Genomic DNA, 72,089 nt, shown 5'->3' with positions numbered 1-72,089 from the left:
GGAGGGGCCGAAGCTGCTTGCTTCTGCCACCTGATTGGGTGGATCGCTCACGCTGATATAGCGTCAATTAAGAGAAATATAAGGGGAAGATGCACTTACGTGCAAGTGAGATATCATTTTCAAGACAGGACATATAACGATATACAGCGAAATTTCCATACAACGATTTCCGACACTACTATAATCCCCTCTGTAGCGATAAAATGTTCCGGCCCCAGCATTATTTCCACTAATTCAATGTGAAGTTCCTATCGATTTGACAGTGTTCAAATACATCATCTCCGGGCGAGTTGGCCGTGCGGTTAGGAGCCATCCATGAGATAGTGGGTTCGAACCCCACTATCGGCAGCCCTGAATATGGTTTTCCGTGGTTTCCCATTTTTTCACACCAGGCAAATGCTGGGGCTGTACCTTAATTAAGGCCACGACCACTTCCTTCCCATTCCTAGGCCTTTCCTGTCCCATCGTCGCCATAAGACCTATCTGTGTCGGTGCGACGTAAAATACCTAGCAAAAAAAAGAAATACATCATCCTCGTATCGGTATATTTGCTGAGACGTTAAAGAATTATTCATGTAGACAAAATTCCGATACCTCGGCGTCTCCAAAAACCATAAAAGTAGTTACTGGGTCATAAAACGAATAACATTACTGTCCTTATTGCTTGTTAACTATGTTTGATTATACTGAATATTCTGAAATCCTTATAGTCTCACAAACATTAGTTCTTCCCTATCTATAGCTGGATTTTGCTGAGCTCATTGGTAACAAACTTGACCCAAAGTTATCGATTTCGACTCACGTGTCTTGTCTTAGAAATATCACCATAATAATCGCATGTTTCACGTCTTTAAAGATTGTTATCTCTACGAACGCCTTTGATTCCGTGATGAAACTCACTCGGCAACCGCAGTGTAAGATCATAAAATGAATTGCTCTCTATATAGGGCAGGAATAAATTTCGATGTATGAGAGCTAGTGCAGAAAAGGGAAACATTTATTTTCCCCTGCTATGAATTATATTGAAACATCTAAGTATATTGTCCCACTTCATTTTTGTGATTCGTGTTAGCACCAAAGGGAATCACGATGTTATTTTTTACTTCAGATTCCAAATAACTATGCAATGCCTTGATTAAGCTGGGGTTTTGATGAAGAAAAGCCGAATATTTTCCTCCTTGCATCGTTCACTCAGTAATTATTGCGATATATTATTTTTAGGTATTTGTGAGAAATGAAAAACAGGTATTGTCTACGTCAAATATCACTGTAGAACGATCAATTTTATACATTTCAATTCTTCCAAAGACTGTATGTGTAATTAGTGACCAATTAGTGAATCACTAGTTTTGTTTTATATTCATTTTTTTTTCAAGTTGCTTTGCGCCACACCGACACAGATAGGTCTTAGGGCGACTATGGGATAGGAGTAAAGGGCTAGGAGTGGGAAGGAAGCAGCTGTGGCCTTAATCAAGGTACAGCTGCAAAATTTGCCTGGTGTGAAACCACGGAAAACCATCTTCAGGGCTACAGACAGTAGGATTCGAAGCGACTATCTCCCGAATGGTCTTCCTTTTGAACCAGCACATATATCCTATAATACCCAGAAAGAAATAAGCTCTCTAATGGTTAAAGTATTAATGAAATCGGTTGAGTGTTTCCCGAGATTACCCTTCATATATAGGAACAAGCTCAAATATGTTCCCTCTCGCCGGGCTGAGTAGCTCTGACAGTAGAGCCCAACTTAACAGGTTCGATCCTGGCTCAGACCGGAAGTACGTCAGCCTCGTGTCAGTACATTTACTGGAACGTTAAAGAACTTCAGTGGGAAAAGTTCTGGCACCTCAGCTTCTTGGAAAACCGTAAAAACGGTTAGTGAGACATAAACTCAATACCGTAACATTACTAATTATTAGGAGATGTGCTCTCATTTTAAAATATTAACATGCACACCGTAACATATAATGCAGTCGTATATGCATGCACCGGTGCATTGCGCGGCGCAAGATGTAGAAGAGGACATCGCTTGGTGGACCAGGGTGCAGATTCTCCATTCCTCGGTGTGTAAGAGTAGCTCTGTCTCTCTCTTTCCCTAAGCCTATTTGCCCCTTCCTCACTCGATCTGCAGTGTTCCACCATCCGAGCCGAGTTGAGCCGAGCTTAGCCGAGTCGTCCCGAGACAAAACGCTGGTCCGAACTAAGCCGAGTCGGACCCCGATGACCAAAGCTCTGTACGTGAAGCAACGCTAATATGGCATTTAGATTAATATTACAGAATTAACAATTTTGAAATACTCGATATAATTTTGATCTTATTTCTGTATTAGAGGTAGCGTAATGGCTATTGGATCAGGGGGCCCCGGGGTCGTTTCCGACCGATCCAAGAATTTTAACGGCGTACGGTTAATTGCTCTGGATCGGGGACTGTGTATTTTTGTTTATCTCCGTACTCATCTCTTCTACTACATACAACACACCACACTACCAAGCATCACAAAAACACGCAAAAGTGAATACATCCCTTCACATAGAGCTGGCGACAGGAAGGGCATCCGGACGTAAAATGGATCAAATCCACTTCAAGTGCAGACTCAAATAAACTGGGCAAGGCCAGTAAGAAATAGAAAAAAAGAAAAAGAAGTACAGCACCTTGATAGATTTCTAAGTACATTCTTCTATCCTATCGCTCAAAGGTTAAATTAAGGAGGAAATACCGGCGAAAGACCATATGAATGATTAAGTACCATTAGCACTCACATAATTTAAAATCAAAACACTGTCAAATGGCACTTATAAGGAATACTCAAATATATTTTGTGTTTTAATGCAAATAATTGCTGTCTGGGAGGCCGAATGGTGGTTCTTCTACGATAATCTGGTTAAAGAGGGCCAAGCAGCATTCATACTCGCACAGACAGTAGGGAAGTACCTTGTATTTAATTTCGGCAGCCTCCATCCAGTAAGGTGAAGTAACATGGTCTTGTCCTGCTTCATGATAGGCTGGTTTCTAGACTTGCAGTGCCAAGGCTAGAAAATTGAAATAGGGAAATGTCATGTTCTTGTGGTTTCCAGTCCACATGAAACGGGGAGGCCTCTGGCTGAACTTCACTTCCGAAGAAACTTAAATATTTCTTCACGTACGTTTTGAATTGTATCCTGGGTTTTATATCGGATAGGGAAAGTAATGACCAACGTTCGGTTCAGTTTACATTTTGTCCACTTGTCTGTTGCTGGAATAAGGATAACGGCTCAGTGGAATTCATGTCAAACATAAAGGAACTTAGATTCCTAATTACTCATTTTGCTATGGTATGTAAGGGGATGGAGGTGTGAGACCTGATCACAAAAATGAAAATAATAGTACACTATGCAACAAGCCTATAATGGCAATAATTAAGACAAGAGTGTGTTTATAAAACGAACGAAGTGAGTTTTATATTTTCCGTACGAGTGTCTTAATTACTATTACCCTTCTTCACTCGATCTGCAGCGTTCCACCACCCGAGCCGACTTGAGCCGAGCTTAGCCGAGTCGCCCCGAGACAAAACGCTGGTCCGAACAGAGCCGAGTCGGACCGATGCATGGTGCATGGAATCGACGACAATAATAACTCCATTTTTTTTAATTCATAAATTTCTGTCGAAATGTCGCTTGGCAGTTGAGTTTACTGAACAAAGTGCAGAGCGCACGCGCTGGGTTGTTATTTTTCCGTGAGTGAATCAGAGATCTTGTCAATACCATATATTTTCAAAGCTTTGATAGAAGGTTAACATAACCTAGCTTCATTTCAAACACACATTGTTTATTGTACAGTTGGTGATGCGAATTGGCGGGAATGTGCCGTGTGGTTGTGGAATATTGGAAGTAGAATGTGCATTGATGTTAATATATGAGTCCGACATGTTTGATTTTGGAAACATGCCCGAAACTACTGTAGTGCGTTGAGTGCAGATGCGATGCTATCCTTATCTAATTGGTCAAACAGTTATATCATAATTAAAATCTGAACTCTGATTGGTGGAGAACCTGCATTATAATGAAACTTGAATATAATGAGCTTCATTAACATTCAGTTTTCTAGCATATAATATTTATATTTCGGCTCCGTCAGGCATAAAAAATAAAACATTATTGACAACGTCTCCTTAATATTTTAGTAAACTAGGAATAATTGTGTTATTGAAACTAATGAAACAAGACAAGCATAATTTATATTACTACTCTGTTTAAAGTTTAGATATACACTGTACTCTCTTACTCTAAAAGTCAGGATGATAAAGATAAATTCTACAGTAAATATAGTTATATTAAATTCCATATACTTATAGAGAAATAAAAAAATGAGTTGCTATCAACTATGGATTTGGCGCAGTCTGAGTGTTAATCAAAGGGGAGTGGCACATAGAACCGAGTCTTGGCTGCTGTATGGAACCATTCATTCTTAATGACTACAGGAGCTATTTTCTATCCCTGATTAAGAGCGGCTGTCTGGGAAACAAATTAAAACTGATGGTTTCTTTTTCCTCTTTGGTAGCTCTTGTAATAACCTAAATTAAATGTTCGCAGTAGCAGTTCATATTACGATTGTTCTAGCAGACTGCAATTCCATCCCAATATAAGTATTCCTTACAAGCTGGGGATGGTCATGTTCAACTAGTCCGATGTCCGACTCGTTGGCTGAATGGTCAGCGTACTGGTCATCGGTTCAGAGGGTCCCGGGTTCGATTTCCGGCCGGGTCGGGGATTTTAACCTTCATTGGTTAATTCCAATGGCCCGGGGGCTGGGTGTTTATGCTGTCCCCAACATCCCTGCAACTCACACACCACACATAACACTATCCTCCACCACATTAACACGCAGTTACCTAAACATGGCAGATGCCGCCCACCCTCATCGGAGGGTCTGCCTTACAAGGACTGCACTCGGCTAGAAATAGCCACACGAAATAATTATACTTGTCCGATGCCAGCTTAAGAAATACTTTCTCGTTTTTTAACGACAAGGAACAAACTATTTGTCATACCATGTCATTATTGTACTTAGTTAAAGCCCATAAAATACCGTATTGATTCCAGATGTTTCCATTTCGGGTGAGCCAGAGCGTTTTCAGTACTCCGTCTCTTCTGGTGTGGGCTAGAGAAAATGTTATTTAACTCTTCTTCCAGGTTGAACCGCGTAGTTGTTTTCTTTATATTCCGTACAATTTACCGACGTTTCTGATACATTACAGTATTCTTTGTCATGGCGACTGAAATACCCTCAATTAATCCGAGGTAATCGGTCTCCCAGGCGCTAATCGACTACGAATAAGTCATTGTGCTGGTCTTTAAACAGCCTTCTATCTCTGGCTTGACGTAAGCCCCTCGCGACCTCTTAAGAATTCTGGAACGCCACGTTGCTGGAGATTGCCATTACGTACGTAACTTGAGGTTGGTCCTGTATGTTCATGTTGTGACCTGCATCTTTTAATCTTTTAATTTTAATCTATATACAATAGGCATCCAAGAATTGCTGATTTTGTATCCTCCCTCTAAATTCAGATCGGAATCTTTCATTGTAATGGTGCAGCAGAATATTTTTGGACATCATGTAGTAAGCAATGTCATGAGATGAAATTAAACCAGCAATACGTTTGGATTACTTAGATGAACATAATGGCAATGCACTCAACTGTAGAGAACGAACGGATGAACACAGCATGAATGGAGAGAAGAGTCAAATATGCCAGGTCTGGAATATACGGAAATACTGTTCACTTTCAATAGAGCGAGAGAATTTTGCGGCTGCTGTGTCGACATCCCAGTAATTGTGATCGCGGGCGGAGATACAGCACATCGTACTGTGAAGCTTGAAGCTCAGTTACCAGAACGGAACCATCTGGAAAGGACCTGTACGTTTAAAGATAGAACAGTTTTAAATAACCAAATTCTAACCAGGAGAGTTGACACTGATAATTGCGTGTGGTGTAGCCTCTTTAACTGTACCTTCTCCATAATGAATAATAGTACAGAGTAAGAAGAGATACGCGTATTGTATAATACTTCAAACATAAATTGATGTGCATTTTTAATGACGTTACTGATGAATCCAGTGGCTTCCAAAACACGCTCATTATTCTCATCAATTAAAACGTATGGGTGTTCTCTGGTAACATATCGTTACTGTAAGTGATGTTGGTAAAAATTTCTGCCTTCTTCGCGGTGCCTTCTGGTGTTTTCTAATCCCCAGTTATGTTCAGATTATTCGTCTTGCCGCAGGCGATCCGTAGTCATACACTTGCGTCTATATTGTTCATGTTGTCGAGTTCTTTCTTAGCACAGTATCTTAAGAACTGAGACATAATTATTCTCCATAATATAACATTTACACAACCATATTGATATACATTTTCTTTATACACCATTCAGTCCGCAAACCTCTGTGAATCCAATAAGAAGAGCAAACACAGATAATAATTATTGTTCCGAGGTATCTGTGGAACAGCAGAGGTGAAAGAAGGTGGGGGCTGGGATAGGTCTCAACTACCAAATTAAAATTAATTTAAAACTTTAACAAAGGTTATATTTTCTTTTCAAAATTAACAAATGACAACAAATAACAAAAGTGTAACAGGTACCAAGTAGCAAATCAACAAATTAAGAAATTATTGATTACAGTTTTTACAAGTTCTGGGGCTTCGGGCCCCGTTTTACATTCCTTGAGCCCTCAGCTCACAACCAAGGGGCAGAAAACCCCTTCATAACAAGGATCAATTGCCCCTAATTAGAATGTCAAGCCTCCTAGAGGCACGCAGAGATCAAATTTTGGAAAGAGCAGTCCCGCTCTCAAGTTTACAAGCCTATCAAAGGCCACAAAAAATTTCACTCCTAACTGCCCTCAAGGCACACATACAGTGAGACAGGGGTACCTTGTACCCAACCTACAGGACCTTCACATAAAGAAAACAAAATTTCGGGTTAATTAAATGGCCCAGAAAACCAAATTGACTGGAGGCGTAGCTTGCACTCCTACATGAAACTTCCTAAAACCTAGGTGGCACTCGGCCAGTTATACAGGGGCTAATCCCATACTAGGGAGGTGACTTGTAAAAGAATAATTTATTACATTAAGAAGAGAAGAAAATCGGTTATGAAAACGTAGTCACCTCAAAACAACATGAGTGGGAGCTCGAGAGGTTTAAGCACTCTCTATCCCAAATTGCGGTTAATTTACATGAATATAGTAAGGTTTACATTGAAAAGGATTCGAACCTTCCCCCGCGGGTTAAAACTGCTGAGCTAGCAAGAAATAAGGTTCTTAAACGGCCCTTACCTTGTTGATGAACTGCTGCCCGAAGAAAGAGGCGCTTCTCGCCCCCTGCTACATAATCACACACTAAGCAAGTTGTCGATGAAGTGGCCCCGAGACAATAAAATCAGCAGTTTATATACCCTCGTGGAACATCAGAGACCTTTCATGAATGATAACAACCCGCCCACAAACTTTTATTGGTCGGCTAAAGATTACAAGTCAAAACTGAAGAAGAAATCTAGGATTGGTGGAAAATTAATTTAGAAAATTTAGGATTGGCTGAATGTAAAACTGGCGGAAACCGAGATCAATATTGCCAACCCAAAAAATGAAATAAAGAAATTTAACAAAGAACAAACTTATAGATACAAAATTTCTTCAAAAACAGTTCGTTCACTTCGCACCAGGGTGCACAGTTATAGTTTTTAAGTAGTGACATCTAGAAGAGAATGTCCACACTTCTTGCTACAGAGCAAACAAACACAAATCGAAATAGACATAGTTCAGAACACTTCAAAATTTACAGTAGTGACATCTTCCAAGAAACCGTTGATTTAATACAGATTTTAAAGTTCAGAGTTTCTCCTGTAGGGGATACTTTTTAGGCGCACAATTTAAATTTGCGGGGGCGGGGTGTACCAACCGGTACAATTATCATTCTTTTTACGTCAAAAAAGGATGTGTTGTCACTATGATGAAAATGAAAATCATAAAACTGTCTCAGAATACACAACGTGAAGTTTGGGAGGACTGTACTTTCCTTGGAATATATGTATTCTCTGCTTGCAAAAGAGTGCCGTGATGAGTACTGAGACTATTTTTATACAGGACTATAATGTTTCCTTTCAATGACTAGTTTATATGGACGTTTCTGATGAAGTATCTGCAAAGTATAAAGCAGGCGGGAGAAATTCAGTTGGGTGGAAATGTAGTAACCCAAGCAGTTTGGCTTATACTGGCAACTGGGTCCCAAAGGCAATATGTGTTGAAGGCTTGCAATCGAATATAGGAAATACACCTATTGTGATACGAAAATTAGTATTTTCAAGATTTTTTGTTACAATAGGCTTTACGTCGCACCGACACAGATAGGTCTTATGGCGACGATGTGATAGGAAATTGCTAGGAGTTGGAAGGAAGCGTCCGTGGCCTTAAGTAAGGTACAGCCCAAGCATTTGCTTGGTGTGAGAATTAGAAACCAGAGGAAACCATCTTCAGGGCTGCCGACAGCGGAGTTCGAACCCACTATCTCCAAAATGCAAGCTCAAAGCTGCGCGCCCCTAACAACACGGCCACCTCACTCGGTATTTTCAAGAGTTAGGCCTAAGTGTTGTCAGTTGGTGTTGTCAGGCATAACCTGAGTGAAATGAATATAGTATAGGAAACAGGTAGATCAGTACAATACTTGGTATAAATATTCTTCCAGGATGATAGTAGACGAACTGACACAGAATCCACAGTTGCGAAAAACGGTGCTTTATAAGAAAGAAGTGGACTATCAAACGAAACATCAGACTCCGAAATCACATATTTAGAGGTAAGAGGGATGTAACTAAACGAGACCACAGATCTAGCTGGACACAGAAAATTATGAAGGCGGTTTGTTAATTCATAAAAGCTTTCAGATAGAACTCTGAAAAACATACGAGTCTTAAATGAAGATTATGTATTTCCTTTCATAGAATAATTAATTTTTTGGCTATTTATAGCCGAGTGCAGCCCTTGTCAGGCAGACCTTCTGGTGATGGTGGGTGGCATCTGCCATGTGTAGGTAACTGCATGTTATTGTGGTAGAAGTTAGTATTATGTATGGTGTGTGAGTTGCAAGGATGTTGGGGACAGCACAAACACCCAGTCCCCAAACCAAGGGAATTAAACATTTAAGGTTAAAATATCCGATCTGGCCGGAAATCGAACCCGGGACCCGTGTGACCAAAGGCAAGCACGCTAACCATTTAGCCATGGAGCCGGACAAAACTCGTGTCCTAATACCGAGGTGGTGCAGCCCACTTCAGGCACACCCGCAATTTAGTTGAGAATTTAGTTGAGCTGCATGTAGGCCTACCATTTCAACCACATGCCAGCCCTCCTGCCATTCCCAGATTTATAGAAGTACCGGGAATAGAACCCGGGCTCCGGAGGACAGCAGCTAATAACACTAACCGTTAATTTACGGAGGCGAAATTCTTAGAATAATGTAGCAAAATTCGTTGCAGCGATGTTGAGAAAATGCAACACTGCGGGATATTTTTCGTAACCTGGTAATGCTATAGCGCAAACCTTGTCTTAGTACCATTATGACATACATTGAAACTCCGGACATATTTTTAAATTATGATAAGTTTTTGTTATGAACTCTCTTCCCGTTTGTCACAGACCATTGTGTACGTCGTTCTAGATGTGCTGTTGACCACTATTGTCATTATTAAAAATTAAAGTGCACAGTGGAATTATGGTCTAATTTGTCATAAGATTTGAAACAATCTGATATGAATGGTGGATGTTAAATGTTGGTTTGAGTTTCAAAATAGCAAGTGTTCTCGTCCTGAGAACACAGTGCAGATTAAAGAACTGCGTAATTCTTATGAGATAGTAGTGAAGTCGGTTAAATTCGGTAAAACATTAATCATCACTAGGTAATGAGCTTCAAAACTGAAGAAATTATTATTTACTTATGTATTTATTATTTTATTTTTGACTCCATGTTTGGATGGTTAGAGTTCTGTTCTTCAGATTCCGGGTTTACAGGTTTGATTCCGGATTTTAAACTGCGTAGGTTAGTTCTCTTGACTCGAGAACCAAGTGTTTGTTTTGCCCCTAACATTTCTGCAAAACAACTCAACTATTGTTTTCTCTACTCGTCTCACTTTTTTCCGTCATATTAAAAAGTACGATAATCTCTGATTTAATTGGAATTCAGTAATATTCGTATCATAAAGAGTACAATTTTTCTAAACGTGTACGATTGCTCTGAAAATGAAATAACTTATATGAACATTGGCACCTGTTATGTGAGGGCCTTTTTTCCACAGAAAACGCATGTATGAATATTATTATTATTTTTTCTCAATCCTGACATTTTCCCAATAATTTTGGACCGTTGGTAGACGTCGGTTGAGCCCAGTTTTATTGTTATCTTCCTTGACACCAAAGCTACGTAGGCGGATGTACTCACTGTTGCGTGCGTTGTATGTAAGTGAATATGTGTGTTTTAAGATGAACACAAACACCCAGCCTCCCAGACATAGGAATTAACTCCAAGCGGCTTAAATGCCCGAACCGTCCAGAAATCGAACGCTGCACCCTCTGAACCTAGGACGCTGAACAATCTGCCAAGAAGCCAGCCTCCTAGATATTCTTAATTAGGCATGAAAATTGATATCGATATTATGGTAGCGATTTACTGAAAGTAACAATGTGCAGTACGGAGATTCTTACGATCTCACATAAATTGAAAATGTCGTTCTCCATTAGCTTAAGTGCTATTAGAAAGGCCGTGTTGAGTTTCCTCTTTAACAAGTACAGGTGAAGAGAGACAGTGTAAGTGGAAATTGGCGCTTTAATGGGGAACACATTCAAGGGACCTCTTCCGCTCTGGGTAATGGTGCTTTACATTCCTCCACTGTGTTTGAGAGAAGGTCATAAGCTCATTGCTCTCCACGTAATATGGACCAAGTAAACAAGAGAGCAGGGTTGTAGTTTTACCCACAGGACCTCCAGTTTTACGTGGAATACGAACATGGAGACGTGATTTTTAATTTGAAACATCCCACGAGCATTATCTGGGATATGAACCACAGTCAACTTGCTCAGACACCGACCATCACGCTCCACTCAGTAAATACAGAATACCTAAGTGAACTCTTGATTACTGTGCTACGATAAAACTTAGATATTGCATTCTCAACCGTGTTTCAAACTATTGCGAAATGTTCAGAAAATAAATCACTCACTTTCCTGCTCTAATTTCCTGCCTTCATGCACTACTCTTCTACCACTGGAATTATTTTCAACAACATATATACTGAACCCTTTGGTCAACCAAACCTCGGTCATCTGCCACAGCTGCTCCGGAAATAATATTCAACTCTTGAAATCTTGGGTTCGTAACGGGCCATTTCTTGTCACTTCGTTGACCATTCGACAGGGTTCATAGGAGGGCGTAACTACTACTTCAGATGACAAGATAAAGTATGCCTACTGATATTTTATGAACTGAAAAGGCCTAATTTTATTTTGTGATATATAAAAATTTGACACCAAAAGAAAAATATACCAGTCACATTCTTGAAAATACGTGAAAAATACATTAATTCATTTCAATCTTTCTTAAATATAGGCTGGCAATGTGGGGATGGTAAAACCATAGAGAATACGCGAAAACCTAAAAATCGGAAACCCAGATTACAAATGAAGAGTATGGGTTAATCACCTTGATCCGTGGAAAATATGGCTTTCACAGATGAACTCCAAATTTACATTAATTAATGTTATCCACCGACTATAAGTACTGACGCAGGATATCATACAACCGTCCAATGGACACTAACCGACCCAAACTAACCTGCAGTTACTTTGGACTTGTTATAAATTGCTTATTGCACAATATGGTGCTCTTAAAAGTGAAGTCACAAAAGTTAAGTAATTAAAAAAAATTGCGCCATCTGACACCACTACAGGAGTATACACTGTAATAATTGCGGGGTGGTCATCTAATTCTAATTATGCATTGCTCGGAGGGTTGCGAGCTGTTGCTCAAACAATTTCTTATGAAGTAAGATTAGCATTGATTTTGTTGAGATTTATTTTTTTGGTGGATAATTATTGTTTGATAAGATTTATAAATCTTCAAGGTTATGTGTGATTTATATTTCTGACCTTTCCTCTTATGTTGGCATGGTTGGCTACGCCAACAACTGCTCGGCGTGCGCACTAATGTAAGTGGCTTATACGGTGCGAGAGCCGCGTCAACATTTTTATTTTCATTTTTATTTTTTATACGCTTGGCCATCTGGAGTTCCCACTTGGGGTTCTTTCATTTCAAGCCAAGCCCCGCATGTTCTATAAATTTGAGCGAAATCGGTGGTGACGAGTAGGGAATGCCCCCTTGTAAGTTAACAAGGGACTTCAACGCACGGTCCAACACACGGAAAACATAATCATACCATACACTAAGCCCGAATGATACAAACCAGAAAGATTGAAGGTTCGAAACAACTCCCATGTCACAACCACTGAGTGATAACTCGACTTGATTCAAACGTATCCAACATCCTATCTTCGAGTTTACAGTGTGGCATACGATGTATGCTACAGTAAAATTCTAACACCAACATGAAGTTCAAATAAAACGAAACATTGCTAAATGCAACCAACCACAATATCACTGCGATCGATACACTATTCACTTACTCGAGGTCGATTAACAAGCTATTTCTCAAGATCTTTACAAGGAGGTATTACTTGGACATAACATGGCATTGACCTATGATCTCAATCGGGATCAATATCTAGTCACATATATAGCATACCGTGCATTCACTTAAAACGGGCATTTCTTCGTTCATAACCTGGCTCATTATTACATAAATATCTCACGTCATAGGAGCATTGTTCACACCTGAAATTGTATTTATAATAATTACTACTACATGAGCATTTTCAGTACAACCTGTCCCAAAACTTCTTAATATCACCCTCATCATCATTTATAGGGCAGCCTAACTTTCTGATAATATCTCAGAGCTCGTATATATAATCCTACAAGTAATTCCATAATACCAAATTTGTCCAACATAAAACTTTACAGTGACTGATGCAACATTTCACCTCAAAAAAGAAATGACATAGATATTATTCCATAACACACGCTGTTTCGTAATAAAGCTGACTATAACATCCCATTCAAAATTAATATTTCTCCACATCAATGATACTTATAGGGGATGATTACTAGTAATACTATTATAGTCATGATTATAATTTTTAATTATAGTTATTTCCATCACTCTAGCCAGTACCGGGCGAGTTGGCCGTGCGTGTAGAGGCGCGCGGCTGTGAGCTTGCATCCGGGAGATAGTAGGTTCGAATCCCACTATCGGCAGCCCTGAAAATGGTTTTCCGTGGTTTCCCATTTTCACACCAGGCAAATGCTGGGGCTGTACCTTAATTAAGGCCACGGCCGCTTCCTTCCAACTCCTAGGCCTTTCCTATCCCATCGTCGCCATAAGACCTATCTGTGTCGGTGCGACGTAAAGCCCCTAGCAAAAAAAAAACTCTAGCCAGCACAAATAAAACGTTTAAATTTGCTATGACCGTTAATTTCAAAAATTTAGCAATGCATTTAATTAGCACGAAACGTGGGCGTAAATGACCTGAACCGATTTATACATGAAAATATTCACAATATATCCACACGCGATATGAAATAGAATGTAGCTTCTTTTACAGAGTAGCACATGCAAAATGATACCACTTTTCGCCATACACAAACATTTACCTTATAACTAAATTATATAACTGAAGGTCACAGACTTTTAGCTGCAGGTGATTGTGGAGTTTCCACTGGTTACTTCTATGCCAGCGGCCTCGCTATATTTTATGCCAATTTGCGTATGATTGTGGTTTCCTCAACCTGGACATTAGCCATGATAAGCCGTAATTATTCGTAATAGCTGCTTAGATCTACACAGGCATTACACAGATATCTCGTTGAGAAAGGAACCTCAGCTCTCACATGGACAGGGACAGTTTGTACAACATAAACGTCGCGACAGGTAATTTCTGGCACACCCCGCCTGGAACGAAACCAACAGATTTTACTCCCGTTTGTAAATACAATTCTTATCTCGTGGCTGTCTGAAATGTCGTCTCTCTATATATATTCTATAACTGACAGAACATAATTTATGATATCTCCTAGGTAGCAATCCTTATTGACTGTAATTTGTAGCCTGACTGACTTCAGTATTTCCCTCTTCCTGTAGAAGTTCGTGACGCTCTTTCACAGTCTTATTGCAGCTCTAAGCTGTGGAGAAATCATTATTCGTACTGGGATATCACTTTTACAAACCCGATACTTAGACACTCTACGGAAGTACTCCATGTTCGTTATGGTGTCACGCGCAGATGAGGCTTGAAGACTGACCCAGAAAGAATGAAGAAACGCTTAGGAGGTGGGGTATTTATAACCTCCTAGACACAATGTCGAATTCTTGCACAATACATTGCCACTTTCGATACCACTGTGTTTTTACGAAGATTCTTGGCTCATAGGGTTCATTAAAATTTGATCTTTACAATGGCAACAGTCTCAAATTTCTTCAGTCATTCATGGAGTTGTAATCACCAAACCGTCACTTGCTACGTTTCCGCGATTAACTTCTTTTATGAATCATTTTAAAGATATTTGTCTTTTTGAGCTAAAATTCTGTAGTAACTTCTCACATGAACGTTTTGACAATATACGGACCTCTAAAACTGCATTCGGTATCGGCCAGACTAAATTAACTCAATCGAAGAAATCGCGTAGTGGTGTTCCTCTTCACTAGATAGCAGTGCAACTGGAACATCCACATTTCTTCATGAGAACTGATCTTTAGTAGAGTGGGGTGAAGCAAAGGCCTTCTCTCAGATAGTTTGACATGATTATGGAAACAAAAAGATCCCCTCTCTAGGAAACCAACAAAAAACTCTCTGACTTTGGACGATCTGTTCATAGCAATTTATGATTGTTAGGATACTATTTTTTGCAAGAGACAGACACGGTAGTTATGACATCTGTTCATTTGCTGGCAACAATTGTGACCGACAATTATTTCTAGCATAGTCAATCAACATCAACAAGAATGCTCATAAACCAACATTCAATTATTTTTGTTTTTCCCATATGTACTGTATTATTGTTAAAACATTGAGTTCATTCGTTTCATTTCGGATTTTCGTAGTAAAATGATTTTTAATGATATTAATTTTCAAAAAAGGAATAATAACTTGTCGTTATTTGCATTTGTAGCTTTAGGATTCATGTTCCTTAATACGCACCACATTGCCAAAGGTTATCCCTTCTTGTCTGGTAGATCTGCACTGTCTTCATGTTGTTGTTTGATGAATAATTACTTATAATTACACAAAAGAACGACCTAAATCATTTGCACAAAATTCATTTTGCTTCGCGTGTTTCTAAGGTGAAATGTGACATGGTCATGCAATTGTTTACCCCAAGCTATTTTATGGCATATTCAGAGTTTGATTTAATCGAAGCTGTACTCTCCCGCGCGATCTGTACTGTGCATGATTTCCTTTGTTTGTAAGAACGTCATAAGCGTGTTCGTGCTTTTTTTATTTTAAGTAGCCTATTCCTTGGATCCCCATTTGACAAAATATATGCGGCATATCCTCGAATCCCTGTAGACGGTAACGACCGTGATTTGTCAGTCTATTATTACAAAAGTTATCGTCCGGCTCCATGGCGAAATGGTTAGCGTGCTGGCCTTTGGTCACAGGAGTATCGGGTTCGATTCCCGGTGGGGTCGGGAATTTTAACCATAATTGTTTAATTTAGCTGACACGGAGGCTGAGTGTATGTGTCGTCTTCATCTTCATTTCATCCTCATCACGACGCGCAGGTCGCCTATGGGTGTCAAATCAAAGAGCTGCATCTGGCGAACCGAACTTGTCCTCGGACATTCCCGGCACTAGTCATAATTATCATCTTCGCCAAAGCAAAGCAAAAGCAAAGTCAGCTCCGTACCAGCCATGAAGGCCCTTGGAGGAGTGGAAGGTAAAGGCTTCCACCATTGTTAACCTCGGCACGTGATGGGGGTAGAGTGGTTAGCTCTACGCCCGGCCACCTTTGCCCCCAGGAATTAACCTGGTTCTCATTTTTGGTGTAGGCTGATTGAACCTCAGGGCCATATGCACCTCCGGAAATGGAAATCTCATTTCTTAAATGTTACGACTTCCTGACGGGGATTCGAACCCACGTCCTTCCGGGCGGACCCAGCACGCCTTTACCGCCTCGGCCAGACAGCCCCTATCTTCGCCAAAGACAATTTAAATTAATGAACATACTTGCTCCATGCTAATTACGTACTTTGAAATTCCAGCCTTATAAAACGTAATTTCACCTTTGCAGAAAACTCAAATATTTATAACAAGCGATTTATTTGCGCCATTTCACAGAGCATCTTTGGCGACCAACGTCTATGGTAACGACTAATGTGACGCCACTGACGGAATAATTTCTAATTCAACACATACTATGCATACAAATCCAGAGCAGCAGCATCCTTGTCGACCAAGGCCTACGATAACGACCAATATGACGGCACTTCCGTTACACATTCTTGTCTCGTTACACAAATTATTGGATGACCGGCAGCAAGTTGGTAACAGCAATAAGTAGAAATGGAAAACTCTTCAGCTGAGCAGTAAAAGAGCGACGTCTTGAGAGTTCATTTCACTATGTACGTCAGCCCTTATCATTAAGGTGTCTCTATGTACTTACGCCGTGCTTGGCTAGATCGAGTCCACTTGGTGGGGAAGGGAGTCACCATCAGAGTGTTGGCCGCCATGATGGGAGAGACGGTGGTAAACAACTCCTAACCACTAAGTTACCTGCGACAAGCCTGGGTTTATTTCCAAAACTCTTCTCAGTATTCATACGTAGTGAGGGCATATGGCACTGATGGTGGCGATTCGTCCATCGGATGAGGACATTAAGTACTGAACAGAACCCCTGGTGTTATTCGACATGATTAGTCTGTGCCGACACCGGGTTTCACCCTATCCTACTCTATTATTATTATTATTATTATTATTATTATTATTATTATTATTATTATCATCATCCTCGATATCACCACACACCCAGACGTGTAGGTTCCCCCATGAGCGTCGAGTAGGGACATCTGCACCTGGCCACAAGACATCACAATCATCACCATATTATGTCACAAAGATTAATAATAATAATAATAATAGATTTAGATATATCAGATGTAATGAGGAAAAGGAGACTTATGTTTTTTGGACATTTATATCGAATGCAAGATAGTAGATTAACCAGTAAGATTTTCAGATATTTGTGGGGTAAGAAATCAACGACAAGCTGGGTCAATGAAGTAAGAAAGGATTTAGACAAAAAAAATATAACAACAGAAGAAATAAATAATAGAGAAGGCTTTCGGGAAAAAGTATTGAAAATAGAAGGATTCCAAGGTAGGAAAGTAAAAAAAGACTGGTTCAAAGTGGTCTGAAGACAGAAAGAAGAAACATAGTGAACAGATGAAAGCGTACTAGAAGAAAAGGAAAGAACAAAGAAGAAGGAATTGAAATTGGCACGTGGTACTCTGGTGGCCCATTCGAAAGAAGAAGAAGAAGAAGAAGAAGAAGAAGAATTTATTTAGATCCCAATAACTACATTTACAGTTTTCGGAAACGCCGAGTTGCTGGAATTTTGTCCCGCAGGAGTTATTTTTACGTGCCAGTAAATCTACCGATACGAGGCTGACCATTTTCAGCACCTTCAAATACCACCGGACTGAGCCAGGATCGAACCTGCCAAGTTCGCTTCAGAAGACCCGCGCCTCAGCCATCCGAGCCACTCAGCCTGGCTCACAAAGATTAAAACATAATGTCTAACTCTTTTTTATATTTTGCGAAAAATGTTCACATAAATCCCTTTTGTGGAAATGAAGGACATTAGTATCATTTCTGTATGGTACATACATATGTGGACTAAAGCATATTCTCTCTCTCTGAGTGCTCCAAGCGACCTACGTCAGCTGTGTGTCATCAGCACCGAGCGTGACATGGATTATGCACATCGGAACGAAGCATAAATTCTCCTGTCATCCCGCTAATCACCTATGACCTGTAAATGTATGATTGTCGGTAACCCTTGTCTACTAGGACCAAAACCGCAGAGGAAATCTTCAACGAGGCTCATTCTCAATACATTAATTCCGCCGGGTAAGACTCTCTCTTTTATATAAAAACGAAAACATTTTATTCCTATAACTCTGCAAGAACGTAGGCTGTTTGCCACACAGGTGTAAGTATATCCGTTCAACTAATCATCAACGATACCTTTGTAATTCATTATAAAAGCTTAGAAATACTGTGACGATTAGCTTCAAATGAACGTTACAATATATGATCGTGTAACCTGTACTATTGTGGGTTTTAAACTAACATGTTCAATCAAAAGCTTCATTTAGTTTGCATGGTCATCGGATAAATTTCATTATCATGCGCAAAATGTTCAACCAGGTCGTTCAATAATTTACTGAAATTACTGAACAGTTCTAATTTCTAATTTCTGATATAGGTATAATATGAACAAATGCGAAGTCGGTCGGTGCTCATATTTGGTATTACACAGTATATTCTAGGTTATTACATAAATTATAAGGTACATTATATATTCTGTTGTGTGGAATATAATCATGGACATGAACTGATGCTACATGCAACAGTTCGAAGTTTTTGAAATGCTGGCACACCACAAAATATTGGTAAGTTCTTTAGATTCCTTGAATTACGTCCTCATCATTGACATTCACTCATGGTGAGTATGACCAATTACCTTTCTCAGGCATCAATGTTGCCGACGATGCTTTTTTAGATTGTGAAGCGATCAATTTTAAAATCAAAAGCTCTGCTAGAAATGAAAATCCACAGCCTGTTTCCAGTCATTCGATCGGGTTAGGAATGGAATGAATGAAGCCCGCATCTAGCGGCCAGGAGGCTAGGTTAGAAGCTGTACCGGCTGGAGAAGCCCGTCGCACTCCTCTGTGGAAATAATTAATTATTGGCAGATGAAATGAAATGATATTGGAGAGTGTTGCTGGAATGAAAGATGGCATGGAAAACCGGAGTACCCGGAGACAAACCTGTTCCGCCTCCGCTTTTTCCAGCACAAATCTCCATGTTATTACCTTTCTTCTTAAGTATTCAATCCATGGATATTTTTTTTGCTATTGGCTTTACGTCGCACCGACACAGATGGGTCTTATGGCGACGATGGGACAGGAAAGGGCTAGGACTAGGAAGGAAGCGGCCGTGGCCTTAATTAAGTTACAGCCCCAGCATTTGCCTGGTATGAAAATGGGGAACCATGGGAAACCATCTTCAGGACTGCCGACAGTGGGGTTTGAACCCACTATCTCTCGAATACTGGATACTGGCCGCACTTAAGCGACTGCAGCTATCGAGCTCGGTAATCCATGGATTGGTCTGCGGCAGTTCTCCTGTCGGCTCTATTCATAGCTTTCCTCTTCATCCCTTCATAGCTTCTGCATCCTATATCCGACATGATTTGCTGTACATATTCTAGGCGTGGTCTTCCTCAACATACCTTGCCTTCAACCATTCTCTCCAATACCGTTTTCAACAGGCTATCGTATCTCAAAATATGCTCTATTAGTCTAATCCTCCTCCTCTTACTTTTCTGTATGGTATAATTCTCCTCTACCCTCTTAAATACTGCAGCATTCGTTATTTTTTCTGTCCAGCTATTCTTTAGCATTCTTCTATAACAGCATTGTTCAAAAGAATATAACCTCCTTTTTTCTTCTTTTTCAAGTGTCCACGTTTCAAAATCTTAAGGAAAATGCTCCAAACATACGCTTTCAATAATCTTTTCCTTCTAAGTTTAATGGAAGTTGTAGTGATTAAACGTTTCTTTTTGTGAAACGCTAATTTGGCTTATAAAATTCTTCTTTTAAATTCATTCTTGCTTCTTCCATATTTTGTAATTTTTCTCCCGAGATATTTAAATTATTTAACATTTTTCAGTGTTTTGTTGCCCACCATTATTTTGATACTTGAGTCTGATTTGTTCATCGCAGACCATAACTTTTGCCTTTGTCTTATTTATTTTCATGTTGTATTCATTTCCTATGATTTCCTCCATTTTTACCATTATTGGTTTCAGTTGTTGTTCCCTGTCTGCAACTATGGCAATGTTATCTGCAAATCTATTCACATTTATTGTTCACCCTGTATCCTTATTCCTATGGTCAAATCCTCTCGAACCATATTCAATGCATCCTGGATGTAGGCATTAAAAACATGGGGGACACAGCACAACCTTGTCTAACTCCTCTCCTTATTTTTGCTTCCTCTTGTTCATTTCCAATTTTAATTACTTCAATTTCATTTTTGTAAAAATTCCAAATTATTCTTCTATCTCGATATGGGACCCCCTATGTTTTTAAGAATTTCAAACATTTTTATCCAATGTACATTGTCAAAAGCCTTTTTAATGTGCACAAAGCATAAATATGTTATTTTGTATGTTTCTAATCTTTTTTCAAGTATAGGTCTCAATGCCAGTATAGTTTCTCTTTTACCCTTACCTTTAACAAACCCAAATTGGTTTTCAGTCAAATACTTTTCAATTTGTTCTCCAATTCGTCTTAAAATAATATGTTGGTGACAAGTTTTGATGCATGAACGACTAAGTTGATAGTGCGATATTGTTCACATTGTTTTGTTGTCATTTTCTTTGGTCTTTCTTACTTTAGAAAATTCAATACAAGCTTATTCGTCTATTATATCCCACAATTATTTGACCATTTTCGTTTAAGGGCGTGTATGTGGTACGCTCGTACTCGCAGTAAAATATCGTAACTTTCTTTGCGATAGCTTAAACTAAATGTTGCAATTTTAAAAACATCCACAAATTGTTTACTGGCAGAATGAAATCGTTCTTTACCTATCACTATCAAATTTCAGATACTGTAAGATATATTGACCTAAAGGAATTTCAATTGTAATGTTACTAAAACCACCGAGACCATCGCGGAACACTTACACGCGGCTCACGCAGGATTAATGTTCTGCGAACACAGTTTTGGCAAACACTGATCTTCAAATGTCACTCCATGCCATCTCTCCGGTTGCAGCTGTTAGACAAACAGCTCACCTCCTTACTATGTGTTCTTTTCATATAGTATATAGTATAGCATTACATTTGTTCGTAATTAACATGAAACTATACGGACATTTCTGTGTTTAACGCTTCCTTGTGAAATACAGATTTACGTGTATGGTCGCTTGACACGAGATCCAAGCTCTCAGCATACTCTCAATCGTGATAGAACTGGAGCACGACGAACGGTTTACATTCACATTTAAGGAGTAATTGTGTGATAAAAGAGGAGGAAGTGTCTCATGAGGAATAATATATCAGTGGGCGTTCTGTTTATGTGTGCGGTGTTCAAACACAGGGTAACACTTGTGCATGTCTGAGAACTGTCTAAAGTACTGATGTTTACTACCATATATTTGCCATTTGTTATCAGTTAAATTGCAATCAGGTATGATTGTACTCCGCAGTCATGATAAACAAGACCTGTATTCTGATTAAATGCCTCTTGTAATTCATACTTTGTAACAAAAAAAACTAAAATAAATCAAAGTGCACTTTAGACTTGAACGGCCTTGGCTACCAAGCCACCGGTGCCCTTCCCGAAGGTGTCCGACTAGCGTCCTGACATTTTTTCAAGGGTTGACGATTTCGAGTCTCGGTCTGGTCGGGGATTTTAACCTTAAGTATTTATTTCGACTGTCTCGGTGGCTGGGTATGTCTGTTGTCTTTAAGTAGAAAATTAAAATAAGAAAAAGAAGAAAATAAAAAAAGAACAGAATTACTAATAAAGAAGGTGAAGAGCTAATAGGAAAACGAAAAAAGTTCCTGCAGGGTATGAGGTGACTCGTGGTAAGTACGACGAATCCTATCGGCTGTTATTTCTGGCACTCTAGACGGAGGCCGCGGAGTGGGTGATACTTCCAAAAAGTGTAAATTATGTATAAATACTATACTCGACACTTTGATCATATGAAGGAATGAAACTTCTCACAAGCTTTTAAATAAAATGAGGTTACTAATAAATTCATGGAAAAAAAAGAACTTGGCACGTAAAACCCATGAAGCCCAGTCCATTGGACTGCAGATATGGAGTGTCAAGTCATCAACGTAACAACTTCCTCACACATGTTATATGGCGTGCATGGCCGGAAACACGGTTTCTCTCAGAAGAAAGCACCTCAGTTGGTATCTCGAGGCTGAGTAAACCCCGTTTAAGCTCTCATTCCAGAATGTGAATTCTTTGGACAAGCCGAGAATTGAACTTGGTATCTATGAACAAGAAGCAGTTTCACTGAAATCGTCATTCATTTTAATGGTCACATATAGTCATATATATATCTTAAATTCCTTTCAATGCATTCTACGTTTTCCGGTACTTATTTTCCAATGGAGCGACAATCAACGTTGCAGATAATGTTGCTAGTAAACTGAGGTTATGTTGCTAACATGGAAACACTACGTTCAGGTCGGCTGTATCGTAAATAATGCAGCTTGTCTCCACGACGACCGCATATTGAGTGCTAGCACCTCGGTGTGCGGAGGGAAGTGCTTTGCAAGTAACAAAGTTTGGGCGAAGCTACTGCAAGCTGGGAGGAATACCGCACGTGCTGAAATTTAGTGAGGCTCCCAAATACATTCAGCTTATCAGTTAATTAGGAATGCTAACCAAATACGTCTGCAGTTACCACAAACGATTAACACTGTATAGTTTTAGAGCTACATCGGTTGCTAATGTATTTAACTAACGGAGTTTTCTTGTTAGAAAATGAATATATTTGATATCTTTCAGAATATACTATTGTTTCAAAATATCTGGATATCTTAGTGCATTGTTCCTTAGTGCAATGTCAAAAATAATACTTGAAATATAAAACTAAGAGGTATATTCGATTTTAGCCCAACCAGTTTTACTCCCAAAGTCATATTCAAAAGAGAGAAAACACTTAAAATAAACTTTGAACCAACACCGCCTCACAAAGCCCATTTGAAGTCACCCGCGAGGTGATATGATTGGCTAACTTCAGCGGCTGATGAAATAACAACGGCGAGGAATATCTAATTATTATTTTCCAATTACTCATCAGTATAACCAAACCTCTAAAACTCATATACCCAGTACATGTTGTTTCCGACCATCCTGTATGTGCAAACATTACACTTTGTCGTACGTAGTAGCCAATAATAGTGGAATGGAAATAAACAAGTAGAATATTTATTACTTCATACTAAATAACATTTGCTTACTCAAAAATCCAAAATGATTGACATTGCTCTTCATGACGAATTTTCACAGATGCTTTGGAAGCTGCTGATCATTTTTCTTTCTACTCATTCAAGTTCTTATATACGGCACTGTGCTACCAAGAGCAGAAACAGAGACGTCAATGAACACGCAACAGGCATTTCAAAAGGTGTAGACACCAGCTAACTTTTGGAAACGTAAATATATATATATATCTGCACAGTATAATCTGCGATATCACAGGCTGTCAAACATTATCCCCTGTAATACTAGAAATTCAGTCCGGTCCTTCTGAAGGATTGATATTAATACACCCCAGGGACTTCCATAATTTGCAACATATTATCATATTATCATGGGGCCGTAAATGAGTCTGCCATTGTTTTTGCTCGAGACAGAGTCCATTCCTTTTTAATAATGTTATTTGCTTTACGTACCACTAACCAATTTTACAGTCCATTCTTTGGTGGCGAGACAGACGAGTAGTGTAGTCACTAGATCGTCACCAAGGTGACCGCAGTTCAAATCCTGGCAAATGCTTGCGGGAGTTTTAAAATGAAATGTCACGCCCCAGTTGTTCGGATTCCATTTAAAAATGGAGGCCCTGAAACTATAATTACAATATCAACATTCACGTTTCACTCCACTTCTCCATCGTTTCCATGCGACCTCTCTCCCTTTTGGTCAAATCATGTCCTTACCCGACCCTGGCATCATTAGTAAGCGTAGCAGTCTTTGTTTCAGGGTGTCCTGGATTCGACTTCCGACCACATCAGCGATTTTAGCCAAGTTAATACCTCTGGCTCATTGATTGGATTGGATGTTTGTGTTCGTGTTCGTCGTAACATATTTACACCCGTCGCATTAATTTCAATAGAGAAGTCCGCAGTAATGAATTAATCTCTTCATGTAAAGTTTTGTAAGGAAGGGTATCCGAACGGAAAGCTGGGCTAATCCACATGTATTGTCGACCCCACGTAATTGGGATAATGTCGGGAATACTGGAGAAGATTTTCGATATTATTTCTTCGTCAAATCAAGAAATTGTACGGTTTATGGTTGCACCATGATGCTGGAATTTCGTTCCATAGGATTTCATCTTCCTGTCAATAAGCCTACCGACACGAAGCTGATATATTTGAGCACGTTCAATTATCGTTGGACTGACCCCAACTTGAACTCAGAAGGCCTGCGCTCTACATCGTAGCAACTCAGCCCGCCTAGATTAAGAAGAAGATGCACTTTTATAATTCAAATATCCCCAATCTGTCTTTATGAGGTAGTGGTTGTTTTTCCCTTTAACAACAGTCACCACCATCACATATTGAATTAACTTACAAAGTACTGCTTCTCTTGACTATAAAATATTTCATTTACGAAGATATGAATAACTAAAATCCCCATTGTGTCACACCATTTACAGGAATAGATTCATCAAGACCTGCTGAATATTGAATCGATTTTGTAATAATCTGACCGTAAGAGTAATTAGTTGAAAGAGCTCCACACAGTACTTTTAAACGTAATGATTTTTCGATACTATAATCCTGAACAGACCCATTAAGGCGTTATAGGCTATATCTGCTTGCAGGTGTACAATGATCCGTGCGGTAAGCGAATTTCTTAACTCACAGAAAACTTAAAAACCTGCAAATGACTCCAATAAAAATTTTCAGTGCTCGTTCCCTCAAACTTTTAACTCAGCAGTTTGAATAGATATTAAACACTCATCTGTTGGTATCAAAATAGGGTATTTAATAATATATGAGTCTGGATTTCTGAAAGTTAGTCCGTATATTTGTAGGGAAGATTGTAGTATTATCGGATTACTTACATTAATACAAACATTCATGGAGCTTGTAGGATATTCGACACGGTAAAATTTACATGTTAAAACCTATGTATTCTGGCTGCTCTTCCCTACAGGATCTTTGTACGCCGTGGCCTTTTGACGACTATTTTTTTTCTTTACAAGAAATAAATCGTGACAATATGTTCATCATTGAAATGCAAACATTGCATCGATTTTGTAATAATATGACCGTAGGTGTAATTACTTGAAAGAGCTCCACACAGTACTTAAAACGTAATGATGACACCATCTTTAATAGTGCTATCAGAAATCAATTCTAATGAATTCTAAATCATTAATTTAGTGTTTAAATTGTGATTTGTGACAACGGGATAATAATTCACGATCGTTATAAAGGCTATGGGAATGTAAAGTTACACCCTTTGATCATTCTCGGAGACTAACCTCAGAAAGCAAAGCAAAGTGTTAATGGGTAAAATTGAACAACATGCAGTTAATGAATAGATATATCGTACTATGTCGTCGATGGAATAGAATCGGTCGTGAATTCTGGGAATAATAATTGAGAAATATTATTTTGATGTATTAGGAAACTAAGAATTTCCTCATCAGGGATATTTTAAAAGATCTACGATGAAAATCTGTGAATGATAATTAAGGAATATTACTTTAATGTATGAGAAAAGAAGGGTATCCGCGTCAGGAATAATTTTTAAAGAAGCTACGATGAAATAAATAAACAGAGAAATAGCCTAAGATGTAATATATGAAGTAACTAAGTCTACGAGAAACATATAAATACTTAGCGTACGAGTGACTGGAATATGGAATTATCAGCCCGTAGGACGTAGGCAGAACTAAATGATCCAGCATGGAAGAATATATTTTGAAAAATATTCGTGTTCCAAAATCGAAGGGTAAGTTTCTCGACTATTGCGACAGATGACAGGCATGATGTGTAGTGATCATGAGTGTTACCGACTAGCACAACACATGGCCTGCATGGTGGAACGCTGTGGTTTGGAGATTTTAACCTCAAAGCTAGACACGTTAAAGTACATGATAAGAACAGAAGTATTTGCGTTGAGCTGAAGAAGTAACAGCAAGGAAAAAAGTTGACACGAATATTTATTTGTTATTGCTCAATACATATTGCAGATGACTAGATCTTACTTTTCAATATTGATGGCACATGTGATAGCAGTAACTATCAGTTTGGATTGCTGCTTTTAAAGCTTCAGTATTGTTCCGCATACTATATGAATCTATATCACATATGATTAGTTAGTTTGAAACCTATACTGAAGATGAAATAATGCTGTTTTATTAAATGGCAGTACTGTAAAATATGTCATTAAGGTACAGTTACATATAATTAGTGTATTATATAATAGACGGACAAAAAATGTCCAGGCCATACCTCCGAATTGTCCTGAGTATTCTGAAGAAAAGAAGAGAGTATGCGTAACTTCAGTATTTTCCGGAAAAAGACATTTTTCAACATTTTGGTACCATTTCCTCAGGAAAAACAAATAATAAGTCATTGATGTTTTGCATCTAAGTTTCCTTATATGAGTAAAATATTATTAGACATGCAAATATTAAACAATTATGTGTATGAATTCATTATTTTAATACATAACTTTTCAGTTTATAGAAATATTTTTTATTTACCCATAAAATATATTACGTTTAGAAAACCTCAAGTGACAATGTCAAAATTGAAGTAAAAATTCATATGAAAAGTTATTACGAAATTTAGTGACATTTAGGGACATTTATGAACCACGGCGTATAACGTATGAGCACGCGTGACACTGAAAATAACACTTAAAATTCTGAACATCATCAAGAAAGTGTGTTTTTCCTTTATCAATCATTGTACAACATTTGAGGTAAGCGTCTTGAAAAGTATGTATGAAGGTTTCTTATACACGTGTATGCCAAGAAATGCTCCTCTTAATAGTGTGAGATAGAATTTCTTTAATAATTTATTTATTAGCGTGCATGTACATCTTGATGGAGATTTCTCATTTTACCAGTTGTTAAGCCTCACACTAGGCTACGGTAAAAAAATCGGGTCTGAAGAGGTATTGGAAATAGCTCAAATTATGGCATAGCATCGTCATTTACATGGTGTGAAAATCGAAAGCTGCGGGAAATATTTGTACATGATTAACGATACAACTAAAATAGTGCTTCAGGGAATAAGTTCCTAAAAAGGGAGTAAGGTATGATTTCATCAATTTCCAGACAGGTTTGGTGCTATTTTCAATGCCACGTTATCTTGTACAGTCATTTGCGTTTAGACATATTGCAGTTTACGAATGTTTCAAATAAGTAGAGAACGATTAGATGAACTAGGAAGGTATGGAAGACTTCCCTTCGGGTTTCTCTGACAGAAGCAGTGGTATTATGCCGCCTTCGGATATACCATGGTATAGCAACTCATTGCTACTTATTGAAGGGAGAAAAACCCCACCCATCCTCCCGGTATGGCCCCAGGGGCTCTGAACTTTGGAGCGTGGGTTGGCGACCACGGGGCCCTCAGCTGAGTCCTGGCATTGCTTCCACTTACTTGTGCCAGGCTCCTCACTTTCATCTATCCTATCCGACCTCCCTTGGTCAACTCTTGTTCTTTTCCGACCCCGACGCTATTAGGTTTGCGAGGGCTAGGGAGTCTTTCATTTTCATGCCCTTCGCGGCCCTTGTCTTCCTTTGGCCGATACCTTCATTTTTCGAAGTGTCGGACCCCTACCATATTTCCCTCTGCTTAGTGTTATATAGAGGATGGTTGCCTAGTTGTACTTCCTCTTAAAACAATAATCACCACCACCACCACCTCCCGGTATGTACTTGCGGTGGTCATCTATCCGTAATACACCTACATGCGTAGTGCGCAGACGAGGCCAATCTGCGCCATAGTCTAAAACTTCCGAGTACCAACTTCCTCATTCTGCAAGATGACGAGCAGTCAGCAGACATCATCATCCATTCTATGAAGGATAGTGGCCTGTCTTATAGTATTTAAAAGTGAACTTCCTGTTGGTTTTTAATTTTTATTTTATTGCTAACTGTTTTAATACTATCAGTTCCGTTGTAGCCCATCTTTGTGTATTTTTGTGTGTTTTGAAAACTTTTACTTGCTTGTTGTTTAAAGGGTCCTAACATCGAGGTCATCGGCCCTGAAAACTTTTAATTTGATGAAATAAATTATTTCATTTTAAAATGCAATGCCTTATTCCATTTTAATACAATTTAATATCATTTTTGATATTATAATAAAATACGGCATTGCAACTTATACCTACACATTTCAAATGCATAATCATTTTCTTCAGCATCATTCTTTAAATTCTAGTTAGTGGGAAAATTTTAAATTTTAGTTATCATTATATTTCGTTTCGTCACGTACCATTAGGGGCCGATGACCTAGGTATTAGGCCCCTTTAAACAACAAGCATCAACATCAACTTATCAATAAGATCAAATTAACAAGTTCAGTATGGCTTAGCTTGTCCTATATCTGCTTCTTAATCAATTCACGAAATATTCGCTTTCTTAGTGTGTTGTTTCAGCATATCGCATGTTCCAATACACTTTCAGTATTTTCTACAAATATCAATTTTCCAGCCGGGCTGAGGCGATGGCCTTTTCACCCCAACTTGGCAAGTTCGAGCCTGGAACTATTTCAAGGTGCTCACTTACACCCGCCTCGTTTCGGAAGATTTACTGGCACGTAAAAGAACTCGTGGGGTACAAAATTCCGGCACATAGGCTTCTCCGAAAACCAGCAAAAGTAATTCGTGTGGCGTAAAATAATAATTATTATTATTCGAATTTCCAATTCTCTATACCCTACTAAAATTAAATTATCACATGCATCCACTAGAACCTGCAGCACTTACCCTTTCAATAATGGAAAATAATACGCTAGACAGACAGAGAATCAGAGGTTGTGTATAAATATCGAAGGTCAATGGATGATGTCTAATAGCCGGTTTCACCAAGTTTTCAAATCAAAATACTTTATTTCCAAATGAGGTCTCTACCTTGGTGCCAAATGATACACAAAAATACATTATTCACAACAACTACGTTTTAAAAATAAATAAATAAATACATTTTTCCTGAAATACAGTTGGTTGTAATATGCTTGACGGATGTCAGATACGACGGCCCTTTTCTTTCTGACGCTCCGTCAAAATCTTTTGCATTTCATCATCGGTAGTGAGCTGGAATGGACGCGCCGTTTATTTTGACATGCTCTCGAATTTCGAAATAACGTTTTACAAGAGGTTAGAAGGCCAGGAAAATCTCATGATCCGTATCGAGGTAATATATCGAGTTTTATCCCTCGTTCTGATTGCCATTTCTAGATTAATAAAACTGAGAAATCCCGTGCTAGAGGCAAAACTTTCCTTTTATTTGAAGAAACAATAGACACAGTTGTATGCTGTCCCAAGTTTTTCTTTTAAATATAGTGAAAACATATCTGTAACCACTTTTAATTAATATTTCACACTTCAACCAATTCATTAACCTGTAGGCCTAAACCTAAGTAACAACCTATTAGTAACAAACATACAGTCATATTAAATATTGCCTACACATTGTGCGCTATAGAAAAATATAAAGTTTGTGTTCGTTTATGTAATGTTAGTTATAAAGAACTCGTGTATTTTAAATTTATTCCATTTTTAAAGCAGTGTCTTTATGGAAGTATTTTTCAACGATTCTGTTCCGATTACCAACTGGAGGACAATATTTATGTGCTAAGCCAGGTGCATGAATTTCCTCGAAGACTAAATAATTCCTGTTAAGTCGTCTTTTCCCTTCCAGGTAGTGATGTTTTTCATATTCCGGGAGGGGGGGGTATATTTCTTTGTTTGTATAGGATTTTGAACTCAGTGATAAGGCCGAAATTTTTCTTTCCCTTGATTTTGTGGATTTAAGGGTGGCGTAAGAAGAACATACGTAACTCGATATGTATTATCCCCCAAGAGATGTCCTTCTTGGATTCTTCCAGTCTCAAATTTAATTCCTTTTTCAGAATTAACAAAAATAATGCCGCCTCTGTGGTGTAGTGGTTAGCGTGATTAGCTGCCACCCCCGGAGGTCCGGGTTCGATTCCCGGCTCTGCCACGAAATTTGAAAAGTGGTACGAGGGCTGGAACGGGGTCCACTCAGCCTCGGGAGGTCAACTGAGTAGAGGTGGGTTCGATTCCCACCTCAGCCATCCTCGAAGTGGTTTTCCGTGGTTTCCCACTTCTCCTCCAGGCGAATGCCGGGATGGTACCTAACTTAAGGCCACGGCCGCTTCCTTCCCTCGTCCTTGCCTATCCCTTCCAATCTTCCCATCCCCCTACAAGGCCCCTGTTCACCATAGCAGGTGAGGCCGCCTGGGCGAGGTACTGGTCATACTCCCCAGTTGTATCCCACGACCAAGAGTCTGAAGCTCCAGGACACTGCCCTTGAGGCGGTAGAGGTGGGATCCCTCGCTGAGTCCGAGGGAAAAACCGAACCTGGAGGGTAAACAGATGATGATGATGACAAAAATAATCCTCATCAGTAAATTAGTATCACACACAGTCTGTACATTAATTGTGGAAAGGGACTTTAAGTTGCGGAAAATTTCTGCATTATGCCCACTAGGAGACAGTATAGGTATGTGTGTGCAGTTGATCGCGCCTATTACTCCAGGGAAGTTGTTTATCATACGAAAATCCCGAATAACCGAATGAGCTTAATCACCTTGAAAAAATTCACATACAGGGGTCTCAAGGAACCAGTTGCTTAAGAAACTACCCTAATATAGCGACAGATGTTTGATTTAAAATCGGGGCGTCTGACGATCGTCGGAGGGAACAGACATTGAAGAAAAGAAAAAAAGAAAAAGAAAAAAAAACGATAAATGAATCATCAAGGTTAAACAGTCCTCAAATTCATAAATGAAGCTTGGTGAAACTGGCCATAAGTGTTTCGATACCAAATTTACAAAATCCTTATAAGTATTTCAATTTAAACTGTGTAATATAACAACGGATTCTTTTATTATTAAAAGTATACAGTTATCGTAAATTGAATGACATTCATATTATTAACAAGCATTTCTTGAAAAATAACTCTTTCCTTCTCATCAATATGTATCGTGTTCTTGTTTATAAAGGAACTGGTACTATCGTGCAATCAACATGGTCACAGAATAAATAATGATGTCACTTCCTTTGTATACATAATTCAATAATTTCATATAACAAATTACAGTGAGTTATTAGATACAATTCTATTTTAATTAGGAATTTAGTATTATTATAATTTACAATAACAATCATTGCTTGTTAAATTGAAAATGTACGGCATGTTGCGTTAAACTTACTAAGTATGTATATTTTATCAAGACCAAATCGAAATATTGATGATAATAATAATAATAATAATGAAAATTGAATTTACTCCTGATGAATTCATGGTTCATGGAGTGTTAGTGGATACACATGCTGGATAAATCTTGGGTAACGTTGATTGTTATGGATATTGCGGTGATATTCTAGGCTGGGTAGGACTCATCCTTTATGCACCTTGGTATTTTATTATCTTCAGTATCTAAGACCTGCCATTTCCCACTTGTGCAAACTGTCATGTAGAAAGGTACGCCAGACGGGAATCTGAAGCCATCTTCACACGTTGCTCGGCAACCGCTGTGAAAATAAAAGAACATGAACACATCTATAACTGATAATACTGTATATATGTATGTATGTATGTATGTATGTATGTATATATGTATGTATGTATGTATGTATGTATGTATGTACGATAAGTTTATAAAGAACCCTAGCTAATACGGAGTTATTCTTCTCTTTAAATGCCGTCTCCATACGGAGGTTATCTTTGCCTTGCACCGAACCATTACTATGTGAATTTATAGGGGTATCCTTGAGGATCGTGAATGTAGTGGCTTCCCGTTGCCTTCTGCATTCTAATGCCGTTGACCAAAATTTGGTTCCTCCACTTTAGGAACAATTTCTTGCCTCCCCAGGACAATAGAATGCCCTAGCCTATACCTGCTCATCCACTCTCAGGGAGACTTGATATAGGGGATCTCCGTATATCGGGAGATATTCGGTCCCTACGCAGTTTACCCGTCCTAAGGATGGCTGACTAATTAAGGTTAGAAGGTGTAGATAAACAATACAAATTCTGAGGCCTTGGAAACACAGAACATGAGAGTAGAGAGTCCCCATTTCTACTATGGTTACCATTGCTATGGTTTTCAATGGCGGACGTTTAGGGCAGTATAATCGACGAAAATACTAAACTGCCCTAGTAACTGTTATCTATGGATTGATTGTAAAAATCAAGATGTCGGTCACTTACGGCACAAAATATAGCAAAATGTGACCCTAATATCACTAATAACAATCTGTAGTCACAGAATAACTCCCACACACGATCAGCACATATAATCAAACCACAAACAGCTCCTAGAACCCGCAATTGCGGCACGGTTCTTCTTAATAGGTCGATGTATTAGTCAGTACATCTACACCTAATCTTACTCAAGGCCGCTCCATTTTTGGCGATCACGGCTTGCAAACTTCGCAGTACATATTCCTTAAAGTGGCGTAGGTTTTCCATATCCAATTAAAGCCATGCTGACTGGAGCGCCTAGTACAGTTGCTATACATTTTATGGAGGCATATTAACGTCCATCACACTGCATTTGATACAGTCGAGAAAATTTGGGAGCCATGGCAGATTGAAGAATTCCCTGTCATGTTTCTCCAATCCGTTTGTTGTGGCTTAAGCCCGTTTAAATGTCACGTTGTCCTGCTGGAATATGGAATTGCCTGGACAAACTGCCTGGTGGCGCGGGTGCAGATCGTCAGCCAACAGATCGCTGTTGTCTTCACCACTCAAGGTGTATGGTACGATGACCAATGGCCCTAACTTATGCCATGATAATACTCCCTAGACCATGAAGATACTGGCCTGTTGGACGCCCGCGGTACAGCTAGAGGAGGTAGCTTCTTGCTGTTAGCCAGATACTGACAGGACTGTCAGGACGTCACTCCGGAAAACCCTCTTTTGTGCATCGAAGGTCAATTGGCACATTTTTGTGCCCACACGAGGCGTTTTTTGCTTTGAGATGGGGTCAACCGTTGACCCCTTGTTCGTCTACGACTCCCGACACGATTCGCAGAAGGTCATTGTGGAAACCGGACGTACCTGCAAAGTCTTGTGCTGGAGGGGTCAAATGTGTCATTGTGGGACGTTGTTACTTTGATATCAGTCGTGACATCCGTCTGTTTAACCACTTGTGGCCGACCCCAGTTTGATTTTCCGCTCGATGTCTGTCCACGATTCCTCCGCTATTGGTACACCTTCGAGGCAGTCAACGAGAACGGTTACTGTTTACATACTGGCACACACATCCGGGTCCCGATTAGCTGCCCGCGTTTAAAGTCACTTACGTCGTCACTTGCATCCATCACGGCCAAGTCAGCACGTAATCTGAGAGCCCTTAGTGACGTTGTCACCACGTGGTATCGTGACTTTGGTCACGTTCATGTCCTATGTGTTCCCAAAAAGTGACCGTTCAGTTTGTAGTCCTGTGTATGGAAGGAAGGTAATAAAAATTCGAGTTAAATCTCAAGAAATGCCTTTCTCATTTTCAGGGTTCAAATATAAAAATTGATTTTCTGAGTTTTAAGACTGTCAAGAATTACCTTAGTGTTATCAATGGAATTATATCATAGACTGTGGGGAGTTCAAATGTGTGTGTATTTTGGGCGCCAAACACTTCCCCATGCTCAAAGTGTACAGTATGCCTTGACTGAATTTTAAAAAGTAATGCCGTAATTCTCTTGAGGGAATTGTGAAGTATATTCGACTATATTAGGAATGTGTTGAATCTGTGAGATGATGGGCTGAGCCAAGTATTCAAGTGGCGGGTAGACTTTATGAACATTAGTCTGTCATCATTCCAGCAATTAACCGAATTGGAACTACTTAGATCATACTTTTCAGTCCATAACTAAGACATTAAGTATTTCCAGTCCCATACTGATACTGCCTTATTATTTACATCAAAGGAAACAATTCATTAAATATTTTCCTTATTATTCACATGCACTGTGTGTTGTATTGTGTAGACTATCACAGTGCACATCGCCGTCATTTCTCACCTGTATGTGGTGCATTCGATGAAGGAGTTAGGTGGCTCCTCTAATTTATCCTTGCAATCTGGAACAAAAGGAAAGCATTCCTTTACACTTAAACTTTACACAACAGTCTTCACCATCAGTAATAATAATAACAGTAAGAATAATGTTTTTACAATTTCCCTGCTCATTGGCTAAATGATCGCCAGTGTGGCCTTCGACTTAGAGAGTCTTAGACTTGATTCCTGATCGGCCCGTGCATTTCGTTTACGTCTGATTAATTTACAATTTGTTTCACGTCGCACCGACACAGAGAGGTCTAATGGCCACAATGATATATATATAGTTCGAGCAACAGTTACTTCAGTAGCTTAGTTAAAAATATTGACGAACTGTGGAGTACCTGAGCTGCAATAATACCACATTCAGCGTTTTTCTAAACACTCAAATCATCATGATAATTCAGGATCTAACCCACCGTCATTGCAGAAGGTGGACAACGATTATACCACATATATTAAGTCTGTAGAAGTAAGATTGCAAAGCAGTTGTTGACGTCAGATGTTAAGAAGGATACCAAAGTACTTGACATATAATGTTTATGTTCATTATAATTGAATGAGGTTAGGATATACTAACCATTACAGGCATCCTTAGTTCCACGATAAGAACATAGGAAAGTTATCTGCATAAAGTCATCTCACGGAATAGAATAAAAGGGTGAAGAGCTCCCTCGATAGAGAAATGAAGGAAGTATAATTAAATAATTCGTTTTTCATTTGCCTTCAATTAGCCTTAAAACATATTATTTGAATATTGAGAAAATGCCTTGATATTACATGCTAAAGTAAATTTATGTAACTGAAACTCAGTCTTCGCATGAATAAATTGTGTTTTTCACAGTAAGTAAAGCAGAAATATCTGCAGTTTTCTGAATCAGAAATGAACAATACACGGACGAAATTGACGTTTTAAATTATTACGGAAACGAAAATACTTAACCTGATGACGGAGGAAGTGACCGAAATTCAATCATTTCACTCCAGAAGTAAATATTGTGTAGAATATTTTTCATCCTAGTTTTCCCTGTCGTAGGAGCTACCAATACCTACTCATCCATGACGCCATGAAGTTCGAAATATCATAGACAGGACTACCGTTATGTTCAGTGCTTCTGTACAGCCGAAATGATGCATGTGTATGTCTCTCCGTTAGACTTTTGTGCAGATATATGAGGATTAAATGGATAATTCAGGTGATGGAAATAGATCGCCAACGTATGCTAATGTTAAATATTTTACTTGATAGTCCTGTAAGCAATGGGTGGTGTGCTAAACGAGATTAACAGCGGTGAACTTTAATCGTTGCGCAAGAGAAGGTGTGACCTTTTTGAAAAATTGTTAAAGTATTTTGCTCCTAAGGAGATAAAAAATCGTTGTAGTCGAGTCATTGACATCTTCAGATACTATTTACTGGGCACCTACAGTTCAAGTCCACACCAATGCACATGGGAGTTACGAAATGAACGTCCCTGTTATCGCGTGCGTACATTCATTATGTCAATATGTACACAAAGCTACAAACTATTTCTTTAAAATTAAACTTATGTTTCATAGGCGTCCATTTTAATAACTTATCGTTTGTACAGTAATTATTACTGTTATGTTTTTGTTCGAGTAAAACTAAAATTACGTAGATTCATAGTTAATTCACGTATATCAGAGCCGTCCAAACTTTGGATTTGGTGGGGCGCACCTGAATCATGGCTAAGGAGACGCGGGTACCGTTTAATGATGATGATGATGATGATGATGTTGGTTATGATGGTTGTGATGATTATGATGATAATGATCACTATGATGATAACATAGAAACATGTAGGCTAATATTGAACGAATATTTTTAAACGTATCGTACTTTCGTATTTAGTATGAAATCAGACATCGCATTTTTGCTGTAAGTTAAAGAACAGTATTGATCCCAACATTCATTATTAAAACTGTAGGTTCATAAACATTTAGACATGATTATAATCAATTTATATACTAATAATAATAATAATACGAATTAATAAATGATGCATAATTCTCGCAGACAATATAAATTAAAGCTGAAGTCGTGAAAATGCAATTCTTCACTAAATATAAATAAAGTTTAAATCTAAATTAAAGAAGACAAAATAAAATATACTTATAGATAAATAGAATACTGCTTCTGATAACAATACAATCCAAATTCTATTGAGGACTCCGTGAAACTGTTCCACGGACGTGAAATGCAGATGTTTCGTGAGATTGTAGGAATGTTCAAAAGGAAGGATATATGAAATATTAACAGTGTTACTGTTTCCTGAAAAGTGTTCTAACTGGGAAATACCAAGTCTAAACCTATTCACTTCATCCCTCAGTCTGTCTCAATAACGTCTAGCACTCAACAGAAAGAAGGTATTATAATGAACAGACTTGCCACAACACACAGTGTACTTCAAAAGCGCACAGCACCTGAAATATCAGAGGATGTGGTCTGTAGAATGAGTACTGCTAAAACTATAAAGAGAAAGAGTTGAACCAGAATTGTGGGAATCCTCGAGAAAAAATAACCATTACTATTATGTTAAAAAATATTCCGAAAATTTGAGCTAGGGTTAATGTTGGTACAGTTAAATTAGCGTTTGGAGGGTGCTAAAAATGTATGCCAGGGGCACCATAGCACCCACGGGAGCCACGTAGGGCAGGCCTGACGTAGATTCATAGTTCTGTTGAACAGAATAGCAGTTCATTGTTGTTTTATGAACTGGCCCTTTTCATGAAACTGAGAAACTGAAGAGAATTTAAGTGGCCACTGGACGGTCACACGGAAAATAAACCATGTTACGTAGCATTAACGTTGACTGCCACAAATTATAATAATATACACTGATATTATTACTTAAGATTATTAACGGCAATTCTTATTTCAGATTACAAAGAAATATTTATTATAAATACTGTACAGTAAGATTTTGAGTAACTATAAAGAATTGATAAATCTTATTTAGGGGAATTTTCTTTTGTGATGAGTGCAGTTTTCTAGCGTAAGTACAAAAGTAAACGCAGACTTATTTTGAAGAACGAACAGTGAAAATCGATCTATTCGAAAGGACAGTTAAATGCAGCGAGAGTGGAATGAAAATTTGTATTCCCTAGACTGAAATGTAAGGAAGCCGCAGATTAATGAATGACAGATAGAGCATACTAAACTGGAACAGATGCATGATTTCAAATGTTTAGAACACTACTACCTAAATGGCATTTATAGTATTATATGAAATCGGATCTATTTTTTTTTGTAAAACTAGTATATTGGCCTCGTAGTTATAATGAAAGGTATTCTGAAAGAATGAGGAGTGCTCACAGATGCATTTGTCCTCTCTCCACTGTTTTCAGGGCTGCTTTGCTATGCAGAATTAAAAGCTAAGTAGGCACAGGATATCCCGTTAATGAAGTGAAAATGTCTTATGCGAATGCATTGACAATGATTGCTAGTAACATCGAGGAGAACATACACACGCAATCTCTCTCGATATTAAATCGATGTCTGCACTTTTTGAATATTAACTTGATTCACGGTTTTTTACACCGGATAGGACAAATAATAGACTATTTTAATTTTCTAGTTACTTGTTCAATTTTAAAAATTTAACATGAACTCTGGACCCTCTGAAAATAAATTCTAGAGCTCTCATTATATCACGTCAGATAACATAAAATACTTAAAATTTTAACCTAAATGTTATCACTTATTTAGCTGTCTGCTGGTCATGTTCATTAAAGGAAAATTATATTTTCAGTTCCATCTTAATACATTGGGCAGCTCTGAATCACAACGAAAATCATCTCACAGTTTCTTCTTATTATTCCTATTTTTCTTCTTTGCTTTTATCACTCAGATGAGGTCAAATTTTTTGTCTCTCTCCTCCAGTAGCTTCTAGGTTGGACTCTGTTTATATCGTCACTGGTATTGTTGAGGTCCTTCCTGATCACCTCTTATATTTAATTAAAATATGAAATATTCTCCGCAGGTAAAAGCTTTCGAATACAAAAGGTTTCTAGATGACTGGCAGAGAGTCCATCCTTTAGTGGTTCGAAGATGAAATTCCATAACTCTCACAAAGAGCAACACGGCATCAAACCATTCAATGAAGAATGAAACTCCCTATTTTATATTTTGTTTGAGATGAACTTAAGTCGAGCACAATGAGGAGAATTCCAGTCTCCAAGTAGAAACGATATGGTATTTGATTCTGCGTCTATAAATTAGATCCCATATTGAGAGGAATATTTTCTTAGTATCTCTCTCTTTCGTTTCATGCTATTTAGCATTTTGTTAATTTACAAGGAATCACAAGATTACCCATAATACAAACACGGAAAGAGGAGAAATTATACAGTACATTCAAGAGGCGAGAATGTAAACGGAATTGTTGATTTGAATTCATTATCTGCAGGAGATAAGCTGTCACCTTTGGACGTCGCAAATGGTGATAAAATGTCGATATTGACTTCAGCATGGCCATATCAGATCATACAGTATTTAAATATTCACTCGTATCTAAATAGATGTCCGCCTCTGTGGTGTAGTGGTTAGCGTGATTAGCTGCCACCCCCGAAGGTTCGGGTTCGATTCCCGGCTCTGCCACGAAAATTTGAACAGTGGTACGAGGGCTGGAACGGGGTCCACTCAGCCTCGGGAGGTCAACTGAGTAGAGGTGGGTTCAATTCCCACCTCAGCCATCCTCGAAGTGGTTTTCCGTGGTTTCCCACTTCACCTCCAGGCGAATGCCGGGATGGTACCTAACTTAAGGCCACGGCCGCTTCCTTCCCTCTTCCTTGTCTATCCCTTCCAATCTTCCCATCCCTCCAAAGGCCCCTGTTCAGCATAGCAGGTGAGGCCGCCTGGGCGAGGTACTGGTCATTCTCCCCAGTTGTATCCCCCGACCAAGAGTCTAAAGCTCCAGGACACTGCCCTTGAGGCGGTAGAGGTGGGATCCCTCGCTGAGTCCGAGGGAAAAGCCGAACCTGGAGGGTAAACGGATGATGATGATGATGATCTAAATAGATCGAAAATCAATATAACAATAAAATATCTATAACAAAGAAAATTTTGGAGCCTTCTCATTAATCAGCGATTTGTGAACAGTTGACTTATATTCGAAGTGAATTAACGAATTTATCAATATATTAAACAACTGAATTGAAATATACTTACTATTAATTTCAGTTGCGATGTTTGTCTTTCTCTTAAGCCACCTTTCATAACTCATTTTATTTAAACTGGTCTGAGGTACTCGTCGTTTTTCGAATTCACTCTGATCTCTGAAACAAAGTATTCTTATTAACATTTTCTGAAGAGAGGTTTCCCTTACACTAGCTGGCGAGATTGCCAAATACTCGTAAGGAAACGTTCTTGTGAGGCACAAAAGTTATGGTAAGCTCAAATGTCACCACAAAGCGTACACTGCAAGTGTGAAAGTTCAGGACAGAAGAAAAACACAGCAGGTTCAGAGAAAAAAGGCAAAGCATAGCGGTGCAGTAATTACGATTTATTTAGTGACCAAATATTTAATTTGTTTGTACGCCGGTATTCGGGAGATTGTGGGTTCGATCCCCACTGTCAGCAGCCCTAAAGATGATTTTCCGTAGTTTCCCATATTCACACCAGGCAAATGCTGCGGCTGTACCTTAATTAAGGTCGTGGCCTCTCCCTTACCACTCCTAGCCCCTTCTTGCCCGTCGTCGCCTTAAGATCTCTCTGTGTCGATGCGACGTAAAGCAACTTGTTTGTATGCCTGCGCCCGAATGTAAAACGTAACTCTTTCAAATGTTTCAATTCAATAAATACCGGGTGAGACAGCCGCGCCAGACGTTTTATGATGTTAGGCATCCCACCGAACGTCACTGGTGTCATTATAGTCTATTCTTCTTTGCCGTTTACCAAGCAACAATCGCCTTTAATCACTCACTGCACCATTACCGTTGCAAAATCATGTACCGTGTGCGACAGGCATTTACACAATGCATCAAAATATCATACGGTTATGTAAAAAGTATGTGCCAATCATGAGCTTTCAGTAGAGTATGAAATGAACGCTAAAAGCGATGGCATACTGATAGAAAACTTGTGCGCAGTTGTGAAGCGGAAGTACCTTATAGCAAGAAACACAAGAGAGAGATACTAATGTGTTATTCGTAAGTACCTGCACCCAGTCGCTGGAGTCGTGCTGGTGTCATAGGTTAAGAGCGGTGCTGCTAATACAGTTACGTTTGGTAGGTGGGTTCGAATCCCACTCGAGCATGTATATTTTATTCGCATTTTGTTCTTCGAGAATCACCCACAGAACCAATGTTTCGGAACGTTCTCACGTCGTTGGTTATTTTATTTATTTATTTATTTATTTATTTATTTATTTATTTATTTATTTATTTATTTATTTTGGCACTGTTCTAGGCCAATAGGTCCGCTTATGTGGATGTTTTATAAGCAGGGCTGGACGAGGATAGAATGGTTGTGGGTTTGAATCCGCTTTACTGAACAACAGCCTGTAGGCGCAGTAAGTGTTTGAATAAATGACCTCCTGCAGTATTGCACGTTACAGCACGCCGCTGAACTGCCATTCGGGCTCTTTGTAGCATTGTAGGTGTTACGGATTCACAGGCTTCCGTAATAAGGTTTCGAAGGCTTTCAGGATTTTCCGGCTGCTGAGCGTACACTATATCCTTCAAACATTCCCATAGGAAGAAGTCCAGTGGCGTCACATTGGGTGATCTAGCAGGCCAGGTGACAGGTCCTCCCTTTCCTGTGTAACATTCAGGTAGTTGCGAACATCTGCTGACATGTGACGGGGAGTTCCGTCGTGTTGATACCACATGGTTATGCCCTCCATCAGGGGCACATCCTCTCGCAGCGATGGTAGTTGCTCTTGAAGAAACTGTATTTACCGAGCTCCTATCAAATGATCTCAAAAAATATGATCCAATTAGGTGATATTTACTCTCCATCTTGCCTGAAATGCTGTATGCCTTACCCTGTGAGGATTTACAACACTCCAGTAGTGCATATTATGACGATTCACAGAGCTATTATTATGAAATCGTGCCTCGTCCGAAAAGAAAATATGAGATACGAATGCTGGATCATTTGCCACTTGAGTCAGTATCAACGCACAGCAATAAACACGAGTTTTGAAATCTTGATGTAATTGCAGGTGATAAGGATGAAAATCTCGAATGGAATATCCTTCAAACAGACGACTGGCTGATTTTGGCCTGTTGTGCCACTACCCGGGTACTCGTGTGAGGATTCTCCCGGGAAGTGTCCAAAATTAATTCAGCAGTTTCACAGTACGTAACTGGTGTCTCTCTCACAGGACCTGTTTGGGAAAGTGACGAAGTTATATGTCCGCCTCTATGGTGTAGTTGTTAGCGTAATTTGCTGCCACCCCCGGAGGTCCGGGTTCGATTCCCGGCTCTGCCACGAAATTTGAAAAGTGGTACGAGGGCTGGAACGGGGTCTACTCAGCCTCGGGAGGTCAACTGAGTAGAGGTGGGTTCGATTCCCACATCAGCCATCCTCGAAGGGGTTTTCCGTGGTTTCCCACTTCTCCTCCAGGCGAATGCCGGGATGGTACCTAACTTAAGGCCTCGGCCGCTTCCTTCCCTCTTCCTTGCCTATCCCTTCCAATCTTCCCATCCCTCCACAAGGCCCCTGTTCAGCATAGCAGGCGAGGCCGCCTGGGCGAGGTACTGGTCATTCTCCCCAGTTGTATCCCCCGACCAAGAGTCTGAAGCTCCAGAACACTGCCCTTGAGGCGGTAGAGGTGGGATCCCTCGCTGAGTCCGAGGGAAAAGCCGAACCTGGAGGGTAAACAGATGATGATGATGATGATGACGAAGTTATATGCAAACGTCGCTCCACCCTCTTAAACGTATTGGCGATTAGTTGTTGTCTGTGTGGAAATCTTTCCTGGTACAGGCGCTGTGCTTGCTGTGCATTCTGTCTTTCTTCACCGTTCATGAGAATCATGTCAACATACTCATCTGTTGAATACATAGCGAAGAAATGACCAGGACTATTAGGCTACACCAGGTGTCAGGCCACTACATATTCAAAATGCATGCTATTGGTCGAATGTGGCACGAATGGCCTCTTATTTGATCCTCAAAATGTGAAAAAATGTTTATCGCCCGTGGGATGCGAACCCACCTACCAACACAACATGCGTCAACACGTCGGTGGTTAGTCCACTGCACCACGGTAACTGTTGTCTTCAGCTTATCAAAAACCTTACTTGGTGTAAAACTACGTCCCGCTCCACAAACTCAAACACGTTTTCTGTCAGTATGCCATTGTGTTTAACGATAATTTCATAACCAATCGAAAGCTTATAATTCGCACGTACATTTTACATATCCGTATGACAGTTTGATGTATTGTGTAAATACCTGTCGCATACAAGTTTTTTGCACGTGTCGTGCAGTGATGACGCAGTAAGTGCTTTAATGGCGACTGTAGCTTGGTATACGGCAAAGGAAAATTAACCATTACGCCACTGACGTTCGTTGGGAGGCCTAAAAGCAGAAACGTCAGGCGCGGCTGACTCACCCGGTACAATCATACGATAACGAGATTTAAAAAAGTATATTTAAGTATTAGTCCGCCTCTGTGGTGTAGTGGTTAGCGTGATTAGCTGCCACCCCCGGAGGCCCGGGTTCGATTCCCGGCTCTGCCACGAAATTTGAAAAGTGGTACGAGGGCTGGAACGGGGTCCACTCAGCCTCTGGAGGTAAACTGAGTAGAGGTGGGTTCGATTTCCACCTCAGCCATCCTCGAAGTGGTTTTCCGTAGTTCCCACTTCTCCTCCAGGCGAATGCCGGGATGGTACCTAACATAAGGCCACGGCCGCTTCCTTCCCTCTTCCTTGCCTATCCCTTCCAATCTTCCCATCCCTCCACAAGGCCCCTGTTCAGCATAGCAGGTGAGGCCGCCTGGGCGAGGTACTGGTCATACTCCCCAGTTGTATCTCCCGACCAAGAGCCCTTGAGGCGGTAGAGGTGGGATCCCTCGCTAAGTCCGAGGGAAAAACCGAACCTGAAGGGTAAACAGATGATGATGATATTTAAGTATTCATAATAATAATAATAATAATAATGAGCGAGTTGGCCGCGCGGATAGGTTTGCGTAGCTGTGAGGTTCCATTCGGGAGATGGCGGATTCGAATCCCATCGTCGGTATCCCTGAAAATGGTTTTCCGTGATTTCCCATTTTCATACCAGGCTTTATCTTATTTAGGGTCACAGCTACTACCTTCCCAATCCCAGCCCGTTTCCATAATTCCGACGCCGAATAACTTCGATGTGTTAGTGCAACTTTAAACCACTAGCAAGAAATGAAAATCGTAACATCTTCCTGCCGTTTTATTCAGGCAAACAACAACTTCTATACCGGTTGGCCCGTCCGCCATTTGAGATCTAGATTTATGCAACCCGCCATATTTATTACGATTACATGGCTAGAAGACAGGAGCCCTCGTGCGTCCGAATGAACCGGTAAAATGAGCACAGGCAGAAAGAACACGTACGTTACAATGGGAGGTGTACAAACAGACAAGGAACAGGTACTATACTGACTGAGAACTTACCGCGGGATTTTAAGCTTCACAATAGCTCACTTGGCAGAGGCGCTGTCGGAGATAAGTGCAAGGCTCAAGGGTACGGTCCCGCGAAAGTAATAATCCTTCTCTTTTTTTTATACCATAAATTGCCTCCAACATGGCAAGGTTGCATGCTGAATAGTTTCCACAGACTGATTTGTTTATGTGGCATCGTGAAGTTGGATTGTATGAGGATGACGAGGTGATGGTCTGTGTCTAGGACACAAGCAACCAACAGTCGTACGTGTTCAAAGATTCTCTCAGAACACAGGTAGAGCAAAGCATGCCCCATTGGAACGATAACAACATGCGACGGCAGATAGGCATACCCATCGGTTTCACCCGTACCATGTACACTTACACCAGGAGTTCCATGGTCATAATTTCGAAGCCGGGTGGCATCCTGTAAATGGACCCTACAGCACGTGATCATGTCGTTTAAGTGAATGTCTTATTTACGGACGAATCGCGGTTCAACAGAAATGACACTGCGAACCGTTAATCATCACAATAAGCACTGCTGGTTGTGCATAATACTCATCGGGTACGACAGGCGGCTTTTCATGTGTAGTGGGGCGTGTAGGTATGGTGTGGCACTGTTGATGATCACCTCATTGGTCTACATTTTTCTGAGGGCCATCTGACAGGAGCACGGTATCTGTAGTTTGTTTACGAAGAACTCCCACCGTTGCTGGAACACTTGCCACTCCCTGACCACTGCAGGATGTGGTTTCAACATGAAGGGGCTACACCGCATGCTGTGATCGTCGTCTGGGACCATCTCCATCCGACGTATCCTGATGAATAGATACAAAGTTGAGGACCTGTCCCCTGGCGCGCCAGATCACCCGATCTTACGCCTTTGGATATTTTCCTGAGGTATTATGTAGAACAACGTGTAATTATAAAGGTGCCGGCCAATTATAGTCACCATATACCGCTCATGAACAAGACATGTTGATCCGTTGCACCCGAGATGTTGCAACGTGCCAGACAGTCCGTGGAATATATTGTGCAGCTCTGTATCGGACACGGAGGTCGTCTGTTCCGGCAGGTGCTGCGTTAAACGACTTAGGTAACTGAAAACCTGTCACATGCTTCTTAGTCTCGTCCAACCCAGCTCCGACATCAACGGTCCCTTTAGGGCCGAATAAACAAATACATTGGGGAAACTATTAAGTATGCAACTTTGCCATGTTCCAGGCAATTGGGGATGAAAAAATATTTTCGTGGAATTCAAACATCATGCCATGGAGTCCTGTCCATCATCAAACTCCGACCATGTCCCAGCTAAGTTTGTTATTGTGAGGCTTGTCATGCAGACTATACAATACCCTGGTCTGTGTATGCACCTATTGTTTTAATGTATGTGTTATTCATAACCATTTACGGGTTATTTAGGGGTACCCATAACGAATTAATAGTGGCGATCACGAGTTCTACTGAAATTTTGTCTGTAACAGCACATCTCGTTGTATTACTTTGAATTATCGGAGTGAAGCCGATATGTTCAAGAATTGTAGTAAACGCAGCGTGTTGCATAACACTAGATTACAATGGATGGGATGGCCATCCGGGAGATTAGATGACTGCAAATAAAACAGGATTAACGACTGGGTTAGCTGTTCAGCACAGTCTTCATCGCCCAGCTCGTTCACTTGTCTTTCGCCAAAAACACATGGAGACAATCTAATCCAACTCGGCAGTTTTCCCCCACGTGGAACTCAGCACGCTTCCTAATATGTACGTCATATCTCCTGGTAGCACAATCAGTTTATCTGTCCCTGTAGGAGTATTTTTGGGACTGAGGCGGATAATTTTTGGTGCGGTCATCGACACCAGCAGCATTACTAGCTCTACTGCGCTACTACATTGAATGTGCATGAATGGGTTTTTATTCATAAATACAATATTCGGCAGCTCTACGATTGTTTACATGCGAAGGTGGTGAGGAATATTGTTGTCAGAAGTGAGTGCAAGCAATGCTGAAACGTCTTTCAACACACCCTGTACAGGTATATTAGCTACAGTGTATGAAGAAATTTTAACTTCCCGGGCAAAGATTATGAAAAGCCTTCTTAACAGCCTGTTAGTGAGTTGAAATACACATTATGAAAATACTCAGAATACGTGAACACATTGCATTCAAGAGGAAGGAAATGTGCTAAAATTTAGAAAACTGTTTCTTAAATGAGTAGAATGGTAAGGGAATTAATATTGTTACAACTGGTAGTTTATGATACTCTACAGCATGATAAGGATCACTATTTTGAAAGTCTCTCCAGGAAGGGACGTAGCCAGGGTAGCCAAGAAGAAACCATTCCCCCTTACATTACATGGCAAACGAGCGGCTCACCACTCAGCAGTCACCCGCTGTGGAACAAACGACCGCAAATATCTCACAGTGGGTGTCGAGTATAAGATCGATATCGATCATGGCTGCGACCGAACAAACAATTGACTCACATGAACGGATTAACTGAAAATAACTGAAGATAATTTTGTAAGTTGACTAACTATTGGTCCGTCTCTGTGGTGTAGTGGTTAGCGTGATTATCTGCCATCCTCGGAGGCCCGGGTTCGATTTCCGACTCTGCCACGAAATTTAAAAAGTGGCACGGGGTCTGGAACGGAACCCACTCCGCCTTGGGAGGTCAACTGAGTATAGGTGTGTTCGACTCCCACCTCAGCCATCCTGGAAGTGGTTTCCTGTGGTTTCCCACTTCTCCTCCAGGCAAATGCTGGGATGGTACCTAACTTAGGCCACGGCCACTTCCTTCCCTCTTCCTTGCCTATCCCTTCCAAACTTCCCATCCATCACAAGGCCCCTGTTCAACATGCAGATTAAGAAAGAAAGAAGAACAGAAATAAATAATAAAACAATAAATAATACAGTAAACTTTTGCTATTGGTTTTAAAGGGGGCGCTCTGATTTGGCGTCTTTCCCCTTAGGACGCGTAGGGGAAATATTGGGAAGGAAATCGGTCTTGGTCTTTTATTAAGGTACCGTCCCAGCTTTCGTCTGGTGGTGAAAATTGGAATCCGAGGAAAACCATTTTCAGGACAGTCAGCATGGCATTCGAATCCACAGCCTACCGAATCCGACGCACACAAACAATAATCCACACCTACCAGGTCACATCACAGCACTTAATAATTTTCTCACGATGTATTCCTATGAAACGTACATCGAATTGTTGCTAATGTATGGAGAAAGTAGGCCGAGGCCGCCTGTGTGGTGTAGTGGTTAGTGTGATTAGCTGCCACCCTCGGAGGCCCGGGTTCGATTCCCGGCTCTGTCAGGAAATTCGAAAAGTGGCACGAGGGCTGGAACCAGGTCCACTCAGCATCTAGAGCTCAACTGAGTAGAGCAGATTCGATTTACACTTCAGCCATCCTCGAAGTGGTTTTCTGTGGTTTGTCACTTTTCCAGGCAAATGCCGGGATGTTACCTCACTTAAGGCCACGGCCACTTCCTTCCTTCATACTTGCCTATCCCTTCCAATCTTCACATCCTCCAACAAGGCCCCTGTTCAGTATAGCAGGTGAGGCCGCCTGTGTGAGGTTCTGGGTCTACTCCCCAGTTGTAGCCTCGACCCAAAGTCTCATGCTCCTGGACACTGCCCTTGAGGTGGTATGGGGGATCTCTCGCCGATTCCGATGGAAAAACCAACCAGGAAGGATAAACGGATTAAGGAAGAAAGAAAGAAAGAAAGAAAGAAAAGAAAAAGAAAGAAAGGAAGAAAGAAAGAATTACGGCCGAATTAAAACGTATGCCACGTGCGCCGTAATTTTAAAAAGTTTAACGAACACTGTAATGCGGTCAACATTTCGACCATTTGTTACTCTGAATATGCAGAGTACACTGCTTCCTACCTACAGACCATTACGTCTTTTCCAGGATCAAATAAATATTCACTCTTTGGAAAAGGATAATATGCGGCCATATTACAGTCACTGAATATGGTGTTCATAAAATAATAGGGTACCAGCCTGCGATTCGACCCTGCTACCACACAGCTTGGCTGATGCAAGAGCAGCGACGCGTGGTTTAGCCACCTTAGCTACCGTAAGCGACGATGCACTGCTTGCTCGTTGAAGTCCTTATAGAGAAGTCATGTCCAAACATAAGATAATGTTATTTTTTTTTTTTTTTTTTGCTAGTTGCTTTACGTGGCACCGACACTGATAGGTCTTATGGCGACGATGGGATAGGAAAGGCCTAGGAGTTGGAAGGAAGCGGCCGTGGCCTTAATTAAGGTACAGTCTGAAAATGAGAAACCACGAAAAACCATCTTCAGGACTGCCGACAGTGGGATTCGAACCTACTATCTCCCGGATGCAAGATAACAGCCGCGTTCCCCTGACCGCACGGCCAACTCGCCCGGTAAGATAGTGTTACTCGCAGCTGTGATTTTTTTTCCACATTAATTATAGTTTAACTGCCTTTAATGATTTCTACCATATTCACGAACATTTTATAAACGGTATGATTGTACTAAGGCAATAAGAAGCAGGTACTAATGTTTCTCGGATGACTATGATAGACGCGTTTCTTGGGTTAGCTACCTCCGAAAAATATAAGGGACTGGTGAACCACCCGGTATATATACACACTACCGCACATTAAATTCAATATACCATAATAGTTGTCTGGTATCTTAAACATGAACACGAAACTCCGTATTTCTCCAAAAATAAAATCGTATTGTAGGTGTTTAAATTTATACGAATAGAAAAAATATATATTTTGGTTTCATCAATGTCGCCTTGTATTTAATGATTGCCTCACAAGCTCGAGGCATACAGATCATCAGCTCATGTTGGTATGTTGAGTCTGTATGATTCGACACAACTTTAAAAACATACCAGATATGTCCGTTGCTTGATGTATGAACTCCTCGGATATGTCTGTCTACTTCATCCCAGACCATTGCACTGGGATTAGAATCATGGATTTCGGACGGCGAGCCTTTATTTCTCAGTACTTTATTATTTTACCTTTGATGCAATGTATTTCTTACAATACGCTGACCGACGTCTTGGGTCATTATCCTGTTACAAGATAAACCGTTTCTATACTGCATGATACTGAAATATGTGGTGATATAACTTCTGTTCTATACGTCCTTCGGTTTTCGGAATGTCCTCAACTATATCTCCTGTAAAGAATTTCAAAGCCTTAATAGAACCACCAGCATGTTTAACTGCAGCTAGAAGGCACTGCAGGCCCAACATTTTCCCTTCATATTATGAACAGATACCATCCTTCTGGTCACCCTCATCGGAGGGTCTGCCTTAAAAGGGCTGCACTCGGCTAGCAATAGCCACACGAAATTATTATATCCTTCTGGTACCAAAGGCTTTGAACGTCAATTCATCTGCAAACAATACTTTCTTACAGTCTTCATGTGCCCAACTACGGCGTTTTCTAGCCAATTGTAGTGTCTTATTTATATATATGGCCGGCCTCAAACGGTTTACTTTTTTCTGTTAAAAACGTACTTTCTTCTCGTTCATTTCTGCCAGTCATGCTCGTATTTGTGGCGCAGTTTTCAACCTATATATCTTACTAGTAATTATGATTGATTTATCATCACTTATACTTTTTTACGAGTTTGTCCCGATCGTCGATGGTGAAGGATGTGTTACACTCCCTCCACCTCTCACCCGATAGGTAGCCTACACCAACCACATTGTTCCGAAATTTGATGAACTGATAAACCTGCTGCTGAGAGAGGCACAATTGCAACACGTTATTTTGTGCGTATCCCCACTCCCAAAGCCACACCAACGATGCACACGTTGCAGCTATCACCAAGAGATTGAAATTCAATTAACAAAGTAGAATGCACCTCAGCAATGCTTGATGTTCGCCCAGGACTTCAAACCACTACAGATAACAGAGTTGTGCCTAATATGCCGTCAGCCTTAAACTGCACAACAGTCATACCAAGTCACGGTGCTATTGCTGTTGTTTATTTTCACAACATACGTTTTGTATAACATTCCATCCAGATGGAAACAGACACATAAGCAACGACTTTATACTGAATTTACTGGGAATTCTATGTAAATTATAAGGTGTATTGATATAAGGTGTATTGAAATTAATGGACGGTAGTGTATATTTATATAATAATAACATCAGTCCGGCATTCCAGCATTCCGTGAATGTGAATGGACCGAGCGAGTTGGCCGTGCGTTTAGGGGCGCGCAGCTATTAGCTCGCATCCGGGAGATAGTGGGTTCAAACCCCACTGTCGGCAGCCCTGAAGATGGTTTTCCTTGGTTTCCCATTTTTACACCAGGTAAAAGCTGGTGCTGTACCTTAATTACGGCCACGGCCGCTTCGGTTTCCTTCCCACACCTTGCCCTTGCCTGTCCTACAGTTGCCATAAGACCTATCTATGTAGGTGCGACGTAAAGCAACTTAAAAAAGTAAAGATTGAGAATTGGTGACAACTATTGACATGCTTACACAACGTAAGCAATATTTTACATATATGCACATGGCTAAAAGTGATTTGATAGAATCTGAAGATGTTTTTGTAGAACGAAACGTGCCATTCTGTTACTAAAATACGTTATATGTTATATATGTTACAGTATATTATGGAAGTGTTATATTCGGTGTTTCAACGGACTGAAAAACACAAGTTACATTTTTTTTAGTAATTAATGAAATATTATAGCCCTACCACATATTTTGTGAAAGAAACTGGTACCTGTCAATGAATACCAGGGCTTCTTCAAGCCATTTAAATACAAATGGGAGAATAAACGGATTAAAATGAATGAGTGACACTCCTGAAAATGAAGATACGCAAGGGAAATTCGGATACTAACCACTGAAATAAACCACTGAAGTAAAGGTGCGAGAGAATTTCTCATTCAAATTTCCTAGGTGTATGTTAAATTTACAAAACACAAGTTGCTTTAGGTTTCACCGATACAGATAAGCCATAAGTCGACAGTGGGATAGGAAGGAGCTAGGGGAGGGAAGGAAGCAGCTTTGACCTCAATTAAGGTACAACCCCCGGATGTGCCTGGTGTAAAAATGGGAAACCACGGGAAAACCATTTTCAGGGCTACCGACAAAGGGATTCAAACCCACCACCTCCCGTCTGTTAAATTTGAAAGGGTATATTGTGCTTAAATAGTAGCTAATGACACAAGCCCTCGGACATTTTTCTATTTATCTCTGACGCAGATAAACCTCCCAAGTTTGAACGAAATCGTTTACCACATAAATATGTCCTGCGCTTGTAGGATAGACATTTTAAACGTAACGATCCAAAGGGCTGATATCAATTACTCCCGCCGTTCAGATGGACGCGTTAACTATTTGTAATATGACGATACAAGCACGAAAAAATCACTGAACAACTTACTCATATTGAATTGACGGATATCACAAATACCATTGTAAGATCTGTGGATCACCGGGCGAGTTGGCCGTGCGCGTAGAGGCGTGTGGCTGTGAGCTTCCATCCGGGAGATAGTAGGTTCGAATCCCTCTATCGGCAGCCCTGAAGATGGTTTTCCGTGGTTTACCATTTTCACACCAGGCAAATGCTGGGGCTGTACCTTAATTAAGGCCACGGCCGATTCGTTCCAACTCCTAGGCCTTTCCTATCCCATCGTCGCCATAAGACCTATCTGTGTCGGTGCGACGTACAGCCCCTAGCAAAAAAAATTTAAAAAAACAAAATCTGTGGATCAGTGCCAACCTCCAAGACCGTAGGTTTAAACCCGGTTAAGGAAGTCAGATTCTTTAAGGGCGAAGAAATGTCCCTTCGATACTTTATATAGTGCAATGTCAGCTTGTTAAAGATCTATGATGACACGTTTGATTTTTACCCGACAAAACTAATTAACACTCGGCCATAAAACATCCATCGGAGAAATATTTTATTCTGGGGTCTCGTGAAGTAAAACGGAACATCAAATTCAAATGCCTGCACACGATAGTTGACGCCACCCAATTATTATTTTTTGATCGATTATACTTTCAAGTCTTTATAAGTTTCACTACCAGAAAACCATTTCGTACCACCTTGGTGAGGAGTCCCTCTGAATCCGGATCTCTTTAAAGGGAAATCTCCTCAAGTCATTTCCTAACATCACATTGGTTCTTCTGTGATTTACACGTGACTCATAGGATACATGCCTTTTTTTTCGAAATTTCTCCTATTTCCAGCTGTTCTCTTAAGTGAAGAAAATCTAGCTCTAAGGTTGAATGTTTTCTTCGTAAAAGGTAACTTTTATAATGAATGATACAATAACATCTGCGATACGTGAACCGAGTTTCGACACAGAGGATAATATTTCAATTAGTGATTCTAATAGATCATGACCGTCCACTGACTTTAAATCAAGTCGAATAATATAAATATTGCATTATTTTAATGTTTTGAAGCAATATTATCAAATTTGAGCCTTCCAGTATGAAGGACACAATTTCCGCCCCTTGGTACATCTTAAGATTAATATATTATTATTATTATTATTATTATTATTATTATTATTATTATTATTATTATTATTATTGTTGTTGTTGTTGGTGTTAACTGAAGCTCTGAAGTCTGCTTTTACGTTAAACCACATTTCTTTGAATTTCAAGTGACTTCTTTTAAATTATTTTTGATCTTAGTGAAGCTCATTGGAGAGAAAATGTCCATTTTTGTTTGTCATCATAGGGCATTTTTCACGAAGTGATGAAGAAACTTGAAACAGCGTTGCATCTGCAGTTTCTAAACGTCTAAACAGTAGTGTGTTGAGTTTCCGTTCCTTTTCCACTCACATTAAGCTTAACTTCATTCAGGTTTATGTCCTTCCACTCCAGTACCTTTCCAAGTAATGCTGGAGTTTTATGATCATTTGGAACAGGTTATAAGTAAGATAGCCAATAAAGAGCAATGAAGAGTGACAATACCAAGATCGGGAACACGACAAACGACGAACACTTGCGACCACTTGTTGGACCCTATGGCCTAGGGGAGAGAACTGAACGAGGCAAGCTCGTAATGGAGTTCCGCGGCGGAAACGATATGATTGCAATACACTCTTCCAATATCACCCAAGGCGTCTCTAAACAAGGATCTAACCAGGAGACTGGATCTAAAATCAAATTGATTTTGTATTACTGCGGCGACACTGGAAGACATCTGTCCTAGATTGCAAAACATTTCTGGGAGCAGCTGTGCAAGTGATCAAAATCTACTAAACGAAACGAAACCAAACCAAACCCCATAGCGCAACAGCCCCGGAGGGCCTTGACCTACCAAGCGACCACTGCTCAGCCCGAAGGCCCGCAGATTACGAGGTGTCGTGTGGTCAGTACGACGAATCCCCTCGGTCGTTATTCTTGACTTTCTAGACCGGGCCCCTCTCTCACCTTCGGATAGCTCCTCAATTGTAATCACGTAGGCTGAGTGGAGCTCGAACCAGCCCTGAGATACAGGTATGAAACCCCGACCTGACCGAGAATGGAACCCTGTGCCTGCGGGTAAGAGGCAGGAACGATATCCCTACACCGCTGAGCCGGCTCGAAATCTACTGGTGACAAAAAAAAAACAAGAATCAAGCGGAAATCTACAGTGATGAGAAATCTCTTCAAGAATTCGGCGAAAACGTAAGATGTGAACTTACAGGCTTCAGAGTGAAAAAAGAAGAAGAATCTCAGATATAGAGTAGGATCAAGGACGTTGTGTATACATCCCTGCCTGCCGCGGATAAGATACTACAAAGCACAAAACATCCCTATATATATAAAAAAACACCCGTCATTAAATTTAAGAGTGAAGTGATGTGTGTGTGTGTAGGGAAATACAGTGTAACTGAAGAACGGATTGATCGGAGTTCATTAACAAGATCTCCCAGGAAATAGAGCAACTTATAGACCACAATCAGACTCGGGACCTCTTCAAAAAAAAATCCAGCCTTACTTACGATCTTAAACTTCGAACGTAGGTGATGGTTGACGAAAATTGAACCTTACTTCGGGCAAGGAAGAATCAATTTAAGGATGGGAACAGTTCTGTGAAATCTATCCACTGTGGCTAACAACACACTAGAAGATGAAAGTCAACACTGCAGTCAGAATTAAAACGCCCAAGATTACGTCGCACATCTGTAGAACAAGCAGGTTACTTGGAGAGCGAAGAGGAACACGGGAATAAATTTTTCACGCCAGACGAGAGCAATAGAGAAACCTAGAGAGTTTTGAATTCCTATTCTCATCTGCTTCCTCAAACATGCAAAGGCTTTCAACAGTATTTACCGGTATGTGTTGTGGCAAGTCCTTGAACAACACGGTATCCCTATCTAGGCTATCTAGAAACAACAACGCCACTATGAAGACAAGTGCTTCTTTCGAGTTTCCAAGGGTGTTAGACAGCGATATATTTTATCTGCTAAACTGTTGAACACACTTGTACAGCATGTCAACAGAAAAGCCCTTGATGGATAGACAGGAGGCATCTCTATCGGTGGTAAAATTATTGTGGACCACAGATCGGTAGACTGGAGCTAGTACACAATTATTTCTATCTAGTATCAACTATCTGCGACACGGGAAGTTGTGAGGTGAAAATGAGTAAATAGATCAACTTAGGGAGAGTTGCCATGAAGAAACTCGCCACGAGTTGGAAGGATAGTGCGATAACAAACAACATAAATACCTGCCGTATTGAAGCTATTGTTTTCTACATCCTTTTATATGGCTGTCAAGCATAGTCCCTAAAATTCAACAACAATTATCACACCCATGCGTTCAAGATATGGTTTTGCTGCAGAATACTGCATGTACAGTGGACTGAAAAAAGAACAAATGTATGTGAATCTATGAGCAACTCAACATCTCTAAACGCCTTTCTACCCAAGTCAATCAGAAACAAGATCTTCGAGTTCTTCAGGCACATCACGAGAAAGAAGAAATATTTAGAAGTGGATCATGCAAGGGAAGTTGGTAGGTACGAGACAACGAGCAAGGACAGCGTGCAGACGGACTGATCAAATTAAGAAGCTCACCTCTTCACCAAACGAGAAGCTGAAAATTGTCTAGGTTGGAGAAACATTTTTAATGGGGTCGTGGCGCTCAGAAATAAATAAAACTACTTGTGATGAAGGCACTATAATATGTAATGGAATATTTTCAGTCATATTTTGTAAATTCCTAACTAAATAATTACAGTACGACACGTATAAGTAATGTTCTAAGATTTATTTGCAAATTTTCTATGAAGTCCTATGGGCTCAAATGTACTTGTAATGTTACACCAGACGCAATCATTTTTAATTTGCATGTAAATTTTGTTTCTCGCTTGCATATGCCTCTTTGTTTATCATGAGAAGTTTTATTTTGCAATAAATTCTTGCAATACTTTGCATTTATTTAACATTTGTTTGTTATAATTTTGCTATCTGTACTACTGTAAGCGGAGAATGCCACGGGTATATATCACAATTCTGTGTAATAATAATAATAATAATAATAATAATAATAATAATAATAATAATAATAATAATAATAAATATCAGACGTAATATCAGGAAAGTATGGAAATTAATAATTGATTATGTGCATGTAATACATACATATATTTTGCGGTTAGATGATGGGACAAAATACCTTTATTATTATTATTATTATTATTATTATTATTATTATTATTATTATTATTATTGTTGTTGTTGTTGTTGTTGTTGTTATTATTATTTTAAACTCTTGATACTCTCCCTGTTTAACTGATAGATTTGCAGTGCTGGTCCAGTATTTCGAGCTTGCTGGTCTGGAGAAGGACCTCTTTGTGTATATCTGCTTACTCTTTGACGAGAGAGGTCGATATCCGGCTCCACGGCCAAATGGTTAGAATGCTGGCCTTTGGTCACAGGGGTCCCGCATTCGACTCCCGGCAGAGTAGGGAATTTCAACCATAATTGGTTACTTCCCCTGGCACGGGGACTGTGTCGTCTTCATCATTTCATCCTCATCAGGACGCGCAGGTCGCCTGCGGAAGTCAAATCAAAAGACCTGCACCTGGCGAGCCGAAGTCCTCGGACACATCCCGGCACTAAAAGCCATACGCCATTTCATTTCATAGAGGTCGATTCAAAAATTCGGTACCATTTTAGCGTTATCATTCGCTTAGCGTCCACATCCGTAGCGTAACAGTTAGTGTTATTAGCTGCCGTCCTCGGCGGCCCGGGTTCGATTCCCAGTACTGCCAGAAATTTAAGAAAGGCAGGAAGGCTGGTATGTAGTTGAAGTGATACATGCAACTCACCTCCATTGAGGGTGTGCCTGAAAAGAGCAGTACAACCTATGGATGAGGACACAAGTTTACTTACTCGTTTAGCACCACCCTGGAGACACGTACAGCTTAAGGTACACTGCAGACGTAACGCAGCAAGAAAGTGACTGAAATCTCGGCAACTATCATGGCGCACGGGAAACATCTTTCTTCAGAATTCCTTCAACATCTCAGATGCATAAAAACGTTAATGGAAAAAATATACTTCTGTGTTACTCTGATGTTGTTCAGAAACCGTGTGTTCCTAGGGCATATATGATGCTGCACTCACCTAATGGGGATGGACGAAATGATAAAATTAAGAAGCTCACTGATTTATTTATTCAGAATACCTCCAGAAATGCTGAAGACTGTCTACAATAGAGAAAGGTACCTACTGAGTTCACGACGCTCAGAAAAGAAAATAACTAGAGAGTGCTGAATTCCTGTTATCACCTGCGTCTTTGACTGATTCCAGTTCCAGACACGTCAACATGTTGTATTTGAGTGCCTACTTTAGTTTTCCAGGGCACTTTGATAGGTCTTCATTTCGCATCCAATAAAACCATCCGATCGATTTCCAGTCTGGATTTTGATTTGTAACCGATATTCCGATGTTGTGATCTCTCAGTATCTCTCTTCTATTACGTACATAACTTGTGCATATCTTTTTATTAATGATATAATAAAAGATAATAATGATATTAATAGTAAATAATATCGAAACCGTTGTTCGACTATTTACCATTAGCCGAGATTGCAGGATCCATTCAGTCCAAGATAGCTTGATTTCTGAAGATGGTAACGTTCAGTGTATTAACCGCTCACGTCCTAATACAAAAGCAATATCAGGAACTATTAATTGTTCATCGCAGTAATTTATCTTCGCATTGTAATTGGCCAATGTAACATATTGATTATATTTTGCTGATGGGAGTATTTACGGTGCTGCGAACTTACAGTAAGAACGAAATGTCGAAAAACAATTTCAAGCAAGTTAAGTCAACACATAAGACGCTCATTTCGATAGTCATGGACTAAGGATGATGCTATGATGATGATGATAATGATGATTATTATTATTATTATTATTATTATTATTATTATTAGTAGTAGTAGTAGTAGTAGTATTATATTAAGCACGCAAATAAGTTGATTTTAAGTAAATACCAAGAAAGCATTCGGGAAATAGTGGGTTCGAACCCCACTGTCAGCAGACAAGAAGATGGTTTTCCGTGGTTTCCCACGGTCGATTCCTTCCCAATCCTAGCTCTTAGCTGTCTCATCGGTACCATAAGACCTATCTGCACCAGGGCGTCGTAAAGTAGATTGTAAAAGAGTATCAATGCCGGGCTGAGTGGCTCAGACGGTTGAGGCGCTGGCCTTCTGACCCTGACTTGGCAGGTTCGATCCTGGCTCAGTCAGGTGGTATTTGAAGAGGCTCAAATAAGTCAGCCTCGTGTCGGTAGATTTACTGGTACGTAAAAAATCTCCTGCGAGACTAAATTCGGACACCTCGGCGTCTCCCATGACCATAAAAGTAGTTAGTGGGACGTTAAAACAATAACACTATTATTATTATTATTATTATTATTATTATTATTATTATTATTATTATTATTATTATCAAAACGTACCAAAAAACTAGATGCACTCTTTCATTTTATTTATTTATTTATTTATTTATTTATTTATTTATTTATTTATTTATTTATTTATTTATTTATTTTGGGTTTCAGAATTCAGTAAGAAGGAGAACGTCAGTTGATGACCGTGGGAATGGAAATACAATGAATCATCTTTATGTTCGACGCCTTTTTATAATTCTGATGCAATTAGTAATAGTTCCTCTTACAACGGAATTGAGTTGCCCATTTGCGAAACTTGCTATGTCCATGTAAACAGAATGTTAGGAAAAGAAAGACTTTTCCAATTTCTACACTGCTGGCAGATATGTGATCTCTATTATACAATATTTTCAAATATTTCTTAAAATAAAGCTGGAGTCTACACAGATTTACCTCAATGAAAAATGGACAAAAATAATCGATATTATTTGGACATAACATAGGTTGTACCAGTTTGAAACTGATACGGAGAACAATGATTTATTCACAGAAGTTGACGGGTTACTGTGAAATTGTAACATATAGTAACATAGTAAATGGTGTAATGAGGAAGTAAAATATTTGTACCAAAATTACATTTTATTTACATTAATACAATAATCAAGACAAGCGAATACAAGAACAGTAGTATTTAGTTCTTTTTCAGGGTTAAACCGTTTTGTTGTTTTCTGTACATACCATACAGTTTGCCGACGTTTCGAATACATTGCAGTATTCTTTTTCAAGGCAGCTGAAATACCCCTACTCGATCCAAGGTAATCAGTCTCCCAGGCAGCAACTTAAGAACAGTATTGCTTATATTAGGCAAGTTTTAATAGATTACGGTGCCCAATGAAAAATAAGACAATGGATATGCACCATGAAATATGTCATGTGTCCTACATATACCTGAAAGACACAACACTCCTTTCATCTCTGCCTTTGTAATGATTTTTACCGCGGTTAGAACAAGTTCAGAACTGTTATTTGTTACCTTGTCCGTAAAGGAGGTACTAAGTACCAACATGGCGCAGAAAAGTAAAGTTTATTTTCCAGTGAAAATGACACATTTTGCACATGAGGTGGCGAGGTCATAAAAAAGAATAATAAGATAATACTCACGTGAGCAATGCTCTCTTCAGCCTTAATGTATGTTTGACACTTTTTGCCTGCGTGATACTTGCCAGGACGGCTAGTGAAGCACATAGTGTAAGGATCCAGTGGCGCTTCATGTTCATTACATCTGACAAAGGCCAACCAACACTAGAACTAACAGTGAGTAGAATGAACACTATTGCTTCATCCGTCAGCAGTTGTAGGAAGTTTACAAAGGAGTGGTTTGTCGTAGAGGAGAGGATGTGGAAGTGACCACAGCCAATCAGTACCCACCTCGGTTTAAGATAAAGAATTTCTTAAGCAGACTAAAATCATCTACTATGGATCGTTTCTTTCCTAGAAAAATTAAATCCTGTGTAAAACACGTAAGGCTGTTCTCCAGAGAAATAACAGTAAGATCTATGTCAATACCTGATGAATTTATTTTTCGGTTGTTTTTGTGAATAAATCTGCCATCAGCTTCAATTTTCTGCACGTAGCTTACGAGATACCATTTTTTTGCTATTTGTTTTACGTCGCACCGACACAGGTACGTCTTATGGCGACGATGGGACAGGAAAGGCCTAGGAATGGGAAGGAAGCGTCCGTGGCCTTAGTTAAGGTACAGCCCCATCATTTGCCTGGTGTGAAAATGGGAAGCCACGGAAAACCATCTTCAGGGCTGCCGACAGTGGGGTTCGAACCCACTATCTCCCGAATACTGGATACTGGTCGCACTTAAGCGATTGCAGCTATCGAGCTCGGTGAGATACCAGTAATATAATATATCTGTACCTTGAATATATGGCTTTGCTAACCTATAGAGGTACTGATAAGGCAATTGTTTGAGTTACATCAGACGGATCAAAATGAAACTTTGCAGGATTATCAGTTTAGACTTCAGGTCATCACCTCACATCTACCGTAGTTACATAGGTTGTCCACAGCATAATAAAATGAGTTATTCTGAACAGGAATCCGAGATTTCTCGTTTGTGCTAATAAAAAATTATATTAAGGTGGTGATAATTAGGGGGGAGACCTAGCTTAACACCGGAAAAAACAGGCCAATATTCATTCGATTGTTAAATATGCTACAAACGTTGCTGAAAAATTCTGCACATATCTCAGTATTGGCATGCTTCCTAGCAATCATAAGCAACTGCAATAATGTCAAAATTCTAATGATAACATTTTAAATTGAAATTTCCCGCCTTTTTAACAAAATATCACTGTTTCCTTCATAACTATCTTACTGTTTCACGGATAATAACGATTTTTTCAGGGTTTCCTCCCATAGTGTTGTACTACAATCTGTACCTCATTCAGGGCAATGTGATTTATATTAGATTTTATATAAAATATTTATTTTTAGTATTTTCAGGTGCGCGGAATAAAAACTCGACAAAAATATCTAAATCACAACCTATGTTAGTAATTGAGGTTCATTTTGTAGGTGGGGGTTTGATATACACTTTAAAAAAGGAAAAGTACGAAAATTCTTATAAACTTGGAACTTATAAGGGAAACAGTGATTGTTAAAAAGGCGGGAAATTTAATTTAAAATGTTATCATTAGAATTTTAACATTATTGCAGTTGCTTCTGATTGCTAGGAAGCATGCCAATACTGGGATATGTGAAGAATTTTTCAACAACGTTTGTAGCATATTTAACAATCGAATGAATATTGGCCTGTTTTTTCCCGTGTTGAGCTAGGTCTCCCCCCTTAAGATATTATATTAAATTAGGATGCACGCTTGTACATAGATGACCAAGATTTCATAATACAGAATGTTTTATCTTCCGTCACAAAAGATACAGAATTATTGAAGACCAATATTTTGATATATTAATATAGGTTTCCATACGTGTTTGTAAAATAATATTCTATAGGGTAAAATTCTGGTCTTGTAGTCAAAATCTCATTTTGATATTAACACTTTTTTTTTTGCAATTTTATAACATAACTATCTATAATTCCTACACTTCATATGCAAGGTCATTCCTCGTCGTGATTAGCTACCTACTCTGAACGGCTCGTCTGTTTTTCTGGAATTACGTAATTACAATACCACCATTAATTTTGCAGTAAAATGACTATAACCATTAGGTTTATACGTTTAATGCTTTAATTGGTGACGCTACTAATTTTTATTGAAAACAATCCGGTCCAAGCCAAGCAGTTCCCTTATGAGAAAATGTAACATTAAATAAATAAATTAGCGCTATAAATGCCTCCTGAAATGCAGGGACAGTGCTCATTTTCACTCATCAGGTGATCAGGTCCTGAAAAGCATTATTATATTGGTTCATCTCTGGTTTGATTCATGAAAACGTATTACTGCATATTGTACACTTGTGTAGTCTCACCCCCGAGTGGATGCAATTGTGTATTTCGGGATCTACAGTTCGTGAAAACGCACTGTTACATTATTGACAGGTGTACACATTTTTCCCAGGGAGGATTTAGATTCCTTCTTGGTGAAAGCGTAACCTTGCACTCTTCGTTCTTCCATAGCTTCTTCTCCGAATGTTGTAGATGTTTCTTGTATGTTCTTGAGCTTATCCTCCGTTGAAATTCTCATGACATACATTACATGTGCATAACCTTCTTCCACTATGTGTTACGTGATGAATTATCATATCACTAATTCATGCAAACGTCTTAATGCCTGTTCGACATCAGTTTTTCTATTCTCCCGAGCGATCAGAAGATGACCATCGCGGTATTCTCTTCGTCGAGGCGTGTAATTGTATGTTGTATACTTCACCCCTCTCCTGAGAACGTACTTCGACATACTTTACACCTGCGCGGCTATGTATAGCAAATGTATTAGAAATAATTATAATTCGGTCCACCTATCAGCCTGCCGCTACATCACTACCAAACGGGATTCATTTGTATTAATAGTCGGAGTTATGTAAGATCAGTCCGTAAGTAAGACACCTTACCATTTCTCACCGACTATTTCTTAATCTAGTGACAATATTGCACCCTTGAATGGGTTGGATGGGAATTTAACTGGCATAGTGTCACCACTTTCGCTGATTTATAGTAAGGTAATAAATCGCCAGTTCACTTTCATAGATTTACATTTTCTGATACAGCCATTTATTAAAGATGTATTTATGTGGGCACTGGGAGAAGAACAAATCCTGTCTAACATGATAAAAATCTGATGTAATTACGAAGCTTCTTGTCTAGATCACATTCTATGATTCTTCTTATAACAGAGAAATTTGTTATAGGTCTCCAATATTTCAGTTATTTTTCTGCCTTTGGATGATTCAAGACTCGAACCGACACTTCATTGCTTTGTCGAGACGAATAGTAGAAAGAGCTTCATTCACGTCCACTTCAGATAGTTCCATTATATATGGATTACTTGGATTAAAATTGCTCTCAACCGAAGGTGTCTCATTATTCCGTTTTCCAAGTATTTTTGAAAAATATTCCTCAATTTCGTGTATTTCTGCAGGAATTCCTGTGGTTACTGAACTAGATCATAAGCTTTCTTTTGTTTTTATTTTATTTCTCCCTTTAGATATTCAAGCAGGGTAGGAGCTCTGTGAATAGGTAAATCCCTGACTTCTTGCCCTCTTTTTACGCATATTATAATATTTTACAGACGGATGTTGTGGGCCAGGTAGTGTGTTAATCGAAGAGAGGAGAAACGAGGTCACATGCGATGATTCATTGCTTAAAACCTTCTTCATCTTATCTTCCCATAATTACATTAAATTCTCCGGGCGACCTCTACACACTGTGTGAGAGGACATAGCGACTGTATTTGTTTGTGTGTCTGGTTCTAAAATGTTGTCAAGAGCAGTTGCCTGTTGCGGTGCGGAAGTTTCCAGTAACGATTGCCTGTGTGATTCGGAATGAGTTTACTAATATATATTTTAACGTATTTATAGGACTTCCAACAGATAATGTGTATTTGTTTCCCATCTGAGGAATTTACATTATCATGTTTGGAATTATTATTCATTTGGAAAATGAATCGCTCTCCGCAAAACAGTAGTATAATAGGTGGGTTTCACAGTTGAATAACACTGTAACGTGTAACTTATGCATTAAGACAATGTAAGTAAGCTTATACATCGCACCATAAATAAAAGGATGTTTATCGAAGTACACATCAGGTCCTATAACAACCCAATGAGTTACATGAGGAAAGGAAAACAACATATGAACGAACCATCCCATTCTATCAACAACAATACCAGCTGGACGATATCGAAGTTGTAGGATGAATGTATGGTGGCCATTCGTCTCTTTTTCGTCCAGTTCTGCAAATCATTTAACCTCATTCAGGCATTTAAAAGAAATTGCAGTGACTGCCTTGAAATATTCCATCCAAATCCTGAAGAACCATATCTCCCAAACTTTTTAATGCAAAAACATACAGGATGTCAGATGTACTAACCCACTCACAATTAATTGTGATATTCATCTTGTCTTTTTGTATACTTTGTCCTCAGGGGAAATCTCCAGTTAGGGAAAGTTGAAATAAATAATAGTAGTATAATTGGACAGTTCGGCGGCCACCTCCACCTCAGGCTCCCAGTGGCCACCTCCACCTCCACCTCAGCCAGAGGCCTCCCAGTGGCCACCTCCACCTCCACCTCAGCCAGAGGCCTCCCAGATGCCTCCTCCACCTCCCGCGGGAAATTTGAATTTGTAAACAAAGCCACGTGCTTTTTGACAGCTGTCATCGACAACAACGCATCGCAAACCTCAGTACTGCCATCTTGACGGGCCTAAACCTCAGTAGTGCCAACTTAACCTAACTAGCGCGAGGTAAACAAAGCCACGTGCTTTTTGACAACCACGTGCTTTTTGACAGATTTGTAAACAAAGCCACGTGCTTTTTGACAGCTGTCATCGACAACAACGCATCGCAAACCTCAGTACTACCATCTTGACGGGCCTAAACCCCAGTAGTGCCAACTTAACCTAACTAGCATGAGGTAAACAAAGCCACGTGTTTTTTGACAGCCACGTGCTTTTCGACAGATTTGTAAACAAAGCCACGTGCATTTTGACAGACAACAACGCATCGCTAACCTCAGTACTGCCATCTTGACGGACCTAAACCTTAGTGGTACCAACTTAACCTAACTAGCGCGAGGTAAACAAAGCCACGTGCTTTTTGACAGCCACGTGCTTTTTTGACAGCTGTCATCCGCCATCTTTAAACTACAGAGCACCGTGCTGCCCTCTTTCGTCACCTGTCATCGGCAGTGCTGCCATCTTGACGGTCCTAAACCTTAGTGCTACCAACTTAACCTCACTAGCTCGAGATAAACAAATCCACGTGCTTTTTGACAGCCACGTGCTTTTTTGATAGCTGTCATCCGCCATCTTTAATCTATAGAGCACAGTGCTGCCCTCTTTAGCTGAAATGTGGTGGCGGATAATTTGAAAAATGCTTTTCGACAAGCAGCCATCTTTAATCCAGAGAGAACAGTGCTGCCCTCTATGTGGTGGCGACAAATTGAAAAATTCCACGTGCTCTTGTTTGAAAACAAATTCACGTGCTTTTTTGACAGCCGTCATCCGCCATCTTTAATCAACAGAACACAGTGCTGCCCTCTTTAGTTTGAAATGTGGTGGTGGTAAATTCCACGTGCTCTTGTTTGGAAACAAAGCCATGTGCTTTTTTGACAGCTGTCATCCGCCATCTTTAATCAACAGAGCACCGTGCTGCTATCATGCGGACAATTTCATCACCTGTCATCCGCCATCTTTAATCCACAGAACACCGTGCTGCCCTCTTTATGGCTACTACCTTAAGCACGTAGTAGCGGGCAATTTGAAAAGTTCTGTTAGCTATCATCCGCCATCCTTAATCAAGGGAGCACCGTGCTGCCATCTTTAGCTAGATACCTTTGAAATGTGGTGGCGGCAAATTGAAAAATTCCACGTGCTCTTGTTTGGAAACAAACTCACGTGCTTTTTCGACAGCTACCATCCGCCATCTTTAATCAACAGAGCATAGTGCTGCCCTCTTTAGTTTGAAATGTGATGGCGGCAAATTCCACGTGCTCTTGTTTGGTAAACATAGCCATGTGCAGCTGTCATCCGCCATCTTTAATACAGAGAGCACCGTGCTGCCCTCTTTATCGTAGTAGATGTAAATTCGTCACCTGTCATCCGTAGTGCTGCCATCTTTAGCTAGATACCTTTGAAAAGTGGTGGCGGATAATTTAAAAAGAAAAATTCTACAGCAGCCCTCTCTCGACGCTAATTGCATAAGATGGCGGCTATACATGACTCCTTAAGGGTGCTTACGCAAGATAGCTGCTATACACAGGTTCTTATGAGACGCCCTTGGGATGCTTGCGCAAGATGGCAGTTATACATGGCTCCTTATGAGATACCCTAGGGATGCTTGCGCAAAATAGCGGCTGCTCTTATGGGACGGCTTAAGGGTCCTTGGCTTGAGACGCCCTAAGGATGCTTGCGCAAGATGGCGGACACAAGATGGCAACTATACATAACTCCTTACGAGACGCTTTAAGGGTGCTTGCGCAAGATGGTTGCTACTCTTAGCTTAGAGGCTAACGTGTCGTGATAGTTCGATTCATTAAATTTAGGGCTTAAATGCAAAATGTTAAATATATCGAAAACGGTGCACCGTAGAGCAAAACGGACAAAATTTTTCTGCCTAATACCCAGGTTCGCAGTATGAGGAACAAGAAAATCATAGTCTAATGATGGGATCAACGGTTCGGTTCCTACTTAGGCCCTTTGGCATTTGCTCTGTTTTAGCTTGTATTGAAGCGAGTCTTCGTAACATGATCAGGTCTAGCTATGGTAGAGAGTATAACGTACCGTGCAGGTTCGATTCATTAAATTTGGAGGCTTAAATGCAAAATGTTAAATATCTCGAAAACGATGCATCGTAGAGCAAAACGGACAAAATTTTTCCGCCTAATACGTAGGTTCGTAGTATCAGGAACAGGAAAAAACATAGTCTAATGATGAGATCAACGGTTCGATTCCTACTTAAGCCCTTTGCCATTCGCAGCTATCTATTTCTACAAGATGGTGGCTGCTCTTATGAGAAACAAGATGCCTTGAGACGTCCTAGGGATGCTTACGCAAGATGGCAGACACAAAATGGTGACTATACATAGCTCCTTATGAGACGGCCTAGGGGTGCTCGCATAAGATGGCGGCTACTCTTATGAAGAAAGCTAGCTTAGAGGCTACTGCGCAAGATAACAGCTGCTGTTATGCATGTGGTGGAGGGCAATTTGAAATTCTATGTGCTTAATCAACAGAGCACCCTGCTGCCCTCTTTAGCTGAAATGTGGTGGTGGATAATTTGAAAAATTCTTTTGACAGCTATCATCTTTAAAAACAAAGGCGACTATACATAGGCTGTTAAGGCCTTATCATTCTCCTCCTCCTCCTCCTCCTCCTCCTCCTCCTCCCCCTCCTCCTCCTCCTTCTCTACCTCCTCCTCCGCCTCTTATGTCAAGGCATAGCTTTATATCGAACAAGTTTAAACCTGCATCGCGAAGGCAAGCGTGTGCAGCGATAACATTATTGTGCATGTTTAGACTTTCGAAACATAAGAAGAGTAGAATCAAAGGCTGTACTCGATACGACATGTGATCAGAACATTGATTGATGCGTTCAGAAAAACAAAATAAGTGATCAAGACTAGAATCGAACAATGTACTCAATACATCATGTGTTTAGAATATGTCAGGGGATACGCTTGTTCTAAGAAGATCAGATTGAAACATAACAAGACTAGAATAGAACACTGTAATCGATGTTGTTAACTTCAACATGTGATCAGAACATTGATTGATGTGTTCAGAACACAAAATAAGTGATCATGACTAGAATCGAACACTGTACTCGATACAACATGTGATCAGAACATTGATCGATGTGTTCAGAACACGAAATAAGTGATCAAGACTAGAATCGAACACTGTACTCAATACAACATGTGTTTAGAACATGTTCCCTTGTTCTAAGAAGATCAGAATGAAACATAACAAGACTAGAATCGAACACTGTAATCGATGTTGTTAACCTCAACATATGATCAGAACATTGTTTGATGTGTTCAGAGCAGAAGTACAATTTTGATGATTTGCACAGCTAACTCGCTCGGTAAACGATATAGCCAAAGTATAACTTCAAATTATTTACCTTCCATCATTCGTCTTGTGTGTAAAAATCAGTCGAACAAGTTATCGCATAAACATGGCAGAAAAAAAAATCGTGATAGGGTATGGAACCCAGGGGTTACATCTTATCAGAAGGGCAAAAAGGATGAAAGGACTCTTCCTCCTCCTTACCGCACATTCCTTGGCTAATGGGCTAAAGGGCTAATGGGCTAAAGGGCTAATGGGCTAAAGGGCTAAAGGGCTAAAGGTGTAACAACCTCATCGATCGCTATCAGCAAGAACGCTTGTACTTTGTTAAGTGTAGAAAATTAATCTTTATTGGTAAATGGTTTTATGTTCAGAACAAGGAATGGAACCTAGGGGTTACGTCTTACCTAATAAAATCCCCGAGGTGCGATGAGTTACGTTTTTCGAACTAGTGTTTGGAACACTGAACTTTTCAAGATGGCAAGAGTGAGGTTAGCAATGTTCTGCAGAAGTTTAGTATGAGAGTCGTTACATGCAAAGTCGATAGGTAATGTGTACACGCTTTGAAACATAGCTATTCTGTGTACCTTAAGGCCATGCGTATAGGTTATGCTAAGATACCAGCACAATCTAGCGGAAGAAGTTTAGTACGAGAGTCGATGCTTGTAAAATCGATAGGTAATGTGTACATGCTTTGAAACATAGCTATTCTTTGTACCTTAAGGCCATGCGTATAGGTTATGCTAAGATACCAGCACAATCTAGCGGAAGAAGTTTAGTACGAGAGTCGATGCTTGTAAAATCGATAAGTAATGAGTACACGCTTTAAAACATGGTTATTCTTCGTACTTTCAGTTCATGCATCTTAGTTATGCTAAGATAGCAGCACAATCTAGCGGAAGAAGTTTAGTACGATATTTGTTGCATGCAAATCGATAGGTGATGTGTACACACTTTGAAACATGGCTATTCTTTTTACTTTAAGGTCATGCTAAGATAGCAGCACAATCTAGCAGATGAAGTTTAGTTCGATGGTCGATGTATGTAAAATCCATAGGTAATGTGTACATGCTTTGAAACATGGCTATTCTTTGTACTTTTAAGTTCATGTGTATAAGTTATGCTAAGATGCCAGCACAATCTAGCGGAAGAAGTTTAGTACGAGAGTCAATGCATGCAAAATCGATAGGTAATGTGTACACGCTTTGAAACATAGCTATTCTTTGTACCTTAAGGCCATGCGTATAGGTTATGCTAAGATACCAGCACAATCTAGCGGAAGAAGTTTAGTACGAGAGTCGATGCTTGTAAAATCGATAGGTAATGTGTACATGCTTTGAGACATAGCTATTCTTTGTACTTTAAGTTCATGCGTCTTAGTTATGCTAAGATAGCAGCACAATCTACCTGCAGAAGTTTAGTACGAGAGTCGATACATGCAAATTCGATAGTTGATGTGTACACGCTTTGAAACATGACTAATCATTGTACTTTAAGTTCATTGGTATAGGTTATGCTAAGATAGCAGCACAATCTAGCGGAATAAATTTAGTACGAGATTTGATGCATGCAAAATCAATAAGTAATGTGTACACGCTTTGAAACATGGCTATTCTTTGTACTTTAAGTTCATGCATACAGGTTATGCTAAGATAGCAGCACAACCTAGCGGAAGAAGTTTAGTACAATATTTGTTGCATGCAAAGTCGATAGGTAATGTGTACACACTTTGAAACATGGCTATTCTTTTTTACTTTAAGGTCATGCGTATTGGTTATGCTAAGATAGCAGCACGATCTAGCGGAAGGAGTTTAGTACGAGAGTCAATACATGCAAATTCGATAGTTGATGTGTACACGCTTTGAAACATGGCTATTCTTTGTACTTTTAAGTTCATGTGTATAAGTTATGCTAAGATACCAGCACAATCTAGCGGACGAAGTTCAGTACGAGATTCGATGCATGCAAAATCGATAGGTGATGTGTACACACCTTTTTACTTTAAGGTCATGCGTATAGGTTGTGTTAAGATAGCAGCACAATCTAGCGGAAGGAGTTTAGTACGATATTTGATGCATGCAAAATCAATAAGTAATGTGTACACGCTTTGAAACATGGCTATTCTTTCTACTTTTAAGTTCATGTGTATAAGTTATGCTAAGATAGCAGTACAATCTAGAGGAAGAAGTTTAGTACGATATTTGTTGCATGCAAAATCAATAAGTAATGTGTACACGCTTTGAGACATAGCTATTCTCTGTACTTTAAGTTCATGCGTATACGTTATGCTAAGATAGCAGCACAATCTACCTGCAGAAGTTTAGTACGAGAGTCGATACATGCAAAGTCGATAGGTAATGTGTACACGCTTTAAAACATGGTTATTCTTCGTACTTTCAGTTCATGCATCTTAGTCATGCTAAGATAGCAGCACAATCTAGCGGGAGAAGTTTAGTACGAGAGTCGATGCATGCAAAATCGATAGGTAATGTGTACACGCTTTGAAACATGGCTATTCATTGTACTTTAAAGTCATGCTAAGATAGCAGCACGATCTAGCGGATGAAGTTTAGTTCGATGGTCGATGTATGTAAAATCGATAGGTGATGTGTACACGCTTTGAAACATAGCAATTCATACTGCTGCTCTGTTCCCAAGACTTTTAAGAATAGCTAATCCTAATGCTGCTCTTAGCGACGTCGAGCTAAGGATTGATTACGTGACCGTGACGTCACGACCACGTGCTCTTGTTTGGTAAACATAGCCACGTGCTTTTTTGACAGCTGTCTTCTTGACGAACCCTAACCTCACTTTGAAGGACAATGGAGCGTCGCTAACCTCACTGCTGCCATCTTTACGGCGGTAAACCTCAAGGCTGCCACCTTTTGCATGTTATAGCGGGGAATTTTAAAAATCCAACAACGGAACATTGCTAACCTCACTCTTGCCATCTTTACGGGAGTAAACCTCAAGGGCTGCCACCTTATGCATGTTGTAGCGCGGAATTTAAAATCCAACAACAGAACATTGCTAACCTCACTCTTGCCATCTTGAAAAGTTCAGTGTTCCAAACACTAGTTCGAAAAACGTAACTCATCGCACCTCGGGGATTTTATTAGGTAAGACGTAACCCCTAGGTTCCATTCCTTGTTCTGAACATAAAACCATTTACCAATAAAGATTAATTTTCTACACTTAACAAAGTACAAGCGTTCTTGCTGATAGCGATCGATGAGGTTGTTACACCTTTAGCCCTTTAGCCCATTAGCCCTTTAGCCCATTAGCCCTTTAGCCCATTAGCCCTTTAGCCAAGGAATGTGCGGTAAGGAGGAGGAAGAGTCCTTTCATCCTTTTTGCCTTTCTGATAAGATGTAACCCCTGGGTTCCATACCCTATCACGATTTTTTTTCAGCCATGTTTATGCGATCACTTGTTCGACTGATTTTTACACACAAGACGAATGATGGAAGGTAAATAATTTGAAGTTATACTTTGGCTATATCGTTTACCGAGCGAGTTAGCTGTGCAAATCATCAAAATTGTACTTTTGCTCTGAACACATCAAACAATGTTCTGATCATATGTTGAGGTTAACAACATCGATTACAGTGTTCGATTCTAGTCTTGTTATGTTTCATTCTGATCTTCTTAGAACAAGGGAACATGTTCTAAACACATGTTGTATTGAGTACAGTGTTCGATTCTAGTCTTGATCACTTATTTCGTGTTCTGAACACATCGATCAATGTTCTGATCACATGTTGTATCGAGTACAGTGTTCGATTCTAGTCATGATCACTTATTTTGTGTTCTGAACACATCAATCAATGTTCTGATCACATGTTGAAGTTAACAACATCGATTACAGTGTTCTATTCTAGTCTTGTTATGTTTCAATCTGATCTTCTTAGAACAAGCGTATCCCCTGACATATTCTAAACACATGATGTATTGAGTACATTGTTCGATTCTAGTCTTGATCACTTATTTTGTTTTTCTGAACGCATCAATCAATGTTCTGATCACATGTCGTATCGAGTACAGCCTTTGATTCTACTCTTCTTATGTTTCGAAAGTCTAAACATGCACAATAATGTTATCGCTGCACACGCTTGCCTTCGCGATGCAGGTTTAAACTTGTTCGATATAAAGCTATGCCTTGACATAAGAGGCGGAGGAGGAGGTAGAGAAGGAGGAGGAGGAGGGGGAGGAGGAGGAGGAGGAGGAGGAGGAGGAGGAGAATGATAAGGCCTTAACAGCCTATGTATAGTCGCCTTTGTTTTTAAAGATGATAGCTGTCAAAAGAATTTTTCAAATTATCCACCACCACATTTCAGCTAAAGAGGGCAGCAGGGTGCTCTGTTGATTAAGCACATAGAATTTCAAATTGCCCTCCACCACATGCATAACAGCAGCTGTTATCTTGCGCAGTAGCCTCTAAGCTAGCTTTCTTCATAAGAGTAGCCGCCATCTTATGCGAGCACCCCTAGGCCGTCTCATAAGGAGCTATGTATAGTCACCATTTTGTGTCTGCCATCTTGCGTAAGCATCCCTAGGACGTCTCAAGGCATCTTGTTTCTCATAAGAGCAGCCACCATCTTGTAGAAATAGATAGCTCCGAATGGCAAAGGGCTTAAGTAGGAATCGAACCGTTGATCTCATCATTAGACTATGTTTTTTCCTGTTCCTGATACTACGAACCCACGTATTAGGCGGAAAAATTTTGTCCGTTTTGCTCTACGATGCATCGTTTTCGAGATATTTAACATTTTGCATTTAAGCCTCCAAATTTAATGAATCGAACCTGCACGGTACGTTATACTCTCTACCATAGCTAGACCTGATCATGTTACGAAGACTCGCTTCAATACAAGCTAAAACAGA

The 72,089-nt window shown here is 39.8% G+C and overlaps 1 protein-coding gene across 1 annotated transcript; it reads right to left on the bottom strand.

Moving 5' to 3' along the window:
* Window positions 1–31,256: 31,256 nt before the first annotated feature.
* On the bottom strand, window positions 31,257–59,247 carry LOC136867353 (uncharacterized). The gene is made up of 4 exons (XM_068227076.1): window positions 59,106–59,247; window positions 39,640–39,746; window positions 34,417–34,474; window positions 31,257–31,926 (listed from the first exon to the last, which is right to left on the bottom strand). Exons 1-4 carry the CDS (start codon window positions 59,219–59,221, stop codon window positions 31,776–31,778), a joined length of 432 nt encoding a protein of 143 aa, XP_068083177.1. The 5' UTR covers window positions 59,222–59,247; the 3' UTR covers window positions 31,257–31,775.
* Between the last annotated feature and the right edge of the window lie 12,842 nt (window positions 59,248–72,089).

Source organism: Anabrus simplex, chromosome 3 (genome assembly GCF_040414725.1).
Source record: "Anabrus simplex isolate iqAnaSimp1 chromosome 3, ASM4041472v1, whole genome shotgun sequence".
Lineage (NCBI taxonomy): Eukaryota > Metazoa > Arthropoda > Insecta > Orthoptera > Tettigoniidae > Anabrus > Anabrus simplex.
This window is presented reverse-complemented; position numbering and strand designations above follow the sequence as displayed.

Bases quoted from the DNA above. Each gene is read 5' to 3' on its own strand.
- LOC136867353 (XM_068227076.1), bottom strand. From the start codon at position 59,221: ATGAACATGAAGCGCCACTGGATCCTTACACTATGTGCTTCACTAGCC. The intron at 34,475-39,639 runs GTAAGTATATTT...CTTTTGTTCCAG, and splicing joins CATCGCAACTGAAATTAATA to ATTGCAAGGATAAATTAGAG. The intron at 31,927-34,416 runs GTGAGAAATGAC...TTATTTTCACAG, and splicing joins ATCGAATGCACCACATACAG to CGGTTGCCGAGCAACGTGTG.